The 63167-nt window shown below is 34.0% G+C and overlaps 7 protein-coding genes, 1 non-coding gene and 1 pseudogene across 8 annotated transcripts; 5 read left to right on the top strand and 4 right to left on the bottom strand.

Moving 5' to 3' along the window:
- Positions 1-4774: 4774 nt before the first annotated feature.
- On the top strand, positions 4775-6624 carry LOC107892500 (putative receptor protein kinase ZmPK1). Its single transcript, XM_016817576.2, has 2 exons — positions 4775-5084; positions 5223-6624. The coding sequence occupies exons 1-2, from the start codon at positions 4775-4777 to the stop codon at positions 6392-6394; spliced, it is 1482 nt and encodes a 493-aa protein (XP_016673065.1). The 3' UTR covers positions 6395-6624.
- A 746-nt stretch (positions 6625-7370) lies between these two features.
- On the top strand, positions 7371-8697 carry LOC107892866 (protein MIZU-KUSSEI 1-like; annotated as a pseudogene).
- Positions 8698-16214: 7517 nt separating this feature from the next.
- LOC107891081 (mitochondrial substrate carrier family protein B) lies at positions 16215-19157 on the bottom strand. The gene is made up of 7 exons (XM_016815732.2): positions 18624-19157; positions 17879-18055; positions 17643-17792; positions 17400-17501; positions 17245-17315; positions 17092-17159; positions 16215-16858 (listed from the first exon to the last, which is right to left on the bottom strand). Exons 1-7 carry the CDS (start codon positions 18876-18878, stop codon positions 16617-16619), a joined length of 1065 nt encoding a protein of 354 aa, XP_016671221.1. The 5' UTR covers positions 18879-19157; the 3' UTR covers positions 16215-16616.
- Positions 19158-27532: 8375 nt separating this feature from the next.
- LOC107891082 (aldehyde oxidase GLOX) lies at positions 27533-29363 on the top strand. The gene has a single exon (XM_016815733.2). The coding sequence runs from the start codon at positions 27607-27609 to the stop codon at positions 29221-29223; it is 1617 nt and encodes a 538-aa protein (XP_016671222.2). The 5' UTR covers positions 27533-27606; the 3' UTR covers positions 29224-29363.
- A 382-nt stretch (positions 29364-29745) lies between these two features.
- LOC107892502 (protein NRT1/ PTR FAMILY 5.6) lies at positions 29746-33333 on the bottom strand. The gene is made up of 4 exons (XM_016817578.2): positions 33039-33333; positions 31495-31712; positions 30872-31416; positions 29746-30784 (listed from the first exon to the last, which is right to left on the bottom strand). Exons 1-4 carry the CDS (start codon positions 33193-33195, stop codon positions 29920-29922), a joined length of 1785 nt encoding a protein of 594 aa, XP_016673067.2. The 5' UTR covers positions 33196-33333; the 3' UTR covers positions 29746-29919.
- Positions 33334-49244: 15911 nt separating this feature from the next.
- Positions 49245-53197, bottom strand: LOC107892503 (uncharacterized). Its single transcript, XM_041100235.1, has 3 exons — positions 52264-53197; positions 49537-52062; positions 49245-49453 (listed from the first exon to the last, which is right to left on the bottom strand). The coding sequence occupies exons 1-3, from the start codon at positions 53195-53197 to the stop codon at positions 49245-49247; spliced, it is 3669 nt and encodes a 1222-aa protein (XP_040956169.1).
- A 4135-nt stretch (positions 53198-57332) lies between these two features.
- Positions 57333-58989, bottom strand: LOC107891083 (probable DEAD-box ATP-dependent RNA helicase 48). Its single transcript, XM_016815734.2, has one exon. The coding sequence runs from the start codon at positions 58431-58433 to the stop codon at positions 57570-57572; it is 864 nt and encodes a 287-aa protein (XP_016671223.1). The 5' UTR covers positions 58434-58989; the 3' UTR covers positions 57333-57569.
- Positions 58640-58710, top strand: TRNAG-GCC (transfer RNA glycine (anticodon GCC)). Its single transcript has one exon. It is a non-coding gene; the product is annotated as a tRNA-Gly (tRNA).
- A 1866-nt stretch (positions 58990-60855) lies between the features above and the next one.
- On the top strand, positions 60856-62015 carry LOC107892867 (uncharacterized). The gene has a single exon (XM_016817901.2). The coding sequence runs from the start codon at positions 61204-61206 to the stop codon at positions 61669-61671; it is 468 nt and encodes a 155-aa protein (XP_016673390.1). The 5' UTR covers positions 60856-61203; the 3' UTR covers positions 61672-62015.
- The last annotated feature ends 1152 nt before the right edge of the window (positions 62016-63167 follow it).

The raw sequence follows: 63167 nt of genomic DNA, 5'->3' as shown, positions 1-63167 counted from the left end.
GTTTGTTTTTACAGACTTTTTCAATGTAGCCAAATTGCTTGCAGGCTCTACATTGAATGTCTGGTCTATACCAGCAGTATTTCTCAAGGTGAGTTGTCTTCTTGCAATGGACACAATGTGGGAACTTCTTTCTAGCAGGTTCTCTCTTCTTCTTTTCAATCCAAGGCTTCTTGCCTTTGACATTCAAATTTGAACTTGAGCTTTCTCTGCTTTTAGCCTGAAAAGCTCATTCATAGTGGTCTTCTTGCCTATTTGCCCTTCTCTGCTCTTGAGCATAAAGAGCATTTATAAGCTCTGTCAAAGGGATTGTTGACAAGTCTCTTGAATCTTCCAGAGAAGAAATTTTTGCTTCATATTTCTCTAGCAAGGTTGTTATGACTTTCTCAACCACTATTTGGTTACTAAATTCTTCCCCAAGCAGCCTTATATTGTTGATAGTAGCCATGATTCTGTCAGCATACTGCTTGATGGTTTCTGAGTCCTTCATCTTCAGATTTTCAAAGTCTCTTCTCAAGTTTATCAGCTGCTGTTGCCTGGTCTTATCAGACCCCTGAAACTCCTCATTGAGTTTGTCCCAGGCTTGTTTTGGAGTGTCACAGGCCATTATCCTATTGAAAATAACATCAGAGACTCCACTTTGAAGGCATGGCATAGCCTTGTATTTCTTGGCACAGTCTTCACTATACTGCCTGATCTGAGCTATGGTCGGGTTAGCTCTTAGTGGTGGTGGCTCAGTGTCGTTGAGAACAACATTCCACAGGTCATGTGCCTGCAGGTATGTTCTCATTTTCACAGCCCAGATGTTGTAATTTTCACCAACAAACACCGGTGGAGGAAGTGGTGTAAAACTCATTTTCAGCAGCAGAAACAACTTTTTGCTTCTTTTGTTTCAAGCACAGCTTGCTTAAAGACAGTGTACAACCAAGGCCCTCAAAGACTAAAAGCTCTAGATACCATGTTGTGTAACACCCCTTACCCGTATCCGACACTGGAATAGGGTATGAGACATTACTAGAACACATACACTTGCGAACGTATTTAACCGAGTTATAAAATTTCATCTACATTAAAACTTTCAAAATTATTAACATGCTTTTATAACTCTTCACAATATATCCTCAAAACATTATAATCATAATAAAATTGGGCCTACGAGACTCGATACATACTCATGCAATTCAATGCTTCGTTTCCATTTTATTCAATTCGCAATTTCTCATGCTCACAATTTAAATCATATCACTAGCAATTTCCATTTAATTCACGTACAATTCAATGACATCAAGTTCAACACTAATACGTATTTACCATTTAACTCAATGTTTATTGATTATACCATTCAATAACACATTTATGAAATTCTTAATTTTGCAATGAAAATATCACTTTAGCTTGAATAACAACATCGTCCTGATATAAATACACTACCACTTATCCATTTACTTTAATTCTTTTGGGTCCATTTGTCACTTACCATCCTTAATCAAATTAGGGAACGGTTACGGAAAATTGAGTATTTCACTTTCACTTTGCCATAGTATAACTATGGTCTTACGTATGATCACTTATCACTTGTCCCTGATCAGATAAGTGTAGCTAGGCTACCACTTATCACTTTGTCACTTGATCAGATAAGTGTAGCTAAGGCTACCACTTATCACTTTCTCACTTGATCAGATAAGTGTAGCTGAGGCTACCACTTATCACTTTCTCACTTGATCAGATAAGTGTAGCTAAAGCTACCACTTATCACTTTGTCACTTGATCAGATAAGTATAGCACTTATCACTTTTTCACTTGATCAGATAAGTATAGCACTTATCACTTTTTCACTTGATCAGATAAGTGTAGCTAAAGCTACCACTTATCACTTTATCTCTTGATCAGAAGTACTCAAATCCGGCGTTCCGCTTAATTTGATCATTTATTCGATTTTCGCATTTTTATTTTACTCTCATTTCAACACTAAATACATTTCATCATACAATATATATTTCATGAAATTAACACTTAATCATTAAATTTCAGCCATATGAACTTATTATTTCATCATCTTTCCACACTCGTTTTCTATTCACATCACATAAGATATGAACATATCATTCAACCATAGTCGCAAGCTAGTGTATTTAAACATAACTCTTTTTGGGGCTAACCACATGATAAACCATTTCAATGCATAACTTATAAATTTAACATAGCATAATCTAGCCACTACTTGGCCAAAGCCTAAGCATATACACCAAATATGTCAGCCAAATACACATATAGCATAAGCATTATAAGCATGGATGAGCACAACACTTATTCATGTATCAGGCTTACCAACATGTGTTAATTCATAAACCATACATGACATTATTTCATGCCAAATCATATACCGAATATACCATACACACATACTATGAAACTTTTATTTTCACACATGAGCTTAAACCATGACCAATAATGCACAAATATAAGCATCATTTCTATTTCATCGTTTATCAATTAAAATCAAGCATATGACCAATTATACACAAATCATTCATATATTTCCCAATTTTCCTCCTCTTCCTCTCCATTCCACATCCTTAATGTGTATAACACACTTAAACAACATTAGCTATAATTTCACTATTCACTCACATGTATATTCAAAACTGTTTATCCGAGTCAGAGTCACTAAATTATTTTTATCCAGAGCTACAGAGCTCCAAATTAAGATCTGTTAATTTTCCCTGAAACTAGACTTACATATCTTCATACCATAAAATTTTCAGATTTTTTGGTTCAGCCAAATAGTACAGTTTATTCTTTAAATATTCCCCTGTTTCGTTGTCTGACAGTTTCGACTACTCTTCACTAAAAATTAATTATCTCGTTGTAAAAAATTCAGATGATGTTTCCGTTTGTTTCTTATGAAAATAGACTCATTAAGGATTCTAACCATATAAATTATAACTCATAATCATTTTTTTACAATTTTTAATGATTTTACAAAATCAAAACAGGGGAACCCGAATTCATTCTGACCTTGTCTCATAAAATCTATTATATCTCATGATTTATGATTCTATTGCTTACACCGTTTCTTTTATAAGAAACTAGATTCAATAAGATTTAATTTCATATTTTATTCACCCTCTAATTCAATTCCCACAATTTTTGGTGATTTTTAAAAGTTATACTACTGCTACTGTCCAAAACTACTTTAGTGCAAAATGCTGATTTCCATTTTGCCCCAAATTTCACAGTTTATACAATTTGGTCCTTTCTCAATTAACCCCTCAATTAATCTAATTTTCTCAATTAATACTTTCCCTAGACATTATAAGTTGTATCACAACTATTGAAATTCAGAATTTCCACATATAACTCTATCTTCAAACTCTTTTACTATTAGGTCCCAAACATTCACTTTCTATTCAATTCCTTCAATAAAATCAGCATATGAACAATTTAAAGCTCTAATTCCATGCTAAATAATCATATACTTCCAGCATGTATTCATAGCAACTTTCAAATTCTTTCATAGAATAAAAAACTAATGAATTCAACAAGTGGGCCTAGTTGTAAAAGTCCCAAAAACACAAAAATTTCAAGAAATAATCAAGAATTGAACTTACCTGCAGTAAAAATATGAATAACCAGCTTGAAGAAACCCTTCTATGGTGTTTTAGCTGATGAGAATGCAGAAAAATGAAGAGAAATCTAGATAATTCCACTTTGGTCCTAACTTTATTAAGCAAATTTTGTAATATTCCAATTTTACCCTTAATTCGCCTGACTTTCTTGCTGATTTCATGCCTTTGCCGTCCAGCCCAAATAGACCTTGGGTCTATTTTCCTTTTAAGTCCTCTTCCTTTTATCATTTAAGCTATTTAATCATTTTCTATAATTTTGCATTTGTTACAATTTAGTCCTTTTTGTTCAATTAATTATCGGAACTTTAAAATTTCTTGACGAAACTTTAATACTAACTTTTTAACACTCCATAAATATTTATAAAATATTTATGGCTCGGTTTAAAATTTCTGATGTCTCAATACCTCGTTTTCAATTCTAATTATTTTAATATTTATTTCTAGTGCACTATTCACTATTTAAAAATTTTTCCTAACTTCACATTTAACTAATACTCACTAAATTAATAATATTTTCTACTCATTTGTTAAATTTAGTGATCTCGAATCACGGTTCTGACACCTTTGAAAATTCAGGCCATTACATTTTTCCTCGTCGGATTTGTGGTCCCGAAACCACTGTTCCGACTAGAACCAAAATCGGGCTGTTACATGTTGACTCTTTTAGCATAAACAAAAGCAGAATCGAATGAAAGCAAAAAGGAAGAAAAACTGAAATGTGAAAACTCAGCAAAAATTGTAACTGAAAGTCATCATGATTTTTCATTCAAATTTGAATATATGAAGGTTACAAAAAATGTTTGACAGTTACCTACTAACTTAACTGCTCTTACTTAACACATACTAAAATAATGCAAGTTGATTACAAAAGAAAGCTGGCATACCAGCTATTACATCAGTCAATCTTTCCTACTAACTTAGCTAACTCATTACAAAGATTTAGACTAAGTTCCATAGGAACAAAATATTCAAAAACTAATTCTATAACTGAACCAACTCCATTTCTTTGCTACAAAACAGTATAGCAGCTAAACTTGTACAATTTGCTGCTGGTCTTTTGACCAATTTGATGCTGGTCCTCTGTTGCACTGCAGGCCACGGGTTCAACAGGTTCTGACTTGGGTTTTGGGATCAGAAGGAGGTTGACCATGGATTACGATGGTAACCTCAGGCTTTATAGCTTGAATATCGTGTCAGGATTATGGACCATCAGATGGGAAGCAGTTAGGCAACTTTGTTCGGTGCATGGACTTTGTGGGAGGAATGGGATCTGTGTTTACACACCAGAACCTAAATGTTCATGCCCTCCTGGATATGAGATGGCCGATCCAAGTAATTGGAACAAAGGTTGCAAGCCTAGGTTCAGTCGAATCTGTTCTTCAAAGTCCCCTCAGCAGGTGAAATTCGTGAAGATGCGATATGTGGACTTTTATGGATTCGATTCCTCTTACAGTCCAGGCATAACATTAGAATCTTGCAAGATGAAATGATTGGAAGATTGCCAGTGTAATGCATTTAACTACAGGCTAACAGGGGACGGAAATTGTTTCACTAAAGTTGAACTTTTCAATGGCTACAAGTCTCCAAATTTCCCAGGTGCCTTGTATTTAAAGCTCCCTTTGAGTATAGAAACATCAGAAGTCATTGTTCTCAATGGCACTAATCATACATGCAAGTTAGGTGAAACCACAGTAACGATAGGCTTAGGCTCTTCTTCTATGTTAGAAACCAAAGCAAGAAGGGTGACATGGGTTTATCTATACTCATTTGCCTCTGTTATTGGTGCAATTGAAATGCTTTTCTTCGTATCAGGTTGGTGGTTTCTTTTTCGAAAAAGTGGCATTCCAGCTATGATGGAAGAAGGATATCGTGTATTATCTAATCATTTCAGGAAGTTCAGCTATATGGAGCTCAAGAAGGCAACTAAGAACTTCCAAGAAGAGCTGGGAAGAGGAGCTTGCGGGGTTGTATTTAAGGGTGTGTTGGCGGATGAAAGGGTGGTGGCGGTCAAGAAATTGGGAGATGCTCATCTAACAGAGGAAGTTTTCTGGGTAGAAGTGAGCATAATTGGAAAGATCAACCACATGAACCTTGTGAGAATGTGGGGATTTTGTTTAGAACCCAAACATAGACTTTTGGTCTATGAGTACGTAGAAAATCGGTCTTTGGACAAACATCTCTTTTCGGGTAACGTTCTTGGATGGAATGAGAGGTTTAAAGTTGCCTTAGGGACAGCTAAAGGTTTGGCCTACCTTCACCATGAGTGCTTAGAATGGGTTATTCATTGTGACGTGAAACCTGAAAACATACTCTTGGATGGTGAATTTGAACCCAAGATTTCGGATTTTGGACTAGCAAAGCTGTCTGAAAGGGATCGTAATAATTCGGAAATGTCTCGAATCCGAGGAACAAAAGGGTACATGGCTCCTGATTGGGCATTAAACCTTCCGATCACTGCAAAAGTTGATGTCTATAGCTACGGGGTCGTGATTTTGGAGTTGGTGAAAGGCATTCGACTTTCCAACTGGGTGACGGAAGATGGTGACGAGCAGGAAACTGAGTTAACCAGATTCATCAAAGTAGTGAAAAGAAAAATTCAAATTGAAGAGATGGCCTGGGTTGAGGATATTGTGGACACAAGATTGAATGGACATTTCACTAGAATCCAAGCAAAGAAAATGATAGAAATTGGAATATCTTGTGTGGATGAAAATAGAAGCAAGAGGCCAACAATGGATTCTATAGTCCAAGCTCTACCTAGAATGTGAAGATTGACTTAGGATCCTCGATCAAGCCTGAGAATGGTAGCAGCAGGTGAGCACTAACAATAGATTAATAAGAAAATGCTTTGTTTTATCATTACTACTTTTTGGATAATTATAATAGTCTCTGTAATTTATAGACTTTCATGCTAGTCAAGTCCATTTAATTAATAATTAGTGGGGAAAAAAACGCCTATTTAATTATGCAGGATCATATCAATAAAATTAGATTTATTGCCGTCTAAATTTTGGAAAATTCTATAAATTATAATATGTAATTTGCAATTTTAAATGTGATATATATATATCATTAATATTTTATGCAAGTTAAAGAATTTTTTGGAGGATGAAAGTTAAATTGTATATTTTTACGATAGTAAAAATATAATTTCATCATTTTAATAGCTTATATTTTTATAAATTTTAAAAAATTAAATTAAATTTTTATCATTTTTGAGGTAAACTGCAATTTTATTATTATTAATTTAAAATTTTATCAATTATAAAAGAGACTAAATGTAAAATTTTTCATCTTAGGGGGGTCGGGGCAGCCCCTGGCTTGGCCATTGCAATAAGTGTTGGTGCAGTAGTAAGACACTTTTATACTCTCAATGAGACGATGTTGTTGGGTGGGATAGTCACCCCAAATATGGATAGTAAAGCGGACATGAAAAGTAATTTTGTTATATCTAATTTGTTAAACTTGTGCTCACTTTCAAATAATATTTGTTGTTGTTGTTTTATATGAAGATATAAATATATGAAAATATCTTTATATTAATATGAATTACTTTAATAATTTTACAATTAAATTGATGTCAAATTAGCTTGGGATACAACTCAATAACCACATAGTATAGACTATACTATAACTACACAAAATGATATCTCATGTTTGGGGTAAGAAATGAAAAAAGTTTAGTATTAATGTGTTTCAAATTTGTATTATTTTCTATTAAGAAAGCAAAAAGAACAACAGCCAAGCTTGAGATAAGAAAATTAATACATAATTACACTAAACCAATATAATTAAAAGAAGCAATTAATATCCTAATAATATAACTTGCTACTAATACATGAACTTTTTAAAAATTGCATGAAATATTATCAAATTTACACATATAGGAAAAATTTTAAGTTTTAGCACGTGGCATACATGCAGTTGTGAAGGAGCCAATTGAAAAGTGACAACAAAGCAAATATCCGATTTCTAACGGCTGAATCGATTTCCCGCGCTGTCTCCCTTTTATTATAAGCATGCATGTGATATGTGAGCCTACAGGTAAAAGTACCTCTCCCACCATTTGCATCCCCATCAACCCAACATAATCTCTCTTCACCCATTGAAACCCCATGACGAAGATCGACGCCCTCCGTCGACTCCACCCTTGTCTCTCTCCCACCACCGCCACCTCCAAGGCCACCGCTACTCCCATCAAGAAACGCCTAAGCACCTCTCTAAGAAACGACGTCGTCGACCATCTCCACCCCGTACTCACCAACACAAAGACAAAGACTCCCAAGATTCCACCACAACAACCGATCTCGAACCGCCCGTTTCGGCCTTCTCACGCCCTTCCAGGTCAATGGTCATAGGCACCATCTTCGGCCAACGCAAAGGCCACGTCTGGTTTTGCTTCCAACACCACCGTCTCTCCACAAAACCCTCTCTCCTCCTCGAACTCTCCATCCCAACTCACCAACTTGTCCAAGAAATGAGTTCCGGCACCGTCCGCATCGCTCTCGAGTGCGACCACTCCGAACTCAGCTCCTGTCCTCTCCATTCGGTCCCCATTTGGACCATGCACTGCAATGGTCGCAAAATTGGATTCGCTACTAAAAGAAAAGCCACTCGCCATAACCGATTGATGTTAAAGACCATGCAATCTATCACAGTTGGAGCAGGGATGATACCAACCGGCGTCGGATCGTCGGGTTCGGAGGAGATCATGTACATGAGGGCTAATTATGAACATGTTATCGGTAACTCTGACTATGAGTCGTTTCACCTTGTGAACCCAGATGAATGTGCTGGCCAAGAACTAAGCGTGTACCTTATGAGATCACGGTGAAAAAGGCTGGTAGTACAGAGAGGTTAAATTTTATGGGTCTTTATTGTAGTGTATTTTGACAGTTTCTTTGTTTAAGTAGAAAATTGGGGTTTTCTCTTACCCCATGGGAAGCTTCTCAAATCTGTTTTCTTCTTGGGGTTTCTTTCAAGTTTTTCAAGAGGCTTGAAAGTGGAGCTTTGCATTGCAAAGAACTCCTTTTCGCAGGTATTGTTAATTGGATTTTGTGTTTTCTGCAAATGGGATTTCACTTGTAATTTTTCATCTCCTTTACTTGAACGAGGATGGTCAAAGAATATCTAGCAGGGCTCATAAGTCGGTTCTGTAAGCTTTTTTCGGCCTTGCTCTCATAGTTGTATAATGGAATTGCTCCCCCCCCCCAAAAAAAATACAATTCTATTTCAGTTTTGTCTTTTTGCTCTTTCTTTATTGCTCGGAAACTATGTTAGTTTTATTTTTTTTTATACTTGTGCAGGAATATATGTCAGATTAGATTAATGTTAATTATGATCATGTCACTGTCATGATGTCTAATCTGGCTACGTATTTTAATATCACAAGATTCTCTGGCTACAAATTCCATCCAGGCACTGCTGCTGGTTGGACCTTGTCTAATCTTTATAGCATATGAGTGCACCCATCTGTAGTTTTATCAAATTGCTCATAGAGGATGCAGGAAGGGAAAGCTGTAGTTGGAGAACTTGCAGAGCCTTGTAATGGAGACTGAGTTAGCATATATCAGGGGCTCTTGATCTACATTAATATTCGCCATCATAAAACATAGTAAGGAACACAATACATTTCTTTAAATAGTAATGCTTTAAAAGAAAATATTCAAAGCTTTCACTTTGCTGAAGATTCAAAGCTTCAATCTGCTGTCCAATCACTACACCTACCTTTAGTCTATTCATCTTTAACTTATTCCCTAATCTGATATTGAGGATGCTAACTACCTTGCTTCATATGGTTGAAATGTCATCATGGTATGCATCTTATTAATATTCTGTTTCCAAATATTATAACCATTATACAAATATTTCCCTTGTGAAGGAATGTTAGGATGCTATGTTTTCAAACACAGGTGCAAAGACTTCAATTTCGCCTTATGACAAATGTAATATTTGTGAATTTCATCTTTAATTTTTTTCTAATTAAATTTAATATCCATATTTTCAAAAAAATTGAATTTAACCATCAGTTTTTAAAACTAATCTAATTGTCTTTTTTTAATAAAAAATCGGACTAAAATATTAAATCTATGAGTTGTGACCAAAAAATAATGGGTAAATTATACTATAGGTCACCCAACTATGGGTCATTTTCTTTTTTGGTCATTCAATTATGATGTTTTTTAAAATTGATCACCTAACTATGGATTTGTTTCTTCTTTGGTCACCCAATTATGAATTTTTTTTAATTTGATCACCCAACTAATCGATTCTTTTTTCCATTTCCGTTAATTGCACTAACAAGAGCTAACGTGGTAGTTGAAAATCAATATGATAACAAATTTATCCCTCAATTTTTACATATTACATCAGTTTAACCCTCAAAATTTACAAATACTCTTAATTTGATCCTAATTCTAAAAAATAAAAAAAATACATAAATATTTTTAAAAATATAATAATATTTTTTTAAAAATATATAAAATAAAAAAATATTGTTGACAATAAATAATAATATATAAACTTTAAAAGTATATAAAAATACATTAATATTTTCAAAAAATATATAATAATAAATTTAAATTATATATTAATATTAATATTAAATAAAGTTTATAAATTATTAATACTTTTTTTTGGAATTTTTCATATTTTAATTTTAATTTTTAAATGATTATTAATAATTGTTTATGGTTTTGCACTCATCTAGAACAAATCTAGACAACTAGTTGTCCAAGTTCAATCCAGATGAAATTTTTACTTTTTTAAGTATTAACTTTTTAATTTTCTTGACTAGTGTGGCATGTCATATCAACATCTTTTCATGTGTCATACCACGTGTCATTTCCTAGTAGTTGTCGTCAACTATATCAGCGTTGTTAACTGTCAAATCAGTCAACTAACCATTTTCATTAACGAAAGATTTTAGTTAATTTTTTTATTATCAAAGGCTCGATAAGATACACTTTTTCTAAGGACTCAATTGATTTTTTTTTCTCATTTTTTTCTAAGGGCATTTTTAATCTTTTAAGCTTTTTTTTTAGCTAAATTTAACTCTCAACCGTCTGGAAAGAGTCAAATCTAACCATCAACCATCCAAAAAAAAGTTGAATTGTTGTTTTTTAAAGGAAACATGGACCAAATTTGTAACAGGCCGATTTTCAGTGATATCAGAAATAGTGGTTTGAGACCACCAGATAGAAAAAATAAGCTCGTAAATTTTTTATTTAATATTTATGAGCCAAATATGGTTTTGAAAAGATTTTTTAAATTAGTAATTTGTGTTTTATAAGGCTTTATTAGGTTAAGTGATTTAGAAAAGAGGTATCGAGATATCGGTCCTATAAACCGAGCCATAAATATTTTTATAAATATTTACGAGATGTCATTAAGGTAGTATTAAATTTTCATTAGAAAATTTTAACGTTTTGGTAGTTAATTAATTAAAAAGGACTAAATTGAAAAAGGTATAAAATTTTCTAATTAAAGAAATAGTGATTAAATAGCCTAAATAGTAAATAAAGGAGGATTAAAAGGGCAATTGGATCCACATGGGATGGCTGAGGCGCATAAGCATAGAAAAATCAAGGAATTGATGTGAAATAAGGGCAAAATCAATTTTAAGTGAAATAAAAGGGAAATTGAAATTCTAGACATTTTCATCATCATTTTTCAGTTCTAAAATAGCCATTGAAGAGGGTTTAAGCTAATTTTTCAATATTTGCTTCATGTAAGTTTAATTCTTGCTCTTTCCTTGAAATTTTTATGTTTTGGGGCTTTTACAATTAGGTCCAACTAACCATTTCATTAGTTTTTGATTTTATTGAAAGTTTTGGAAGATACCATTGATGATTTTATATGATTTTAGTTATTATATGATGAAATTGAGATGTTGATGGATATTTAAAGGTATTTTATTAAAGGATTTTGGATGAAATCATGATATAGGGATTAAATTGAAAAGTTGTTGAATTCATGGAAAATTATAAAATTTCATGGAACTCATGGGCTGATATTGATATATATGAAAATATCTAGGCTTGGTATAAGGATTTAAATTGCATGAATTTCATTTTTCGAGCCTAGGGGTGAAATCGTCATTAATTAAAAGTATAGGGGCAAAATAGTAATTTTTCCTAAGATGTGACTTGGATTGAATTGAATGTAAATTGTATTAAATTGATGTTAAATTTACTCGTATAGATCCGGATAGATCAAAAACGGAGTTAGATCGTGGAAAAGAAAAAGTATCGGATTAGTAGTTTACAAGTCACGAACAATTGTTGAGGTAAGTTCGTGTAGCTTAATTGTGTATATTTATATGCTTATATTGAGTGTTGAATATGTAAATTGTGTAAATGTCATATATGTGAATGTAATTGATCTCATAACTGGAAATCCCTGATAAATAAAGAAGTCTCGTTTAGATAATGAGATTCGATGGATACGAGATTCTGTTTCCCGAAATGGTAGTGTTCTTGCATATGTTGCGGACGTACCGTAGCTCGAAAGAGTGTCCCGTTACAAGCCCTCTCAAGCTTCCCGTTATAGTGTTCTTGCGAGCTTCCCGTTAAATGCTCTTCGGAGCATCCCGATCAGTTGTGACCCTACATGTGTTGTGGGCACGCCACAGCTCTTATGAGCGTCCTGTTATATGGCTCTTCGTGAGCTTCCCAATTAAAGGCTCTTTGTGAGCTTCCTGTTAGTGCTCACTTGAACTTCCCGTTATATGGTTATCCGGTACTTCTTATTAATTACTCTTCGGAGCTACCCGTTAATTGCTCTTTGGAACTACCCATTATAGGCTCTTTGTGAGCTTTCCGTTATATTGTCCGGATAAGCTTCCCGTTACAAGACTCAATGAGCTTCCCTTTGTAGTGCTTGGGAGAGAGCTTTATGTTTAAGTGCTCATAAAAGCACTCCTGGATATGAATTGACGGATTGATAGTATTGTACATTTCAGGTGTACTACCCAAGTATCTATCAAGATTTCAAATGATTCAATGAGTGAAATTCTGACATGATAACAGGTGAAATCAAAATGAAACTATTATCTGTATATGCATGAAATACTTGGAAACTCAATACCTGATAAGTTCATCTTTATTCTTGTTATTGACATGAAATATATGACTAACATGTTTGTTGAGATTATATGTGTTAGGCTAATTGTCAAATTGCTTTGGACGTATTATGCATGTTTATTATATAAGTAAATGAATGGTAAGTTAATTTCTCGTTATACGAACTTACTAAGTATTAATGCTTACTCTGTCTTATTTCCTCTGTTTTATAGTACTCGGAGACTCGTAAAGGTTGGAAGCTGGTCGGAGCTACATCACACTATCATCCGGACTTTTCGGTATATATATAAATAGTAAACTAATTTTGGTAATAATGGCATGTATAGGTTAAATGTTACCATTGATGACAATTTAATGTTGGTTGAAATTAGCCGTTGGAATGGCTATTAAATGATATGTTTTGATATGTAAATAGTCTTAATATGCTTGATGAATATGTTTAAAGGGGTGAATGAGGAAAAATCATATAAGTATATTGGATATTAGTTTATGATAGTGTATTTGGTAAAACATGTTAATAAGTATTAGGCTATATAGGTAAGTTGGACATTTGATCATAGGTATTAATATGTCATGCATAAGGAATTAGCTCTTAAATGTGTTTAAATGTTTATACAGGTGGAAGGTGAAATTGGGTGAAGAATGAGGCTTGGAATGGCCTTATTTTATCCACACGGGCAGAGACACGGGCGTGTGTCTTAGCCGTGTGTGACACACAGCCTAGCACATGAGTGTGTGTTCTAGCCGTGTGTCCCCCTGCAACTTAAAAATTTTAAACAGAATGCTCATAAATTTTCACACGGCCTAGCACATGGGCATGTAACTTGACCGTGTGACTTCTGCACCTAAAAAAATTGCAAGTTAGAGAGTTACACGGGCTAGGGACACGGCCGTGTGCTCTACTTCAAACGCCACACGACTTGAGACACGGGTGTGTCACTTGGCCATGTGAGCAGCACGGCTTGGCCATACGGGTGTGTGTCCCCTGTACCTTAGAAAAATTTTGAGATTTTGCGAAAAATTCTTTGAGTTTCTGATTTAGTCCGGACTTGTTTCTAATGTATGTTTTGGGCCTCGAGGGCTCGTATAAGGGACGATATGATAAATTTATGACTAATTTCAGATATGAATGTGAAGTAATATGAAATATTTGAGTCTGACCGGTAAACCCTGGTAATACTCCTAAACCCTATTTCGGCGATGGATACGGGTTAGGGGTGTTACAAAAATATTAAATTTTTAAACATTGTAGTCCGAATGACAATTCAATGTACTTCATGCTAATTTTTTAAAATTTTTTATGAATTTTTTTTAATTTTGATTTTTTAATTTTTTTTGTAAATCTTAAATTATTTGTTGATGTGACGGCATATAAGACAAATAGTGTCATATCAGCATAAAATATATGCCACGCCAACTTCATTGAAAATTTAATATTTTAATTCTCATATATGTTTAAAAAAAGATTTAACTTTTTTTGAAAAGGTAATAGCTAAGTTTATCTAAAAAGGGAAAGAAGACCAAATTGATAAAAGATGTAAACATTGAGGACTAAATTTGGCATTATCCCTTTGACATTTACGTGGAAGTTTCATTTTCTTCCATGTAGAGATGATAGAGCTTCTGGATGGCAATTGGCTTGAGTGAGACAGTGCCGCAGAAAGCCAAGAAAAATTACATCATCATAACAACAGTACTACAGAGCTGATTTATGTATTATTATTACTAATCATTATTTAAAACCTCTGAAACTAAACTACCAAATTTGTCAATAAAACTTATCAAGTATATGCCTTACAGGACCTTAAAAGCATGTGATGTATGTTCAAGTTTTGAAGGAAATAAAATGGTTTTCAAATATAATAATGCTCAAACAAACACAAGATTGCACTGCTTGATAAGTTGATAACTTGAACCTGCAAAATGATGCCCTTAAAAAAATGATTACTGATTGATGCATGAACTGTGAGCAAAATGAAGAAATTTACCTTGAATTCTTGTTTCAAGTGCAACAAGTTTTGTATTGCAGTGAGGAAGAGGTAATCTGCACCCCAAGGACTAGATTCAACAAACAAACATGTTGATATAAACCTCAGGATGCAGATTACCCGGTCCTCACCAGTATAAAGTAATCTGCAAAGAGGAAGGGTACAAGGCAAGCAGAGGTTTGAGGAGTTCATGCATGAAATACAGAAATTTATAATGGATCCTAAAGGTTAACATGAAGATTTATTCCATAAATTGGGGACAAAAATTGATAAAGAATAAAGTGGGGGGTGGGGGATAAGGTGCTCCAATTCGAATCATGGTTTGATTCTGTTCTGCTTAAACCAATGATGGCCTTACTTTCCATAGAAAATGATGGAGTACTGATCTTGACTGCTTATTTCCTCATGACAAATAGATCTTCCATGACTACTTTCTTTTCCCCAAAACCTATCACTACGAAACAAGAGAAGTGTTTTTTTTATATATATAGTCTGCTTGAAGCTTCCATTTTCAATTGAAGAATCTTGAGCTTTATGAACACATCTTCTCGTTTGGGGTTCTTTAGCTCTCTCTATCGAACATAATAAACTGTTGCACAGGAAAAGACTTGACCACATTACGTGTAGTATCTGGTTTTGATGGTCTCAATCGGCTTTATGTGCTTAGCATATTCTATTCTCTTGGCCATTGAAAGGCACCTTACTGTCTGTCCCCATCTCACCAATTTCTTGTTTGGCTATTAAAAGATATGTTAATGATGCATTCCAAGCCTCCTCAAACAAGCAGTTTATTTATGATCAATACACAATAGTTCCTCAAATTGGTTTTGGAATATAAGTGAACTGCCTTTCGTGGACAAAACCGTAAAAAAAATCCCGGTTTGCTTATTAACTCCTCTGTGAGGCTATGAAAATTTTGAATGCTTTGGAACCAACCAAACAGGCACACAATCTGTTGGCTTCACCAGGATTTTCCTTCCCTTGGAGAATATTATATCCATATCCGACCCTGGCAGACTACAAAATGGACCATCCATCTAATGATTTCACGACCTGGTAGAAGCCTAGAAAGCATTCTTCTGTATTTTCTGCTAAAATAAGCAAAGCAACTTCTGCGTAGAGAATAAATTCCATGCTTACTTTCCACCTGTATGCATCTTATGCTAACAAATTCGTCCCGACACTTGGCTACAATGTTATGTCGCTATTATGCATGTAACCTAGTGGTCCTCCTCGTTCATGCCAGGCCCTCCAACCACCGACAAGAAAATAGTATAAAACAATGGCTTCCATTGTCGACAGATAATTAAAAAAGCTTGTAATGCTTCCTACCAAGTTCAAATCCAAAAAGCCATATAAATGGAACAGAGTAATTGCTATTCTTACATGACTTTGTAGTTACATCAAAATCCGTAATTGATTCCTACAGTTAATCTCTAAAACATAACATCGAACTACATTTCATTTTCCATATAGAAATTAATCACACAGCTTTTCTCCACTGTCCACACCACTTGTACTTTTAATATCATTCAAATACAAAGGAATCGAACACCGTCAACCTGCACGAGGGCAGTTAACAAACAAGTTGCATACAAAACTGCGATGATGGCATGATCATCAATAATTGTTAATTAACTAAATTTTAAGGCCTAAGTGTGCTGAAACTAGATAGTTATTACACTTAATTCACTCTTGCAGTGCCAATTACCTATACATTAAACAAAAATGCCCATGGCAGCAAACTGCAAAATTTACCACCCAGGTTTCACATCTAATACAGTAGAAACAAGTAAAGAACCATTTGTTTTCCTATCTTTTCTATGTTTAACTGACTGCTTTCACTTTTCTACCATTTCTTTTGGGGTTCCTTGGCTTCTTAAGAACCAAATTGACTAAGATGATTAACCGAACTTAAGCTAATAACCGGTTGGGATGCTTGATAGAAGCATCTTCAATGTCTCGTAGGTCATGAAGACAATGCCTACACCAGGAACCACCTTGTAGTATTCAGGCAGAATCCCTCTGTACAAGCCACGAAGACCTTCCGAATGGATTATATGCCTGAAAGTCCCAGTCAACCCAGTTTTGTAAACACGAGCTCGCCCTGCAGCCCCTTCCAGTTGCATGCGTCTCCTCACGAGATCAATAGGAAACGTAGCTGCATATCATCAGTGAGGGAAAAAAGTCATGCAGAGATGAGAAATTATCTGTGAAAACATATTATAAAACCATTGGGACGTGTCAACTTGAGAAAATAAGTACCAAAAACATTTATTGTGGAAAACCATAATCCGTTCAACCAGGGGAAAAGAAGCCCCTTAACTCAACAGTACCAAAATCTAGTGAGCAGAGTCAAACCAAAAAGCAGGGTTGCACTTGCAGATTACTGACCTGTTGATGATGCAATGCCTGAGAGGCTGCCACAAGCAAGACTAACCATAATAGTGGAATCATCAGGCCTAAAGCAAAATCAGAGGAATTACAAACAGGTTACAGCCTTAGCACACCAAGAAAATTTCTATATACTGAAATAAGAATTTTTACCTTTGTAATTGCCAATAAGATCTCAAAGATTCATATACTGAAAAGCTTATAGCTATACTTGGTCCAACACCCTGCATCACACATTGCATTGCAGCAGCAGCAATTAGAGACAATGAGATAAGAAACTAATAATTAAAGCAAAATAGTCTATATACCAATAATGTTGCTCCAAGTCCTTTATACAAGCCGAAAATTCCCTCTTCTCTGCAAATGGTATGAAAGGCATGCCAAATACCCCTGTAGTATATTGTGTTTCTCTGCAGAGTTCAGAAGAATAATTGAAATGGAGGATAAGAAAAAAGTATAAACTCAATATAAAGAAAATGGAAGCAATACAACATATAAAATCTTTGTCAAAAGCATAGGCAATGGCAAATGCAAGTGCCTAACTCAATTACCTGGGCTGCAAGACGCGTCCTTACAAGATCCAATGGATATGTAGCAGAGGCAGCAGTCATTCCAGCCAACCCACCGCCTACAAAGTGCACACCGAGATCAGCACCAGCTTTTCCCCTTTGATTTTCCAAGCAGAGGGTAGACTGCAAAAACTGCAAAAACAAAGGAGCGAGTGAATTGGAAAACATTATTGAGAAAAACAAAATCGATCATTTAGAAGGGGAAAAAAAACACATACACTCTTGTAGCGTTCATAGGCATAGAAGTTGACTGCAGTGTAGGGAAGACGATGAGCAATGGTAACCAGATTGCCTTTCCAAAATGCTTTGAACCCTTCTTCATTAATAATGCGAGAAGCCTCACGCCATATGCTAGCCTTGCTCAATGCTGATACATCTGACTGCATTCCTTGGACCTGAGAACAGAAGAAATCATCAGCATTCAAGGTTAAGGTAGAAAGTATTCCAGCATAATATAACAGCAAGAAAAAGTATGCAAATTCATGACGTATTATTCATATTCATTAAGCTGCCACCATTATTCTGTTACTCCACGCAAAATGTGACACTATTACCCCTATGCCTACACAATTACTCATTTAGAGAATCGTTTTAATCCAAAATCCAAATCCATTAAAATTAAATTTCTTGTGAGAAAAATACCGACTGTTTTAGTGAACCTATTTCCAACAAAAGAAACCCGAATAAACAGACAAAACATTAACATCCCAAGCATCTAAAATCGATGTATAATATAATCTTCTGCATCTTCTACCTCATTTCTCAAAACCGAAACCTTCAAAATACAACTAAAAAGGTACAATTTTCCTTTAAAAAAGCCTCACAAACCCGTTTCCCCAATCTCCACCTTCACTTAAACGGGAAATAGCAACGAAGAACGAAATACCCGGATCAGATTACCGCTCATATTCAACAAAAGAATAAGCATTTTTAATAAATTAGAAGAGCAACTATAAACCAGACCTGAAATAAGATGGTTAAACGAGCAAGAGGAGCCGTACAAGTCTTGCTAAAAGCACCAGCAATACCACCAGCAAGAAGCTGTTGAACAGTCCCAATCTGCGGATTCAAGCCCTGCTTTGAAGAATGCTCATGTTGTTGTTGCTGCTGCTGCTGTAAAAACTTTCTAGCCCCAGCATCTACAACAGCTCCGTGGGCTGAATTTAAAGCCCTTTGCCCTCCTTCTACCACCACCCCAACTCTTGCCTCCATATTCATATCCTATCAAAAGCTCTCTCCAATAAGAAATTTTTTTTGAGGGTTATAAGAAAAGAAAATTAAAAACTCTTTTGGGGCTTTGGGTTTTAAAGTAGAAAGATGGAGAATTCAAGGCAAGGAAAACGGGGAAGTCATTTTCTCACTTTGGTGAAGTCTGAAGGAAAATGAAAAGAAGTGAAGAAACCCTAAGCAGAACCCTAACGGGGACATAAAGATTTATCTTTAGGTGCTTTGGATTACTTTTTTTTTCCTGCAGTATGTTAATGTTATCTACCACTTGCGAAAATTAAGAATATTAACTCACTCCATTTAATAGTTTCCTTACGAGCCAATTGCAATTGGATTGATTTGTTAGTAAAATAACATTATTATTGAAAATAATTAGGCATTTTTGGATACAACATTAATTGAATTGTAATTTGTTACACGTGTTTGATTGATAAAATGTAATTATATCGTAATTTCTTATGTCATATTTGATAATTAGTATGATAAAAATAATTTTTAAACAAGTAACAAAAAATTAAAATCAAATAATCGTGTATTAGTCTAAAGAAATAGTTGATAATAACATTACTAAAAAAATAAGAAAAATAAGCATCATATGCAATTTTATTTAATTGTTTTAATTAATATTTGTTTGTTATTCCCTCTTTAATATTTAGCATACGCTTCTTATCATCATTTGTTGGTCATTAAGATTATTAAAATCTCCTTCTTTCATGTACTATTCGAATTATGGAAGATTTCAATTCCAGTTATGAAATATGCAACATGTTAATACGATCCAATATTATTTCTTTACCTTATACTAAGGTGGGGCTAATAGAGAAAATATTTTTTAAACAATAAATGTGTTTTCAACCACATCTCGAAAGCTTAAATGTTACCAGAGCTCACAAAATAATAATATAACATAATTAACAAATAATAATATAAAGATGAAGATGGTGACTTATGTTTTATTATCATTATTACTTAATTTAAAATAATAATATAACATAATTAACAAAAGAAACAAGGCAACCAACAGGCCACTATAAATAATTATGGCAATATTGCCATTTAAAATCATTCACTTTTAGGCCCATTTAGTTTAATAGCGATTAATTTTAATAAACTTTTTTTTTACGATTTAGTCTTTGTACCACAATAACTAACCGGTCAATAAAATTATCAGATTAAAAATTATTAGGACACAATAAATGACTCGTAAATATTAATAAGTAATATTTACAGACTCGATTGTCGAAAAATGGGATTCCGAAACCATTGTTTTCTGTACCATCAAAAACGAGTTGTTACATCATTCCAATTTGAATGTGTTTATGTCATGTTGTTGTGCCCAAACGAGTTTAAACATTGTAATGCTTCGATTCATGTTGAGATGATATGATAATGTTTGGGTATATTTAAAGTGTTTTTAAGTCAGTTTTTGGCTTTAGGGGTCGTGGTTTCAGAACTTGGGCTCAACGGTATTAACACAAGTGAGGTAGAATGCCTTAATACGTTGCCTGGAGACTTGTATCGATACATCTAGGCACTTTTACCACAACAAGTGCCTCAGACTCAAGCAATTGCACTGTTTTGAGTCGTTTTGACTTTCTGTGATTCATTTTGAGTCTCAAGCACCTCTGACCACTCCCAAACATCTTCAAAATTATTTTAAATTTTCTCTAAAGGCTTTTAATTGCTCTAAACTTGGGTTAATGACTTTATAAAAATGTTTTAAAAATTCAAGTTTAGTAAAATTCATATTTCTCTCAACCCGAAAGACCTTGATTGAAGCTGATAAGCCTCAAACATTTGGTTTATGATCTAAACGGGTCCTAACATGTATTCAATGACACAAAATGATTTCAAAATTGTATATTACACTCTCTCTTTTTTTTTTAACATTGGAAACTCTTTTAAAGAAAATCTATAAAGTTGCCAAATGGTGCTTTATCAAAAAAAAAATTGACTATGAATTGTAAAGTACTCCAATGGCACCTCCCAATTATATTGTACATTGAAACAGATAAAAGACTTTTACATTTTCCAACTATACTCAATTAGACTCATACTATGGTTTACAAGAGCTTAATACAAATCATGGATGATTCATCACTTATTTCTTCCATTTCAGCATAAGAATTCAACTTATTTTAACCAACACAAATTATAGCAATATATTTTTCACAATAAATTCATTATCAATATGTAACAATTCTCAACAATTTAAATCATCCATGCAAAGCATGATATCAACTCACCTCAAATCCAGTAAGGTTTGACTAACTCTTCAATTTCCATAGCAAAATGTCATTTTTTGAACACTTTAATTAAAATTTGTGAATGGAATTTTAGTTCGACTAGCATGAATATTGTTGTCAATGCAGGAAGACGTGAGTTCGAATTCGCTGAAACGCATTATCCTCCTATTTATTAGTTGGGGAGGGGTTATAAGTAGTTCTAGGCATTGTGTAAAAAAGAATAGATATAATCAAAACCTATGATAAAATTGTTAAAAAAAATTAATAGCTCATTTTAAACCTTTAAATTTATTACTGTTTTTATATATAAATATGCATATCAAATACCTTAATCTAAGTCTCATACCTAATCCATTATTGGTGCATTTTAATTACCATTGAGACTTGCAACAAATTCCTTAATTTAATCCATATTTATTAATGAAGTTTTAGCTTGAGACCCATACTTAATTATCCTTATATTGTTATTTTATCTATTTCAATTTAACAAGGGATATCAATACAAAACCTTGATTAAATCTTCCTACAAGCTCAAAGCCAAAGCTTAATCCATCTCCTTCCTTTTACCCTTTCCCACTCCTTTCCCCTTGCTTTAAACCAACCCAAATTATTGCTACTATAAAATTAACATGAATGCTTAACTCTCTTCTCTCCCATTCCAAAGGCTCCAAAGCCTAAACATGATTTTGAAACTCTATCCTCTTTTTATAAAATTTAAGCTAAATACATGAATGTAAGTTAGAATAAAAGAAATTCTCACCTTTCAACTCCTTTACCCCATACCCAACTTCACCCAATTTTTCTTTAATTGAAGTTTACCTTGCATAAATTAAACTTTCACTAAATTCCCAACTTGAATTTCAATGAAAGTGATGTAAGGGGAAAATAATCAAATCTTCACTTTTCTTTCTCTTCTTTTGAGCTTGGAAATCTTTCCAAATTACAAGAAAATGGAGATTACCTACACTGTTTGGTTATGCTTCCCAAGCTCTCTCTATTCTTTCCCACTTTCTTCTCTTCTCCCTATTAGCCGTGAGAATGAATGAAGAAGCTTCCAATGGTTTCTTCAATTTTTCATTTAGTTAACATCATTTGGTGGAGATGGCCCTCTTCACTAATCCTAATTAATTATGGTGCAATTGCACCATGCTCCTTGGATCATTTACCATTTATATCCTTCCAATTCATTAATACTTCCAATTAAATTACTCAACCAAGATTTGGTGGAGTTCTAAGTGTCCAACGCCTTTGATTGAACTCTCCACTATCTTCAATCCTCATAGGTCCTTTGATCAATCACTAACCGTATCTTCTCAATTTCTTTTTCTCTCTCCCTTTTGTATTTCTCCCTATGAAATGGTGAGAAAAATCTCTTAGAAGCATTCTTCTTTTCCTTTAATTAATTCTCATTACCACCCATCATGTTAAAATCAATGGATGGGATTTACTTAAGTAATTTCTTAGTGGAAATCAACAGCACATGCATGTGGCCATTCCACTTAACATATATTCTTTTTGGTAAATTACTTGTAAGGACTAGTTCCAATTACTCAACTAACCCCTTTCTGTTTCATATCAATTTAACTTTTCCTCCTACTTTACTTTCCTTTATAATTAAGTCCATAGATCAATTAGCTATTCATAATTCAATTCTATTTTCGGTAATTTTCTGGTGTCACGTTTAATTAATATTTAAAATACAATTATTACAATGCTCGTTCTTAAGAATTTAATTAGCTAAACCCTCGATTTGACACTATTTACAACACTAAAAATTTTAGGGCGTCACATTTTATGCTAAAGAGGTTCTTAAATTTGGGGGTTGCATGAGAATTTCTTTGATGGTAATTACACTCGTTGCATCAATTGGCTTGAAAATGCTATGATTCATGGTTATTTTAGTTTTATTGTTCTGTTAAGTTAGATTTGAAACAAGCTTAATGAGTTCATAATGCAGGAAAAGATAACTCCTCCTAGAATGACTTTTGAACATGCTTGAACTTTGCATATTGATTTCTATTTACATAATTTTGCTCGTGACCCAATTCTTCTTAGGATGTGGTGGATTGTGAAGTGGGAATGTGGATGGTGCTTGTGTTAAGAAGGATCATAGTGGTGAAGTCGGCATTGTATCGAGAAACGCAAACGATTTTGTTCTTGAGACCTTTTGGAACCACTCAGAAGGGAAAACTTAATAGCTTTGCACTCAAATTTGCCAAGGACAGAGGCTATTCAGATATTGTGATTGAGGGCCACTCCATTATTGTGATCTACAAGCTCTGGCACTGGTTTATCCTTACTTGCGTTCACCTTTTAGAGGCTCACAACATCATTAGTACTTCCACTTCCACTTCTATTTCATTTTCTTTTATTAGTAGATTTGGTAACTCTATTGTGTTCCTTGATTATGTAATGCGTGACAGATGCTGCATGAATTTTCTAACCTTAAAAGGAATCCTCTGTTATATTTTAGGCCAAGATTAGCCATTGTATTTGTAGAGTTTCGCTCTTTATTCGCCCTCCACATTCCCATCTTCTATACAATATATAGCTCCCCTTATCTCTCACTCAACTCCAAACTATATATCTTAACCCCTATATTATAGTAGTATTTTAGGCCGTTTACTGTTTGTTGCTGGTCTTTCTTTGTAATTAGTGACTAGACCTGCGGCCTGGCCTGATCGAAAAGTGAGAAAGTTTGCGGAAAAACATAGATCCGAAAAATGGGTTTGAGCAAAAATAAGGCCTATTTAAAAAATAGATTAGGTCTTTTTGGCCTGGTTGGGCCGTATTCATAAAAAAACAAAAAAAATTGCTATTTTTTGTTATTTTAATGCTATTTTTTACTGTTTTCTTCCTATTTTGGTATCATTTCACTATTATGCTACTACTATTTTGTTGTTATTATTTGTATATTGTATAACACTTGTTTTATTGTTAATTTTGTTATTATTTTAGTGGCATTTGCTTATTAAGTTGCATCTATTTTAGTGTTATTTAAGTATACATATTTTTTAAATTTATTTTTAATTTGTTGAGAAATATTTATTTTAATATTTTTAGTATTTTTGATATATTATATATATTTAAAAATTATATAAAAAATTAATACGGATGAATCGAGCCAAAATTTTAGTATTTTTATCCAGACTATATTTAAGTAAAATTTAAATCCATTTTTTGAGTCGAACCTAACCCAAACCTAATAAATGGGCCTAAATCTTTTTATTGGGCCTGAACCACCCATTAACACCTTTGGTAATGACTCAGTATCTGAAATATAAATCATTTTGTCTTTACCTAAACCACTAAAAACTAATAAAAAGCCTTTTTCCTTTTCCTTTTCTTTTTTAATTAAATTATTTAACACCGTATAAAAATTGAAAAACTAAATGCGTACAATATTTTCTTCCATACTTATCCCCATATTTGAATAATATAAACGGTAACGTTCTATCTCAAAAAAAAAAAGAAAAAAGGTCACAAGACGTCCCGAATTTCATATTAACCAAAACAAAATAATTTGAGAAATAATTATAAAAAAGGAAAATTAACAATAAAAAAAAGTTATTTATCCCTTTTAATTTCGAGATTGAGTAAATTAATCTCTCTTAAATTGAAGGTTTAATTTTTTATTTTATCAATTATTTTTTATACAATTAACGAAAACTATTAACTATTGTGGTTAATTATTTTTAATTGTCCGGACTAAACTATTAAAATTTGTTTGGGATTAATTTACTTAATGTTAGAATTGTGAGGGAATGAAGTTTACCAAAGATTATCTAAGTGGTTTAAATTGCCATTCCTCTTGTAAAAAAAGGAAAAAGAAAGAAAGAAAAGAAAATCTTTTTTGGCCTTTTAGTTATATTGAAATCCGTAGAATATTCTATGTAAGCTTTATCCATAAGTTTCTGAAAGAAGATGACATGTTTCCCTGTTCAGCAATTGACAGCTTCCGGTGATGACCTCATCTTCTTCATCATTGGTCCAGTGGCTGTTTGAGTGGACATCATCTACCCACCCACTCCAATGCTTATAACGTCTCTCACTCCAAAAGATAAGCCTTTTTTCCTTTAAAAGAGATTAATACATTAATCAAATTGTGGGGAAAGAGACATTGAACCAGTTGAGTTTCGCCGACAAAGCTGAACTACATAACTTGGAATTTAATTGGTGCTACCCAAATGAATAATAGAAAGAATTTCTGGAAACAGTGGGATATATCAACTCGCAGTGAAGTGTGCAAATTTAATTGAAGCAAGCTTAGCAAAATGTTAGAAACTAAAAACCTCGGCGATTTAACCCAAAGGAAATAAAAATGAAAAACACCCCTCAAATCAGAACAAGCAAATTCAACATCTTTAATCAGGTACACAACATATCATTAAAATCCAGAATGTATCTACTTTTTTCAGCTAATCAAAATTTACACATTTTTCTTAATTTATATATATTTACTTTCTTATATTTTTAAATTTTTTTATACATGTCTACTTTTTACATTTTATTTTTAGATATTCTATATATTGAAAATAAATAATTATATAATACAATCTTAATCTATCACATCATTTTCTTTTAGTGTGGCCATTTGTATGATGCCAAATTCAATGATTAATCTGAAAAACAATTCACAGATTAAATTTTAAAAATTTACCATAAATATATCCTTATCCCTTAAACAAAAATAATTTTAATTTGAATAAACCTTACAGCAAATTTGATGGTTTTGCTTGGTAATTTCAGTTGTATTGTCTGATTTTTTTTAATATTACGATGAAATATATGAATTTAATTTTTTTATGCCTTTAAATGCCAACTATTTTGTCTTTATTTGCTTTTTTTTAATTATCCTACAAATAAGGTCTTGTTATTTGTCTTGATAAATTACATTTTAAGTAATTGAATTTATATTAAAATTATTTTAGTTAATAACTAAAATATAAGTACGGAATATAATTACATTGTCAATAGATTTTTTTTAAAAAATAAAATAATTATAAAATATAATTAAAATATTAAATATTAAAAAAGTTAAATATTTTTATTATATTATTACATCTTAAAGATAAATAACATCATTTTAAATTCACTTTGAGATATTTTTCACTTTATTGATAATATAAATTCATTAAAACATTTATTTATATGAAACAAACATCTTTATTCAATATTCGTATAACATATAATAAAGGGGTAAGGGGTCAATTATTCAGTTACAAGTTCCTATGGTGGCCATTTTGTACTTATCACATTGAATCAGTGGACACCTTCAAACAGTGGTTTTTCAAAAATTTAAAACCCTCCAACACCCCACCCACAATAAAACACAAAACCACGCTTACACAACTAACCACTGCATAGCCTTAGATGCTGAACCACCACGTGTACTTATCCCTCAATATAGTCCTTAAGCAATATTGTAAATATTGGGTTGTTGAACTCCATACTTACATATAAACAAAATATTTAAATATTTTTTAACAGCCGTTGATTTTTTTTTCCTTTTAACGGTTTGATTTATATTCCATTTTATATCATCGGTTCAATTGGACGATCCAATTCGCTTTAAGTATCGTTGTCTTTCAATTAAAATTGTGCCCCAATGTTTATTTTATATTATAGGATAAATCTTATTATTCATTTTAACTTGATGGGATGAAACAGTTGAGTCAACATATTCTCGATGAAGATTAAGTCACCTAATGTCCAAATGGTCTTCTCGAAATGGTGAACTCACAATTGACTCCTCAACTTTTTGGTGACAAATATATTATTTGAACATTTTTTTAACTTGCCACGTATCTTGACATGAGTAGAGATATAATAATTATAAATAAAAAAATAATGCCGTCATTATATATATGACAAAATAGTGTCATATTAATAATGAAATATAAAGAGTCAATTCACTGATAAAAGAGTTTAGATCAAATTAAATGAATGTATAAAATTTTTTGCCTAAACCTATTATTATAACTTAAATAGGAAACGTCAAAATATGATTTAATGACACAATTTTAATGGAGACACCATTTATTACTTTATCTTACAATGATCAATTTTAATATTTTTTATAGAGAAGCCACAATGCAATTAGGATATATTAAAATGACTGTTATGTTATTTTCCACCTTTTAATCAAATATAGCTCGACAGCTGCTTACGTGCCAATATATAATGGAATTTAAGGACCCACTTTTACAACGTTACCGTTGAATTGAGTGACCACACTCTCGTCTCAAGCTTTTCTTTTTTTAACTCTGATTTCGTAGCATGCAATGTAGATTCACGTACGATCATTAGATTCTTCGTGATCCAACGGCTCACGTTTACGTCCTTACTGCGAACCTTCCTGCAGTCTATAACTCTTCAGCTTACTTTATAGTAGTGTCTTTTTGCTACTTTCGTGTCCACTCCCCTCCTCTCTCTCTCTCTCTCCCTCTCTCCCTCTCTCTCTCTCCTTTGCAATGGCGAAATATGCTTCTTCTTCCCGATGGCTTCTTCAAAGCTTAATTTTTACGATTCTATGGACGGTAAGGGCTCAGCTCCCGGGCACATGGGAACTTCTAGTCCCAAATGCCGGCGTAGCCTCCATGCATACGGCGGTTACCCGGTTTAACACGGTTGTTCTTCTGGACCGGACCAACATCGGACCTTCCCGTAAAATGCTTCCGAAAGGCCACTGCCGTATCGACTCGAACGACGTCGTACTTAAAAAGGATTGCTTCGCTCATTCCGTCGTTTTGGATCTGCAAACCAACCAAATCCGGCCGTTGATGATACTCACCGACACTTGGTGTTCATCGGGACAGTTCCTCCCCGACGGAACACTTGTACAAACTGGAGGAGACTTGGACGGGTTTAAAAAGATCCGGAAATTCGAACCGTGTGAACCTGGAGAGTTTTGCGATTGGGTGGAGCTGAAAGACGTGGAGTTAGCTAATGGCCGATGGTATGCAACGAACCAAATATTACCGGACGGAACGGTAATTATCGTCGGAGGGAGAGGAACGAACACCGTCGAGTACTATCCGCCGAGGAAAAACAAGAACGGCGCAATTGAACTGAAATTCTTAGCTGACGTGGAAGATAACCAAATGGACAACTTATACCCTTACGTCCACCTCCTTCCCAACGGTCACCTTTTCATCTTTGCCAATAATAAAGCGGTGATGTACGATCACGAGGGCAATAGAGTAATTCGAGATTACCCAGCATTATCGGGGGGCCCACGGAATTATCCCTCAGCTGGATCGTCGGTGATGTTAGCCCTTGAAGGGGATTTTTCAACGGCTGTGATTGTCATCTGCGGTGGAGCTCAATACGGAGCTTTCATCGAGAGGAGTACTGATACCCCGGCGCATGGTAGCTGTGGGCGCATTGTAGCCACTGATCCAAAACCGGGTTGGGAGATGGAGGATATGCCATACGGACGGATCATGGGAGATATGGTGATGCTGCCCACAGGTGATACTTTGATCATCAACGGAGCTCAAGCCGGGACCCAAGGGTTTGAGATGGCTTCCAACCCGTGTTTATACCCGGTTCTATACCGACCGGATCAACCAGTTGGTTTACGGTTCATGACTTTAAACCCGGGAACAGTTCCCCGAATGTACCATTCAACCGCCAACTTGTTACCCGATGGGCGGGTTTTAATTGCAGGTAGTAACCCACATTATTTTTACAAATTCGGTGCTGAATTTCCGACGGAATTAAGGCTGGAAACATTTTCACCTGAGTATTTATCCCCGGATCGAGCCAATGTTCGACCGGTAATCGAGGGAATTCCCGAGACGGTACGTTATGGCGAGGCGTTCGATGTATTTGTGTCGGTTTCACTACCGGTCGTGGGAATCATCGAGGTCAATTTCGGGAACGCACCTTTTGCTACACATTCGTTTTCACAAGGTCAGAGATTAGTTAAAATTAACGTTACGCCGTCAGTTCCAGATAGTGGCAGGTACAGGATTAAATGTACAGCACCACCAAATGGAGCGGTTGCTCCGCTAGGTTATTATATGGTTTTTGCTGTTAACCAAGGGGTTCCAAGTGTCGCTCGTTGGGTTCATTTAGTTGCTTAAATTGTTTAGTCGTATTGCAAAGATTTGCAATTGTATTAACTTTTCCAAGTCTTAAAATTCTCAACTGTTTATATACAAAAATGTAGTAATTTTTTGTGTTGACATTAATACAAGACTAAGGAGTGAAGTTGCATACTAAATATTTGGATTAAATTAAAAATTCTCTATTTTGCATCCATTTTTATTTTTAAATTGAGAATGAAAAATGGAAACTAAAGTAGTTTTGATCGTATGGCTTGGGTAAATGCTACAGTATCTTACTTGCACAAGTTTTTACTGTAATGGGGCTGGACACTGATATTGTTGCATAAAGGCAACGGATTTCTTGCATTTATTTGTACCCAACTAAAAGGAAAAGGACTTGGGAAATTCAATAAATGCTTTTTCATAACAGTCCTTAGTATACAATTACTAGCCAAAGGATTTCTTGCATCTATTTTGTTGTCTTACTAACTAGTCATCTCTAAACCTTGTAACATTTAGTGCAACGACCCAAACCTTAATTTGATCTGAAAAAGAAAATGGACAAATTCAAGTTGATTTACTGATAGAAAGATATTACAAGCTGATACAAGCAACAAATTGAGCTTTACTACTACGCTACAATCTCATAACTTGCCTTGATTGAAGACTAGGAAACACTAAACAATAGCACCAATATCTTTATTTATGTGAAGACACAATGAGTTATTAATGTTAAGCCATGGATCCAGCAGCATCATGGTCATCTTCATTGCAATTAGCGACAGCCAAGCTCTGGACATTTTTGTAAGAGTAACGCTTTGCCACGAAAACAAAGAGGAGCAAGTTCGCCATGGTCATAATTGCCAATAGCCAGTAAAAATTGTCTAAGCGGCTGCTGTTCAAGTCTTTGCCGAACCAGCTCTTCCCTCCCTTCTCAGTGACGTGATCAACGAGCGTTATGAGCAGGCTGCTAAGGAAGTTTGCAGCTCCAATCACGCTGAGGTAAAATGCAATGCCTAAGCTTCTCATGGAATCAGGTACTTGGTCATAAAAATACTCTTGCAAGCCCACCAGGGCGAATCCATCTCCTGCACCGATGATGAGGAACTGGGGTGCTAACCAGAATACACTCATTGAGAGGGAGCCATTCACTGGGTCCTTTTTGACTGCACCTAATCTCTTTTTCTCCACAAGGGCTGCAACTATCATTGTAGCGATTGAGAAAAGCATCCCAATGCCAATCCTCTGGAGGATTTTGATGCCTCGTTCGTTTCCAGTTGCTTTCCTTAGTATTGGTACGAGGATCTTTTCATATATGATTACCGACGTTATCATTCCAATGGCGGCTAGAGAGTAAATGGAGGCTGGTGGGATGAGAAAACCGCCAATGTTACGGTTCATAACGACACCTTGTTTGATGAAGAATGTGGCAGCTTGGGCTACGCAGATTCCAAAGGGTAATGTTGCTAGCCATATGGGAATCATGTTGAGAACAAGTTTCATCTCCTCAACCTTGGTCACTGTTACAAGTCTCCATGGATCCTGTTTCTCAAATGAATTCTCCTTCTCCTCAACAATGGCTGCTCTATCAAGGAACCTGAGAGGCACAGCGCATCAGTAAAATTATAAAGAGGAATGGAAATCAATATAAAAGTCTTAAAAGTGTTTTTTTTCCCTATCTTACTTAAGTTTCTTGGTGTGACACAGAAGCCTCCCCTGAGCCTTTTGGGAGTTGGGAACTTCATACAAATCCGCAGGATTGGAGGGGTGGGGCAATTTTCTTTTAGAAATGGCAGCTACTAAAACCTGTAACATTGGAGTTAAGGGGCTTCCCGATGGCATCCTGTAACGATAATACGGCCTGCCAATGATGAAGATTAACAGCGACGAAGCCATTACTACAGTGAGAATAATATCCGCAATGCCCCAATTGACATGGTCTTGAACGTATACAATTACAGTGACGCCCAATAAGAGTCCAGAGCAAAGACCAGAGTTCCACCAGTTGAAGAAAGACATCTTGTTCTTTCTCTCCTGTGGGTGATCATCGTCGAACTGGTCAGCTCCAAAGCTCTCCAATGACGGTTTATGGCCTCCCGTTCCAATGGAGATCAAGTATATGGCAAGGAAAAAGGCCACTTCATGAGCCTTCCTTGGCTCAGCACACACATCACCCTCGCATGCTTTTAAGCTTGGTACAAACCAGGACATTGTCAACAGAATCAATCCCTGTTTATTACAGAGTGGTTAATCCCGAATCAAAATGATGGAAAGTGGAAGAGAAATGGGAGTAGGATGTATAATTACCAAAAGGTAGACAATGGTAGAACAAAGAACAGTAAAAAAGCGGCCCAAGTAAGCATCAGCAATGAAACCTCCAAACAATGGCATCAAGGTGGTGACACCAGCCCAGTAGTTGACACTCCTCGCTGCAGTTTTGAGGTCTTGGTGAATCACCTTGGTGAGGTAAATGATTAAACTCGTTGCTATCCCAAAGTAACTCAGCCTTTCACTAAACTCGATTGCTGCCACCCCCACATGAATCACCACAGTAAAAAAAAAAGAAAAGAAACCTTTCTTATAAAATTTCAACAAAGATTATATTCCATATATCACAATACGACACGAAAAGGAAAATAACAACAATGCTAGCTAACCCTGTTGATATGGACTTTAGGCATTTGTTCTTGTTCTTAACTGCAAATTAGAGGCTACATTTTGACTAAAAAAAAGCAGTAGGGCCTTTGTTTTATAATGATATTTGGGATTGTGACTGTGTGGGTAGACAAGAATAAATCGGTCGACTTAAGAATATCATCAAGATTTCTTGATGTCGACTTATACAAACCCAACAACCAATTAATATATCAACTTGCACCGTTGCTTAAATAAAAAAAATTACAGCCCAAATTAATTATTAAAAAAAAACCCAAAACTGAAAATTTTCAAATACATCGAGATGAAAGCAGCAGTGGAAAACAGGACAACCCATTGCATAAAGAAAGTCAAATAATAGTGCTACTCCCACTGATCTCTTAATTAGGGTTTATGGTTCATTCAAGCTATATCGGTGTACGAGATTTCCTAAACCCCTTCTCTGGTGATGAGCAGATTACTAGGATGAAGCCGGGGCATCTGACACCAGCACTCATATTATTCAGTGAGTGCTGCAATGGGCCCCTCTCCCACCTTCACCCTTGTTTTTGTTTTTTTGTTGCCATTATCTCTTATACTTTGTATGTATGCCATTTAGATGCATGGCTAACTTTGTTCCTTCATGGAAAACTACTCCTAGATTTGTATTAAGGCCAGTTGGATGAGAATCATGTAAAACTGACTTTCCAATAATTACTTCTATTCTCTCTCTTTCTTTTTCTTTAATACAATTTCTACACCATCACTCAATACTCTCAAGAACTATCACGCGGTACTAAATGAATTAATACTCAATCCTCACAAATATTTATAACAGTTATATATATATGTTGTAATCCATGGTTTTTAACAGTCGACCATTGATTCGTTTGCAAACTTATTTATCACTTACTATAAATACCAATAGTATATATACATATATTTATGCAACTTCACACGTTGACATATAATCTCGTATGTAGAGTTTAAAAACTCAGGGTAAGGGATGAGTTGATGCATTTAATAGGAATCTGAAAAAGTAGTTATGTAGGGTGGACTAGTGTCGTCGTTGGAGTTATCTTGTAAAAACTGACTTTATAGGTGTCAAGTAGTGATGTAACGTCATTGGCTTAGCATGCAACAACAGCTAAATGAAACAGAAAGAAAAAGAAGAAGAAGAAAATGCATGCTTGAAAACGTTTTCATGGCAACCTTACCGATGATAAAGAGAGAAGCTTTCCAAGCACCAGTGGAAGCTCGAAGGGGAAGTCTTCCTTTATGATCAACAGAAGAATCATAAACCCATTTCTCGTCATCGTCATGATCATCAGTAACATTAATATTTCTCATTTCATTTCCTTTTGTCTGCTCCATTTTGCTACTTCCCTTGCAGCTCTTATCTCTACCTTAAAGCACAAAGAAAAGCAAAGAAATAATATTTAAGAATTTCCCAATAGTACTATGTTTATGGTTTGATAGTAAAGGAGAGGGAATGGGTGATTTGTGGGAGAAAAGCTATGCCTTGGACCTCCTTTTATAGAGAATATTTGCTTTCTTTATACATGGATAATAAATATTAATTAAATTCATCCCCAACCAAAAAAAAAAAAAGCAGTGACATGGTTATAAAATTCGAGAACTGAAAAATTGATAATATTTGATACATTATCAGTGCATAAGTTTCATGCATCATTAATGAAATACATTAAGTAACATAATAAAGTTGATAAATTTATTTAATTATAATTAAATTTTATTTTTCTTTACATAGCAAAACTTCTCTAATTGGATTTTAAGATTTTTGGCTATCAAACAATTATTTCATTGATTTTCAACAGAAAAAAAAAACAATTTCTTCTTTTCTTGCTTTAATATTTGTTGAACACTTTTAATTCTTATATTTGGCTGTATGATGGATCCGCAGGTGTAACTATTTGGAATTCCTCTCTAAACATTGTTTTTCAACGAAAAGACTGCCAGTATTATTTCATTGGTACCATAAGCAGAATTGTTGCAGCATGCAATGCTTAATTGTTTGTCATAAGCAGTGGAGATATCATAGCCATAAGCACCGTAAATTGAAGCACTATGTACTAGTAGAAGGCTCAGGCAATTCTCAAGATTCTATGATGGATGGATTCATGTGTTCGATGATTAAAAATCAATGAAAAGGGAAAAAATTCCAAACCCCAGATTAAGAGCTGATATCCCAATTCAAAGAAGAAATTGTTAAAACTTTTATTTTGGTAATGATTTAAGAGTTGAAATCTGAATGAAAATTAACCACAAAATAAAATCTCAAATGTGCTGTTGATTAGAAATGGCATCAATACCAATTACATATATTTGTTTTTCATGTCAGTGTCAAATAGCAATAAAAAAAAAGGGGGAAAGTTTACATATATAGAGTACTTGGTGAAATTCTATTTCCGGTATAATATTCCATAATTGAATGCTTATGGTTCAAACAAATTATTTTGTTAAATGTCCCTCTGTCTTTACTCCACCATACATCTTCTTTACTCCACTGTTGCTTTTCTGTGAATATTCTCAAAGTGAATTATATGTGTATATATACACCCTTATCAATGTATAATCTACCATTAATTCTCCCATGCACAAACTTCTGCTTTCAAAGTTTAGTGAAATGTTCAATGATTTAACTCTAGTTTATGTTTTCCTCTTTGCAAAGGACCTTTTAGCCACTCTAAAGTGCTACCTAGCTAGAATAGAAGTGGTGCACATTTTTTTTCCTTTAAAGAAGAAAACAAAAAGAAAAAAAATAATTTTTTTTTGGTGGAAGTAGTAGTTCGATTATCCCCTTTTCTCTTCACCATTATATTCATTATTCTTAGTCTTACTCATGACTATTATAATAATCAATAATCAATAACACTATTCATTAGAAAGGTGATCCACCATTATATATCTTATTATATACTCACATATATTTTATTCATTTTATGATCTAAAATTAATCATGTTCGGATTGATGTGATATCGAAATAAAATTCTTCCAATAATAAATTAATAACGACTTTAAATTTTGAACTTGATCTAAATATCTATAATATTTTAATTGTAATATACAAAAAAAAATGTAATAGAAAAAGAGTTAACGATAAGATTTGAAGTCTATTTGATAATAAAATCTATAGGCCAAATCGTGCTTAAAAAGGAATACAAAAAACTTTAATTAAATGGTATCATTTGATTCATTGAATTGTAAATCTATTTAAATATAAATAGTAAAAAGGCATTAAGATTAGATCCTTTCCGAAGCTTCTACCCCACCCACACATAATTAAATAGTTACCTCAACTATTGGAAAAATTAGTAACATGATCATGTCCGCTCAAAAGAGATGAGACTGCTTCTAATTTAGCCATATTTTGGATAATACCCCTAGTGGCATCCGTTTTTATATGTCACCATTCCTCCAAAGCTTGTAGTTGGTTTATAAAGCCAAAATACCTTTGTCAAAATTATTAATAATCGTTTTAAATAACCTCAACTTACTTCATTGCTGACATATTAGATTCATGATTAAGGTTATGTTGTCATTTTGAGTTATATTAATATTAGGTTTATTTAATTTTATTTTGGAACGATGTTAATATTAAAATTTATTTATGTAATTGTAAGGTTTTTTTTTGTATATTACAAATTAGGGGATTAAGATGTTATTTGCATACTTGAACCCTGAATCTTAAGTTATTAATATAAAAATTGTTGAGTCAAGTTTTTGAAGTGACCTACTAAGTGTTAGTTGGAAGTGGCCATTTCTATCGATCCTGCGACAGTTTAGTAACTTGCTATATTTGGAGTTGGTAATTTATTGAAACAAAATTTTTGGGCTTTGAATTTTATTGATATTGTGAATATATGGAAGCTCAACATTGAAGACCAATTCATTTAAAGCTACTATCCTTGAAGATTGGACTGGACTAGATCGATCAATTGTGGAGAATCAATCGAGATTATATTAAAGACTTCTTTAAAGAATGAATCTCTATTAGTGTGTTATTACTGCTATTTTTAGCTCCTATTATTGAGGGGTTGGATTGTAATTGATCTCTAGTATGTTAGTAAGTCTTAAAAACTTCTATATATTGAGAAACTTGCATAGGTATTGTAAGAGAGCATAAAGAACACTTTATTGTTTATCGAGGAACTTATTTTGTGAGTGCATATGAAGAGTAAACATATTGTGTTTACAACCTAAATTCTCTAAATTCTCAATGGGAGAATTTAGAGATGAGTGTTATAATCTTTAGGTACAACAGTGAGGTCTCTATACTTGAAGATTGATAGAGCGAGGTTCATTTGTTGTATTGTGGACTAAAGATAGTGAAATTACTCACTAAGTTAGGTTTCACAAATGTAAGGAAACCAAACTGTGTAAATAAACCTTTGTGTTCTTTGTTTACTCTATTTACTTGTTCATCACAGTGGCAACCAAAGTGGTCATTGCGGCCTAACACTTCCATTCAACACATACATTTCAAAGCAATTAGCACATATAAGTTCCTACAGAATTTAAACCATTTGTTCTTTTATATTGTTGGCAAATTGCAAATTAATTAATTCAAAGTATTTTTGTTTTAATTTTGATGGTGGAATTCAATTTCTTGAAACAATTTTAAAAGATGGATTGGAAGATTAATCACATTCTATTGAAATCTTAACATGGAAAAACACCAAATGCTTCTTTAAGTGTGTTATGTGTGTTTTACACCTTTATAACATGAGGTTTGTGGTGTCATGAATGTATTTACATGATTATGACAAGGAAACACAATCACACAAAACTTATACGATTAGAAAATGTCATTCGGTGTATATGTTTCTTTGTCTGCTCTTGTGGCACATCTTTGGATCTTTTTCTTTTTCTTATTTCTTCAGTTTTTTGGTGTTTTGTTTTGATATTTAGTTACGATCTATCTAGTTTTAGTCTTCTTGAGGCATTGGATTTGATCTGAAGCCAATGGAGGAAGGAATGACAAAACTAAACATTGATGATGGTGAAGATGAGGCTTGGTTTCTTCCAAGTGATGGGAAAATCATAATTCAATGTATGGATTATGTTTGGTAGGATGTTTTTTAACGGGAAGTGTTGTCCATTTCTCGATCATGACAAATATGATGGCAAATTTATGGCACCCTGTTGGGGGGGTTCAGATTACAAATCTGGGGGATAAACGTTATCATTTCAAGTTTTTTCATGAACTTGATGTGGAACGGGTGGTTAATGGAGCACTGCGGATGTTTAATAATCATCTTTTAGTTATTCATCGTTTACAAAAAAATGAGAATTTGATGCAAATTCTGTTAGTGTACTCTTCTTTTTGGGTTCAAATCCATGATATACCTCCAGGTTATCTTTTGGAGTGTGTGACAAAGCAATTTGGAAATTTTATTGGAAAATTCATTGAGTATGATGCGAAGCAAGCGAGTCGAGGATTTCAAAATTATTTGTGTATTCAAGTACAATTGGGTATACGAAAGCCATTAAAACAATGAAAAAATATGATTTCTCATTCAAGATTCGTTTATGCAAATTTTTGATATGAGAAACTTACGTTCTTTTTCTTTTGTGTGGTTGTTTAGGCCATGGTGATAGCTTTTGTCTCATTTGCTTGAATCAAGGAAGTAAGGAGTTGGAGTGTGGATGAGACCTTTCGTTGAAAACGCAACCAAAAATGGGCCATTATGATGACCAGCGTGTGGCTTCGAGAAGCGGGTGATGCAAAATTTATGAGAGCCAATTTAGGAAAGCAAGCAGGAGAGCAAAATCTATGGACTAAAAATAGGTGAGAATCGTGGCAGATCATAAACCCAATCTTAGGTTTTAATTTGGAGGGATCTTCAAATAAATAGGACGTGGGAGTGGCGAGATCTTTAGGTGGGCCAACCTAGGTACAAATGGAACATGATTTGGAGGAAAGCCTGTTAGAAAATGTTGATGTGAAGAAAAGGTTTTATTTGGATAGGTCGAATTCCAATATTTCTAAAAATTAAGATTTTTTAAAATTTAATGATGAAAGTGAAAATGCTTGTTTAAACAGATATCGGCAACTGCCAGTAGGCAAGCCGATTGGAAGTAATAAAAATTTTGAGTTGGAACGTTCGTGGTTTAAAGAATTTAGGGACAGGTCGAAGACTTCAACATATGCTGAAAACAAATCGTTCCCAAAATTGTCTTCTTAATGGAGACGAAATTGAATGCTAGGAGGATGGAGAATGTTTGGAGAAGGTGGGGTTTTCATAATGGTATTGATGTTCTAGTTAATAGGACAAAAAGAGGTTTATGTTTCGCTTGGACAGGTGATTTTACTATTCAATTATGTAGTTTCTCGACAAATCATATTGATGCTGAGATTAGTGAGGAGGAGGATAGTTAAAAATGGCAAATGACTAGATTTTATGACTCTTCGTTTTCTCGGGATAGAGCCAACACTTGGAATTTATTGAAAGGACACGGAAGAAACCAAGATTTACCTTAGATGGTGTGTGGTGACTTTAATGAAATTTTGCATGCTAATAAAAAATTTGTGGGAGTGCCAAGAGATGAAAGTCGAATAGAGGATTTCCGTAGGGTTTTAAACAATTGCCAGTTAGAAGATATTAGGTTTTCGAGGCCTTGGTTCACATGGGAAAGAGGAAACTTGCCGAAAACAAACATCCGTGAAAAGTTTGATTGGGGGTTGCAAATTCAACTTGGATGGCTATTTTTTGGAGTTCTCTCTTCGTCATTTGCCTCATTCAGTATTGGATTATTGTCCTCTTTTTATTGTTACGAACAGGGAAGAAATGAGGTGCATGAAGAGGAAGTTTCGTTTTGAGGCTTGGTGGATCTTGGAAGAATCTTGTGAACAAAAGGCTTGTAGTATATGGGAGGCGAATAAGGGAAATGTTTTAGAGCGTCTTGCTATATTGTGTAATGGCTTGAAGGATTAATTCAAAAAAATAAAAAAATTAAGGTTGGACTATCAAGGTTTCTTTCGAGGAAACTTGAAGAGTTGAATAATAGTGACAGAGATGAGGGGGGTCTTCTCGAAATGTTAGAGGTAAAATTTCATCTTAAAATAGAAATGGAGAAATAAGAAACTTATTGGGAATAACAAACGAGGGTAAACTGGCTAAGGATGGGTGATCAAAACACGTCTTTTTTTCATAATTTCCTGACTCAAAGAAAGCAAATGAATCTTATCCAGGTTTTGCAAAACGCGAATGGCCAAATTTTTTTTGATGATAAGGAGATAGAAGAGATTACTAGAAATTATTTCATAGATCTCTTTTCCACAAGAGAGATCGATGATTCGAATCATATTCTCATGGGGGTGAATAGATGCATTTCAAAGAAGATGAACCAGGCATTGATTGATGTATATTTGAAAGAGAAAATCGTTTTGGCAATAAAAGGTATAGGGCCAACTAAGGTGATGGGACCGAATGGTTTATCGGCCATTTTTTTCTAGAAGTTTTAACATATTATTGGAAAAGATATATGTGCATTCTGTCTTGACATTAAACAGAGGTAAGTCTTTTGAAACCATGGATTGTACTAATATGTGCTCATTCCTAAGGTGACTCAGCCTACCAATTTAATGACCTTTCACCCTATCAGTCTTTGTAATGTTCTTTATAAAATAATTTCTAAGATTGTTGCTAATTGTCTTCAAAAGTTTTTTCATGTTTGTATATAAGAAGCACAAAGTGCTTTTGAGCCAGGGCACTTGATTACGGATAATGTTCTAATTGCATATGAAATTCTTCATACTTTTAATCAATAAATAGTGGGAAGGAAAGGTTTCTTAGCATTAAAATTGGATATGAGCAAGGCTTATGACAAAATGGAGTGATCTTTTTTAAGAAGTGTGATGCTTAAAATGGGTTTTGCTGGATCATGGGTGGATTTTCTCATGCATTGCATCTGTACAGTGTCGTATTCTATTGTTCTTAATGAGGAAAAAGGAAAGACTTTTAGACCTAGCAGAGGTTTAAGGCAAGGGGATCCCTTGAGTACCTATCTTTTTTTGCTTTGTTGCGAGGGTCTCTCATCACTTATGAGGATGGCAAGATAGGAAGGTTTATTACAAGGGGATAAAGTTTGCCGTAGGGGACCTCATATCTCACACTTGATGTTTGTGGATGATTGCATTTTGTTTGGAGATACAATTGAGAAAGAGCACAAATCATTAAAAGGATATTTGAAGAGTATGAGGAATGCTCTGGTCAATGTGTGAATTTTGAAAATTTCACAGTTTACTATAGCTCAAATGTTTCAAATCGGGATAGAATGTTAGTGTCCCAAGTCCTGAATGTTTGTAGCTCATCAGACCCAGAAAAGTACTTAGGATTGCCAAACATGGTTAGGAGGAGGAAAAAATAGGTGTTCCAGATTATTAAAGACCGGATGAGGACATAAATTAATAGTTGGTGTTTGAAACACTTGTCTCAAGGAGGGAAGGAGATTTTTATTAAATCTGTTTTGCAAGTTATACCTAAATACTCTATGACATGTTTTTTACTTCCAATTTCATTTTATTTGAAATTGGAGTGTATATGTTGATCCTTTTGGTGGCAAAAAGGCCATGGAAAACGTGGAATCGATTGGTGTGAGTGGAGGCGTTTATGTGAATTGAAAGAAAATAGGGGTTTGAGTTTTCGATGTTTAGCAAAAGTTAATTTAGCGTTTAATTAATTATCTGAATTCCTTGTTATGGTGCATGTTAAAAGTAAAGTATTTTTCGGATATTGATTTTTTTTAAGTGCAAGGCTAGGGAATATACATTTTTATACTTTGAAGAGTGTGTGAACGGCAAAAGGAAGTCTCTAAGCTGGAATGGGCCGAAAAATTTTAAATTTTAAATTTTAATGTAGATTCAAATTCAATATATATATTACTATAGAGAAATAAGATGAAGCTTGAAACCAAATGGAAGCAAGGAATTTGTGTTAGTGATCAAAATAAAAATATAAATTTATGAGGAGTGAAAGTTAAAAATTTAATGTTAAAAGAGATTAAATTAATAATTACTTTTTAGAAGGACTAAATATGATTTTTTTCTTTCATTTATGTTATAAATATATTTATTAAAAATTTATATAAAAAAATAAATGATGCTTTAATTGCAATAAGTAAAATTAAATTTTTATGAATACAAAAATCGAATTTTAAACCTTATGCTAATCAACTAAAAATCCACATAAATTTTTAATTGAGCGAATTGGCATGATTGTCTTTTTATAAAATATAAAAAGATAAAATCACACTCATAATAATATAACTTAATTTGCAATAAAAAAAGGAGAGAATATTCTTTGATAATTTTCCGACTAAATTAGAATCTAGTTGATATGCATGGTGATGTTTATTCAAATATAATTATAAGTATTTTTTTATTGCTTTATAAAATATAATTTTATTTGAAAAAAAATGATAGTTCTTCAACTAAGTTGGGTAGCGTATTATAATGGAAATTATTAATATTAAAAAAGAAATAAAAATAAATTTTTTATTAAGGAAAGGGGCAAGGAGTTGGGAATGTTAAAAGTCAAAACCTAAACCCTAATTTTAAGAGTGATTTTATTAACCATTTAAACCAAATTATGTTAATAAACACGTTTAACATGTGAATACTAATGAGCAGGTTTGTTTTTTTATTGAGAAAAATATGTAGTCCTCATGTTATGCCACCAAAAACATTGCTCAAATCATCTCATTATCTTTATATGGAATCATTAATTAGGATGAAAAATGGAACCAAAAAGAAATAATGAAGGCTTTGACTCAAATAATAAAAAATTACAGAATTGAAGAGTGAGCTGAGACTATTCAACTCCAATACACCCATATATAATTAACCTAACCTAACTGAATCTAAAAGTCAAATGCTGCAATCTCATAGGGCATAAGAAGGGGTATGAGTGGCTGAGCTTTGATAATGAAATGCCATTAAACCCTTCTTATTATTTTTATTTCCCCTCTGTCATGGTGGTTTGAGCACTGTCTCCTTCAACATTATCACAATTCAAATGTCAAAGGTTATTAAAATAACCAAATAGATCAGTCTTTGCTAATTTGGTTTCTATCTGCTGCAATTCAATATTGACAAGACCTAGAGTTTTCGACTTAAATTTGCAAGCTTTGTGGGCGGTAATAGCTGCCCCCCTTCTTTTTCCTTGCACCATTTGATTAAAAGCACAAGGCGGTGGGGATGTTATCATGCTTCAACTTTTGGTGTGCAATGAATCATGTGCTTTTCTTTCTCTTTTTCTTTTAAACAGTTATATCTAAATAATTTTTGTCCAAAAACATAAAATGTTGTCCAAGTTATTGAATTTGGACCAATTAATCAATCCATACATTAATGAATTGATCTACAAATTAGTATAAACGAATTAAATTAGATTAAAAAATCAAATTTATTATTTATAATATTTTTAAAAAATATTTTAATAATTTATTTAATCAAATCACATACACAACTCATAATTTTCCACCATACTTAAAAAGGGAAAAATATTCACAATTGAGATATTAAATTTTATTTTCATCACCTAAAAGTTTACTTGATAATGACATTAATGACTGACTTAATTAGTAAGTCAACGTAATTTTAGCGTTTACAAGAAATTATAAAAACGAAATATTAGCATTTAGAAAATATTTGACTTGGTGCCGGTAATCAGAAGATTAAATCTATGAAAATTGGAAAAATATGTGGATTTGTAAAAGTCTTGCATACAAGTTCACTATTTAGATTAGTCAGTCGAATTGGTAGAATTAAAAAAGTATTGATATCTTGATTTAATATGAGAAAAATATTGATTCAAATCTGATCGAGTTTCATTGGTACGATTCCAAAAATCAATTGCCAAACCATCAAATTATGTGAATTTACAAATTAACCATTTTGTTTTATATAATAGTAATTCCTTCCTTTAATGGCACCTGTCTAGTTATTCATAAAAAAAATCCCAGAAAGCTAGCAGCCTTAAATGAGAAGTGATAGACATGAAAAATAGAAAGACTTGGCCCATCTGCCAGCATCAAATTTAATTTGAGCAATTTATTGCAAGGTCACCATCTGTTCTTCTCTTTCAGATTCTTTTTTTTTTCAATCAATTCGATGTTTGATGTTCAACTCAAAGTGCTGCAGAACTGATCAACCTATTTCATTCCACAGCTGTAATTTTAGTTCCTTTTGAAGAATCATCATCTCATCTTTATGTCAATACACATTATACATGTTCATACCAAATAAAGGAATTTAAGAAATATGGATGTCATTTTTCAGGGATATATTCTTTCTTTCCATACGTATACACATACATATGCATATGGAAGAATTTAACACATGAGCCACATGCATGATGTTGGTTTCAACTAGAATTCACAGGGAATGTTTATATAGGACCAAAACCTGTTGAGATTCTCATGTTCCTTCATTTCCTGGGCTTATATTGGGTTCAACCATGGCGGCATTCACATTTACAATGACATCAAAGACACTCAATAATTAACTCAAAAAAGAACAGTACGCTTCCACTTGCTAACTACGATTAATCAATCTCTTAAGTTTATTTTAAAACGTGATATTTCCTGAGTGCCTTTCACCTTTTTTTGTTCTTTCTTTCTAGTCTCTTCTCTCATATCTGCAAACACTGTGTCTAATCTTACATGGGCGTCTCCCTGAAATTTCATTTATTTTACTTTTTCTCGTGTCTTGTCAATAGTCAACTGATTATTGGTGTCATATGTGTTTAAGACGGATATGTTTATTTTGTATCATAAAATTTTCATAATTTAAACCGAATAGGAAGCCTTGAGTATGACACCTCCATTCTTCACGTGAAAAAATCATATGGGTTGGTATATCAGAATTTGAACATGAAATTCGTAAAAGCCAGTTTGCATCAGTTGCTGACTTTCAATTGAAAACTTGGCATGCAATAAACGTGTTTGTATGTATTAGTTTACTTCAGCTTTTACAATACATCGACAAATGAAGCAACGAACAAGTGGAGTAGGTTTATAGAGGAAACTAAATCTGGTGATTCTTCCAAAAGATACGTAGGGCAAATTTCCTCCAAAGGAAGATTTGCTACTGCAATTATTAATCTTACTTGCTGCTGTTAAATCGATATGATTAAGAAAAAGGTATCAAATAAGATATGGGAATTGCTTGATGACTCGGCATTGCCTTTAATCACAAGAAAAAAAATGAAGGATCCATCAAGTTTTCCAGAGAAAAACGTCCCATCAGCCACTATTGCCTTCATATTGCTTTGCAATATCCAAGGATGCCCATTTAGTTTTGTAAAACAATTTCACTATTACACGGAACAATTAGAGTACCTAAGGTTTTAAAGATTTTATACCATTTTCAATATAGAATAATTTTGCATGACTTGACATTGAAGGGCCCTTGAAGCTAAACTGGAAAGTAAAAGGATTTCAGGGTAGTATCAAGGAACCATTAAGAAACTCTGGTCTGTATTGTTCATTGCATTTCAATGTAGGTTGTGATCAAACTAAACCTTCAATTAGAAAGCTCTCAATGAGATAGAGTAACGCTTTTAAATTAATCCCAAATAATGACAGTGGCGAATCATGATCATAATTCCGCCTGTCCCTTTTCAATTGGAGCAGTAATATATTGTGATCAAATAAATGATTACATTTGCTATTAGGTTACAGCAAACTGATAAATTCAACTATGTTTGCGAAAATTAAGTTTCAATGGGCTGGCAATAATATTCATTTTTGTATTTAAAATATTTTAATTAACTTTTTTGTGTAGTTTAAAATGTGAAATTATGGTTATTAAAATATTTATATCTACACTAATTTGTCATTTTTAAAAAATTTCCAACCAAGGCTCTGTTCGGTGCTAAAAGCACTGTTACACCTAAGAAGCAACTTTTTGAGCCAAACTAAGGGCTAGTTTAGCAATGCTTTTAAAAAGTGCCGTGGAAAAATACTTTTGAAAAGTTTGGTTTAAAATTTGAGTATTTAGCATTGCTATCAAAAAATACTTTTGAGAAATAAAATGTCCATTTTAGACATGTTATTATCAAGTAACAAATATGCATTTAAATAATATTTAAATTAGTTAATATTATTATATTTTAGTAAGAATATAAAAAAATTATTATAACTTGTTAATATTTTAATATATGAAATATAAATTTTAAATATTTTTAAGAAATAAATATTAATTATTTATAAAATTTAATTAGAATATATAAACTATATTTTAAATATTTGAATATAACCATTAAATATTTATAATTAGTATTTTAAAAAATATTTTTTTTATTTTTAATTAATGATTTTAATACATTTGTAATTAAACACCAAAAAAAAGGAAAGTACTATGTTATTGGAGGGGTGAAATAGTAATTAAGCACCAAAAGTGCTTTTGGGAGTGGAAAAGTTAAAAATTTCAGCCAAAAGCAGCTTGTTCTGCACAGCTTTTATTCCAAAAGTGTTTTTGAAGTCAGAAGTGCTTTTTTTAAACAATGAAGAACATGCCCTAAAGATGCCGGTTAGATGTTGCCGTCGCTTTTAAATTTGCGGTTTGAGGGTGTGAAATTATGAATTCGCCCTTCTTTGCATTATTTTTGTGTGTTTATTTCTTCTTTTTCGTTTTTCAATCATCTTCAAGCAAGTTATGAACCCATTTGTACTAGCTTAATCTCTTTAAAATGTTTAAGAATAGATATATGATGATTATGTTTTTACACTTTTAACACTACTAAATACTTAAATTTACAAACTATACTTTTTTGAGGTATAATTATAAGTTTTCTCATTCGTCTAACGATCTAAAACTAATCTTGTTTAGGTTTGGGTGGTATTTAGGTAAAACCCTCCCAACAATGATGACTCTAAAATTCAAACTCAATCCAAACACCTCGAGAAGAAGTTAGCTGCCACTCACTTTACCACAACAAATCATCCTTTTTCACAGTACTTTACCATAACACTTTTGAATCGCAACAACAATAATTGGACCTAAATCTCATAATTTGGATTGATTTTTTTAAAAAAATTCCACATATCAATAGATTCTCGGTATTCTAATAAGTAAAATAATTTAGAGTAATAAGAAGATCAATTTAAAACAAATCAAAGTACGAAAAATCTTCTAATTGAGTATAATACAAGGACGAAAAGTATAATTGAAGCATGTTTAACCCCTACTGCAAGTTGTAACCAAGTCATTCCACAAAATGAAATGTTGACTTTATTTAAAAGTAGAAGAAATGATAATAGATGAGGGAACAGGCCACAAGGGTTGACTTGAGTGATTGTCGAGAGTATGAAGATGAGTTTAAAAGCCACATAAACTCTTGGTGCTTCAGGGGCCCGACATATGCTAACCTGATTAATTCGTGCGTACACACTATGAGAGTTTATTTAAGTTTCTACGTAAAAAGATTGATCCCACTTGAAGATTATTGATTCAAGAAAATATAAGGTTCGTTTGGGTACTAAAATTATTGAAATATAAAATTATTTATTACATTCTTTTATTTAATTCATTTTGTTAGAACTTTAAGAATGTAAAATTATTTAAAAACAGATTTTATATATTAAATTACCTTTAGTATATAAATTTTTTTAGGTATGATAAAGTGCATAAAATTTCAATTTCTTTGTTATATTTTCCTCTTGAATTATGTTAATATTCAAGTTCTTAATTATATTATTTAGACTTGTATTTTATTTATTATGTATTTAGGTGCATAATTGGAGAAAAGTAGAGTTAAAGTTTATTTTAGGAAAGTTCTTTTGCATATTGGACTTTCAAAATAACATTAATTCAATATTTTAGCCATAACTTTAGAACTCTTTTAGGGCTCATAATATATTTTTTCAAAGGGAATTTAAACATCTAACTAAAGTTATTTCACAACTCAAGCCTAAAAAACATTGGCCCGAAAGTTTGACGTGAAAATCTATAATAAAAAAATTGCTTTTCTAACTAATTAAGGACTCTTTTATATTTTCTTCCTTATGTGATTTTCCCCCTATAAATATACATTATTAGGTTAATACCTACTTGAGAGCCACTTTAGACATATCCGTTCTTAATATTATTTTGCTTTCATGTTTTCGTTATTTTATGGATTGCTAAATTCTCTTTTCTAGATAAAGGAATTGCAAAATTTTATTCTAAAAGTTTGTGAGCTCTAATTGTTCTCTATATTTTCTTTGATTTTTAGTATATACATGTCTTTTGATTTAATCACAAATATTCATGTTTGTTGAATGTTGGTCTCGTATTCAATTGCTTGAATATTTACGTTGTCAATTGCAATTGTTAAATGTGCAATTATTTAATTTACTCTAATACTTGTGACGAACATCATAGTTTGATATAAAGTGTATATGCATTCTATGCTGTGTGTATTGAGAAATGTGTCTATATTATAGTAAACATGTAATTGTTTTCTATTTATTTGAATGATGAATAAATAAATAAAGTTAATTTCATATTTTATTGTTATATCTTTTGTATTTTTGTCTTTCATGTTTTACATATATAGCAAAATTATGACAAACAAATATTAGCTCATTGTTAGTCTAAGTTCAAACTGATAATAAGTGGCATTGTAAGAACATTTACATTACGAGAAGGAAAACTTACTTCAATAGATAACCTAAATGAGTTCATAATATTGTGAAAGAATCAAAGTGAGCATTTGACTCAAATACTTATAAGGATTATTATCTCGTCTACAATTCCAATTGGGGAGATGGCTAATCTTGGCTATTTGAACAGTTAGCTCTACAGGTAGAGATATAAATGTACTCATTAGAAGAATAATACATTGGACTGGACCCAAGTTGAATTAAATCTAAATCCATTTGTGAACTATTTCACTTGTGACATCCATGATGTAATTTACCTAAATCTTGAGTTAGTCACTAACCAAGCGTATGCAACTCATGTGCTTTGGTATAAATGGAGGCTTATGCTCTAAAGATGATTTAGCCCATAGCCGGTATGTTGGGTACATAACTTGTGTATGACATGACTTTATTTGCAACAACATAATTCATAGCTCGATTAAAGAGTTAACGATATCCTCTCATTGGCATTGTGTGGATTAATAAATATTGAACGTTGCTTGTTCTCAAATGAGCAATTTATCACAGTCATTTGTTAACAGTGATCATATTAATGATTAAGAAGATACAATGATAACAATGAGATAAAATATGATTGTATTGAGTGCATGAATTTAACTGAAAGGAATCAATGATATCATATGAGGGTAACACACACATGACGATGTCATTTGACAAAACAGTTGGATGAATTGCTTTCGTAAAGAGTATACAATATTGAGCTTTCAATCATGGTACTTCTTATGGACTAACTCCATGATTAAGTAAATTGCAAATTATTGGAACGATACTTCTGGACATGATTGCAATTACTAGAGTCTAATTGTATATGTCTGATTGGTCCCTCCGCTAGTTCAACAAAAGCTCAATCAGACTGCATTTGAATAAGAATGAAATTCTTCGACTTTGGAAATAATTTAATTGAGTCGATTTATTCGATGTGGAATTAAATTAAACGGTCGTGAGAATTGGTCAACTAGACAATTTGATTAAAGAGTTTTCTTGAAAATTTCATTTTGGAAAATCTTAATGATTTTCAAGTCAGACAATTGGCCCAATGGGTAATTGAACTTGAGATTGAAATTTAAAACTAAAAATTGAAAACTGAGACCAAGACCCAAAACTGGTTGAACCAGGCTCGGTATGTGAAACCGGGTTGACAGTTTAAACCGATCAAGTCGTCACTGACTCGGATCAAACTATCAACAGCCAAACCAGCTCAAGGTGCCGTGAGGGTATCACGCCTACGATGACACCATCGGGCACGACGGTGCTAACAACTGTGACAATGACATTTTAGTGGCTGGTGGATGGCCAGTGACAGTGGTTCTTCAGTGGTTGAGTAATGGAAGAATTATACTCATTCTGGGACTCTACTAGATACTATATTAATTTAATATTAAAGTGATTAAGTTTAATCATAGAACTCTCTAAACTCTCCTTATATAAAGAGAGTCATGGGTCATTACTTTTCACATACTTTTTTTTTGAATAAATCTGACTGGATTTATATAATATGTAAAAAAAGAGTTGGGCTAAAGTCATTACAAAACCTAATGAAAGAAAACAATTCAGGCTTAAACTGGCCCGTCATAGTCCAAAATAAATAGAATTTGAAAAAAAAATCTAATCCTATACCAGTCAAATCATGATAGCTGGACACCATTAATTGTAATCTTTTCAAATCCACCGTCAAGTCATTAAGAAAGCAAGTTACCCATTTATTATTTTGTCTCTGCTATCTTTTAATGAAAAAGCTTTTCCCCTTTCTTCAATCTGGAGGATATGGCCAAGGATTTTCTATCGTTCTCCGGACTGCTTCTGGGATCTCCTTCTCCAGGTAAAAACCTTCTCCACTTCTAAGAGACTCTTTGGCTATAGTATGGGCATAGAAATTCTGTTCTTTGGGGACAAATATGAACTCGATCTCCTGGAACCCCTTTTTTAGGCTTTGGATGTCTGTGATAATTGCTCCAATGACTGATTTATCCGTGAATAAGCTTTGGCATTTCTTAATAACAGTTTTGGAGTCTCCTAAACTGTTAATTTGTTGACTCCCAGACTAATCCCTAATTTTATTGCTTGTAATCCCGCATATGCCTCTGCTGTGAATGGATCTGCGATGTTTGAGTGGGTGACTGCCTGTGATGCAATGATCTCTTTGTTTTCATTCCGTGCTATTATACCGGAGGCTGATCTGAATCCCAAGCGGTCATAGGCTGCATCAAAATGAATGGAGGTCCATCCCCTTTTGTACAACTGTTGAAGATTTCCAGATGAATGAAAAGTAAGAGTTCTTACTTTTGATATTGCAAGTTCTGTAGTATAGGCACTGATTTTCTTCGCTATTTCTGATCCCGACATGAGTCTCTTTTCGTAAATGAGGTGATTTCTGCTAAACCAAATGAACCAGAGGCAACAGCAAAAGAAATGAAGCTGCTCTTCGGAACCTCGATCAAAAACCCAGGTAAGCCAGCCCCATATGTTATTTATATTCTGATTCAGCACCCACGATAAATTTAACTGATCCCAAACTTCCATTGATCTAGGACATTCGATGAAAATATGCCAGCTATTTTCCTCAAAGCAACCGCATCGAGGGCAAAGGGTGTTAAGGACTACTTTCCTTATTTTGAGGTTGACAAAGGAAGGGATATAATCCCAAGAAATTCTCCAAATTGTCATCTTAATTTTTGTAGGGATATGTAACTTCCATAATTTGTTGTAGAAAGTTTTTGTCTTGGTCTGTAATGATAAATCAGTAGGATCCAGATTAGTACCATGTAATAGTTTATAGGCACTCCTCACCGAGAATTCCCCTGTCGGTTCTCTTCCCCATACTTGAAGGTCTTCTTGATCTGTCTCCGCAAGAGGGATTTTTAGTATTTGTTCAGCAACAACTGGTTGAAAGGTATTTCTTATCAGTTCTGTTTTCCAGCTTCTGCTAGTTGGCTCAATTAAATCCGAGACTAATTCAACATTTACGTTGTTTGCTTGAATCGTAATTCTGTCAGTTGGAATCCCCGGTATCCATGAATCTCCCCATATGGAAATTTGATCACCTCTCCCTACCCTCCAGCAGCGTCCATTATCAAGAAGTCCTCTTGCAGCCCATATGCTTTTCCAGGTAAAAGAAGGTAGGTTTCCCAACTGAGCTTTAAAGAAATCTGAATTGGGAAAATACTTTGCTTTTAAAACACGAGTCAATAATGAATTCGGATAATTAATAAGACGCCATCCCTGCTTTGCTAATAATGCAACGTTAAACTTAGCAAAATCGCGATAACCAAGACCACCATCTTCTTTTAATAAACATATGTCCTTCCAAGCACACCAGTGAATGCCTCTTTTATTAGATCTTTTTTGCCACCAGAAATTGGCTATAATTCTATCCAAATCTGAACAGAGCGTCTTAGGGAGTAGGAAACAAGCCATCGAGTATGTAGGGATAGCTTGTAAAACTGCCTTGATAAACACTTCCTTTCCTCCTTGTGAGAGATATCTAATACTCCAACTGTCGATTTTTTGCTTGAGTCTGTCTTTCAAATTTTGAAAAGATATTCTCTTTCTTTTCCCTACCATACTAGGAAGACCCAGATATCGCTCAAAATCATTAGCTCTTCTGACTCCAAGGATCTGTGAAACAGCACGCCTTTCGTTTTCTTTTGTATTAGAATTGAAGAAAACCGACGATTTTTCAAAATTCACACGTTGCCCAGAACTTGTCTCGTATTCTTGCAGTGTCTGCTTTAAAGAATATGATCCCCTATCCGTAGCTTCAACAAACAAAATACAATCATCTGCAAATAATAAGTGGGAGATAGCCGGCCCTCTTCTACTTGCTTTAACACCTTTCAATATATTTTCCTCTTGTGCTAACCTCATAAGGCTTGAAAGACCTTCACCACAAATAAGGAATAAAAATGGGCTTAGGGGGTCCCCTTGTCTAAGACCTCTTGATGGAAGAAACGTTTTACCCATATTTTCATTGAAACAAACAGAATAAGAGACTGATGAGACACAATTCAGAACTAAATTAATCAATCTTGGGTCAAAACCCATTTTTCCCATTACTCCTCTAACAAACCCCCATTCAACCCTATCGAATGCCTTACTCATATCCAGTTTTACAGCCATGAAACCTTTTTTCCCCAATCTCTTTCGTTTCAACGTGTGAAGAATTTCATAAGCAAGTAACACATTATCAGAAATCAGCCTTCCTGGGACAAAAGCACTCTGTGCTAGATCAATGCATTTATGAATTATCCCCTTTAGCCTATTAGCAATAGCTTTAGCAATCAATTTGTAAATCACATTACATAAGCTAATAGGCCTAAAATGGGTGACACTTGAGGGATTCTGGATTTTTGGGATGAGCACAATATTTGTTTTATTAATTGAGTGGAAATCCATACCTTCGTTTAATCTTTGGAAACAAAAATTGGAGATGTCATCTCCAACAATTGGCCAACATTTTTGAAAGAATAAGGCTGGAAAACCATCCTCTCCCGGAGCTTTTGTAGGACCCATTCCGAGAAGAGCTTCCCGAATTTCCTCCTTTGTGAACCTTGCATTCAGTTTGACATTATCTTCCTCAGAGATTCACCTTTTAATACCTGTCAAAATGTTCTCAAAGTTGTGTTGCCCTCCTGTAGAAAATAATTGTGAAAAGTATGATCTGACAATTTCCTCCATATCTTTCCATTCTTCGGTTGACCTACCGTCTTCACCCTGTAATTTTTGGATTCTGTTTTTCTTCCTCCGAAGCGATGCTTACTTATGAAAGAAACTTGTATTTCTGTCTCCCATTTTCAACCAATTAATTCTGGCCCTCTGCTCCCAATAACTTTCATCCTTTTCAATTTCTAGGTTCAGATGGATTTTTGTGTCAATTATCTCAGCCAGGTTCTCCTCACTACGATCTGCATCAAGAAGCGTTTCTAATTTTGACAATAAGACCTCCTTTGTCATTCTTTTATTCTGTTGTAACTGAACACTCCACCTTTGTAAACCCCGTTTTAAATTTCCCAGCTTCTGCATAAGGTCACCTGTTGAATTTTCCCAAATACTTGTAGTTACATCTAAAAATGTTTCTTCCAAAATCCACCATGCTTCAAACCTGAACCTCTGATCTGCTATCCTTCTAACATTATGATCCGTATCAATGAGAAGTGGACAATGGTCTGAGAATGAATGTGGGAGGTGTTGAATGAGAAAATTTAGAAATAAATCACTCCACCGTTCTGTTGCCACACCTCTGTCTAATCTTTTTTGGATATTAGTTTCTGGTAGATTTCCCCTCTCCCACGTAAATCTCCTACCTGAAAACCCCAAATCAACTAACCTGCAATCTTCCAAGGCCTTCCGAAATGCTTCCATTCTTCTTTCTTTTCTAGGTAAGCCTCCTTTCTTCTCAAAGCTATATAAGATTTCATTAAAATCCCCACAAACCAGCCATGGGTCATCACCCTGGTTTTTTAATTGTCGCAACAGATTCCATGAATGCTCCCTATCATATGAATAAGGGGAACCATAAAAACCTGTAAATCTCCATTTTACTCCTTCTCCTTCTTCCTCAATGATCACATCAATATGTCTATTTGAAAAACTTTGAAGTGCAATCTTAGCGTTCCCTCTCCATGCTAAGCAAAGTCCTCCTCTAGATCCAATTGAATCCACATCAATTCCAAAATAAAATCCACAACTTCTTCGAATTTTTTCCATTCTTTTTTTGTTTATTTTTGTCTCCATTAAGAAGACCATTTGGGGATAGTGTTTCTTCAGCGAGTGCCGAAGTCGATGAACTGCCCGAGGATTCCCCAAACCTCGGACATTCCAACTTAAGATTTTCATTGCGAGCGGTCGGCTTGCCTCTTGGCAGCCGCCGATAATAAATGATTGAATCCATGAGCTTTCCTATCTCTCCCTTCCATCTCCATACTATCCTCAATATCTGTTCTCCCCCTCTTTTTACCTTCTTCACCTATAATCATCTCATTCTCCAAACCCTGTTTTATAGCCATTTGATTATGATCATTAAAGGGTCTAACCCTTTCTACTTGTGAGGAGAACCCAATACCTTCCAGATTTAATCCTAGAATAGGATCAACACTTTCTCTAAAATTTCCTACGTTTCCCCTTCCATTTTCTCCGTTCATTCCTCCCCCAGAACCTCCTTCCTCCCGTAACCATACACTCTTCATTGCTTGGGCTCTTCTTGATTGTGCACGCAGAGATAAGTCCCATCCCATCACATTGACTTCAACCCTTGCCTCCATTTTTGCCTCACAAAAGGAATCATTATGCCCAAGACGGCCACAGTAGAAACAAAAAAGAGTCAATCTTTCGTATTTAAATCTAACATAAGAGCACTTGTTATTAAACATAACCTGCTTTTTCCTTTTGAGAGGGCGCCGAATGTCAACTTGAACTCTTATCCTCATGAAGTTCATATTTTCTTTCCCCAAATTTGAACCATCATATTCTTAAAAAATTCCAATAAAATTCCCTAACTGCATCGCTAATTTTTCAGAATAAAACCCAATGGGAACATCATGTATTTGGACCTAAAACGATGTTGAGATTAGAGGAACTTTTAGTGGGTCTTCCCCTCTTTGCATATTGTGTAAGATGAGTAGATGATTATTGAATGTCCATGGGGACCCCTTAATAACTCTTTCCATGTCTATAACATGATAAAACTTAAACAAGTACCTTTTTTCACCCAGATCCCTAATTTGAACACCCTTGACTGGATGCCAAAGGTTAGCCAAAGTGCTTTTCATTGCAGGGTAATGAATGATACTAGCTGTAAGAAAACAACCAACCAAACTAAGAGATTCTTCACTATTAATTAAATCTGGGTCACATTGTGCTTGAAGTATGTCTTCTTCTTCTTCATCAATAGATAATCCCGCAAATTCTGATTCCATGGATGAAGAACTTGAAGCCTCCGTAAAAGAATTCACTTTCAAAAACAAAGGAGATGAGCGCCGCCAATAGAAAACAAGAGAAACCAGAAGAAAAAAAAACTTGCCAGAGAGGCAGACAGAGACGTGCTAGGGTAGCAGACCCTTTTACTACTTTTCACATACTTGAATTCAAAAGAAAGTTGTAGAGAGAAAATTCTCTGAAGAAATTATTTTAAAAGATTTTTAGAGATATTTTTATTATTTACAACTTGATCTAGAAGTTTAGAAAAATTACAAAATTGCCCCATTGATAATTTTGTGTGAAATTTTCTGACTCAAAGTAAGCCAACACTCGACAAACGTGAGCTTGAGGATAGTGGAGAAGACTACTCAATTGAAGCGTTCATCGTAGACGAATTGAAAAGATACAATTTTAATTAAGTATTTATTACTTTAGACATCACAACCAAGTTCTTATTTTTGGAAAAAAAATTAAACTCCGTTTTTTCCTTTAAACTTATTTTCATGATATTTGTTTGTACGTGTTTGTCAGTTAGAATTAAATCTCTTTTGTTATTAATGCTATCAATAAGCTAAATCCTAAGCATTATGTTACAGGTGCTATGCCGGCAACTATAATTAATTTATTAAAGTACACTAAAAATTGTCTTTGCATTGATGATTCAACTTATGAATCAAATGAAGATTTCACATTTGACTAGAGTTTCGTCTTATTAATTTTCATCAACTTTTAATTTTAGTTTTCTAAAAATCCCCTATTCTCTTTATTTTTTTATTTAAGAAATAAAATTATTTTTGATATGTGAATTCTACCTTACTCATTGCTATCTATAAATTTATTTATTTTAAGTAGGAATTTAGTTTTGGCAATCTCGGCAACCGAACAAGGTATAATACTAAATTTAACCCTTAACATTACATATTTTGTCATTTTGGCCTTTATTATTTTTTAAGTTAAATTTAGTCATTAACCTTTAAAAAAGAGTCAAACGCTTTTTCAAAAAGAAATACTAACTAAAACATTAATTTTAGTGATGTTGGCATAGCAATAACCATGACAGTTTACATATGCTTCATGTTAGTGTGATACTATTTATCTTATATGTCATGCGAATAAAGAATTTAAAAATTATAAAATAAAAATAAAAATGATAAAGAATATATAAATATTTCATAGAATTCAAAAAGAAATTAACATAGACTATATGTAGATGGTCATGTGGGATGTAATGTTTAAAAATTTAAACGTTTTAGTCAATATTTCAATTAAAAAAACAACAATTTAATTGTTTTTTGAAAGATTGGTGATCCTTGACCCCAAATTTAGCTAAAAAAAAGGGGCTAAATTGACAAATAATATAAACATTGAGATCTAAATTTTACATTATACTTTTTTTAAACAAGTTTAATCCCCTTAAGATTTTTTAGCCTCTATCTCAATAAAATTATAATAAATTATGATAATTCTTATTTTTATTAAAATTTATATATAAATATAAATCGCAATAATTCAAGACGGTCGAGTTTAATTTTTTAAACATTTCTTTTCACAGCCCAATATTTCTGCCCAATACCTCTCTAACACAAGGTCGGCTCTAGCAAAATAACAGAGTAGTGGTTGATTGAGTTGACAAACTATGTGTGGATACATTACGAAGGGCGGATGGTGCTTCGAAAATGATTGCCTTGACGTAACAGCTCCTAACTGGAAGTTGAGGAAGGAGATTCTCCCTCACCTTAAACACAGAAAAGAGATGAGTGCAATAAAACCTACCAGCTCCAAAGGACAATGACACTGGTTTTTCATTGGTTGAAAGTAGGAAGGTGAAGAAGACATGCCTCCAGTGATGGCTAGTAACAGCAATTTGAATTTCACTTCTGCCTACTACAGTTTACATTGAGGAATAAAGTGCTACTCCTAACTATTGACAACTTGGTTGTATCCAGAATCATAACCTTCTTTCACAGCGACTTGTTGGTGCCTTTTCAACAATCAATGGACCTTATCCTTTCAGATTTAGAATCTGCATGCCAGTATTTTTTCTGATTGAGATATGTGAGGCCGAACGCCTTCTTCCATTTAAATTATATAAATGTGTTTCATTTTATGGCAAATGGGTTAGTAACAAAACTGAAGAATCCTCTGAGTTTGAATGATCTGTGGTGTGATGGTGACATGGTAACAGAAGAAAATCCTATGGGAAGTAGTCATTTCTAGTTTTGTTTTCTCGTTATTGCCTTTTTATCTCATACAACATGCTGCAATCACTTTCCATTTCCAATGAACCTCAAGAAACAAAACTCTCCAAGTAATCAAGTTGTCACAGTTATCTTAATATCGAACAGTACATCATAGAAATAGTTGTCTAAAGGAGTAGCACGTCTCTGTGTTGGTTATGTCTAGAAGAACCTGTCTACATCAAAGTTTCCTTTGGAACAGAGGCTACATATCTCCATGATCAGACTTAGGCAGAACTTTAAGAAGATTTCATATGGAATCCAACTCATGATTTGAACGTATAAATGATTACAATGTGACAATAAGAACAGTAGTACGACTCATGTCCAGGTTCAAGCATCATGCAATTAGATGAGCTTTAATTGACAAGCTAAAGAAGAAAGCAATTTGCAGATAATTCAAAGGTCTAATCAGAACAAATTGCATAGCTTGTACACGTCAGAAAGTTAGCTCATTGTTTCTTATCCCTTCAATTCATCTACTGTTTGACAACATTGACAAAGAATTGATACGGAAACAAGCCCCAACGAAGATAACATTTGGATTGGGAATAATACAAAGTGGATCTATTCAAGTTTTAACTAAGCACTCAATCAAAAGTTTTAGCAGATTGAACTAAGACCAAACTGCAAGCAGTTGCCAAGTCCATCAGTTTAAGTGTACAAAGAGAAAAACTAGAGATAGTACGAAATTTTAACTGAATAGCTATTTATCTTCATTGAATTTCATATACAAGTTATACATATACATTCCATATTGTCTCAGCAACCAAACACAAAAAGATTGCAACACCTTCAAAAGCATTTTTCATCCAGGGAAAAAAGAAAGTGAGACAATTTGCAGAAGAAGATGAAGAACATTACCAATAAAGCATAGCCTTTTCTCCTTCCCTCCTTGAGAATATCCTTGTAAACTCAATCAATGTTTACTTATTAATACCATAACTCCCATCTCCTTGTAAGCTCATATCAAAAACCTCAGACTTGAAATCACTTCTTTTATCATAAATCCCAGACTTGAAGGTCCTTCTTTTATTATGAACTCCAGACTTCAAATTACTTACCTTGGCATCAGAATTAGCCTCTCCAGCAGCACCAGCACCAGCACCAAATCTTCTCCTAAATCCTTTCCTCCTCCATTTGACACCGTTCTTTTTCCCATTTGTATCTAAAACACTAGCAACTTCACTCTCACTCTCCTCTCCCTTGTTTTCAGTCAAAAGCTTAGTGTTTTCACCACTCTCTCTGCTTCTCAGATACGGTTTAACACTATGAACAACCCCTTTAGGGAAAAACCTGGCGGAAGGCAACTCATCAACAGCATCAAACAGCTGAGGTCCATCTCTGTCGCTCCACATATCGAAACCGCCAGGCTTCTGGAATCTGTCAGCCAAAACTTTAACTTGCTCATCAGCTGAAACGGAGAACAAGTTGGGTGCTTTTTCAACGACTTCCCAAGGGCGTTCAAGTTCAGATACGGCGGCTTTGAGCTCGGCCCTTTTGCGCATTTCATAGATGTGACGTTCACGGGCAAGTCGAGTTTTGAGTAGCTGCTTGGCTTTCTTGGCTTGCATGCGTTTCCATTGCCATTTCGAGACTCCACCTGGGTAAGTTCTGGGGCCACCCCCCATGCGGATTATGGTGTTGGGTGGTGGGGCTGAGTTGTGGAGGGAGAGGGTTGAAAGTTTAGTGTAAAGGAAAAGGGGAATTGGGGAAACAAGAGATTTTGAGAAGGAAAGGGCTTGAGATGGAACTGGGATTGAGAGTGGCATTTTCAGGATTGAGGACATTGAATTTTGGATTAAAACTGAAAGGACTGAACCCACTATGTTTTTTGGTCTTCAAGGGTTTGAAGAGAGAATCAGGGAAGGAATCGGCAAAGCGTGGTTGAAGCCTGGTAGATAGGGGAGTTTGTGGTTGATTTTGGTGTTTCGAGGGTAGTAGGATTATCAGTAATCGGTTAAGTATTTCTTTTCTGGAAGACACCCAATAACAAGCACCAGTGGTCTAGTGGTAGAATAGTACCCTGCCACGGTACAGACCCGGGTTCGATTCCCGGCTGGTGCATTTTTTATTCTTTTTTGGTTTAAGAAGTTTGAACCAATGCTGTTTAGTTATAGAGAGTGAGGGGGTTGCATCTGTATTTTAAAGTTTGTTATTAACCTTCCAAACATTTAGAAATTGAGCTTTAAAATTTATGATGATTGGTTTTTACGTGCGGTCTAGATGGATCCTACTACTGTGGAAAAGATAACCCAAATAGATCATAGTATAGTTCACCTCACGGCTCAAACACAAAATAAAAATTTATGTCAACATGGCAGGACTGTTTCAGGGAATGCTCCCATCAATCTCTTGCATGTGTGATCACCAGCATACAGTTTTTGGTGTTAAATTAGATATATGGTTTCAGCAACCTAATCCTCATTATAATTCAGCCGAAGATAAACTGACAAGAAGTTTCCTTTATATTCGATTAAAACTCTGCTCTGAATCTTTTCTCTCCAAGATGGTACCAGCCCCAGTTGTTTCCTTTTCTAACACCTAATGTCTCATGTTCTAGGTGCATCCCACCACAATTTTAGATTATAAGTTCCAAGGGTGAAATTAATGTTCTTTATTTGTTAAATGATCCCTTAATCCTTATCCATAACATTATGGATCCACATTGTTTGTTTGTTCCTCTATTTATTGTTTGCAATTACCATTCTATACAATTGAAGAACATCATCCGACAAAGTAGCAATGTTCACCCAAAATTTAAAGTATCCTGTTGAGGAACATCTTAAATTAGCTATTATACTGCAAATTTGTTCTTTGTAAAGTTCTTGTTTTTTCTTGCAGCTTTTCCTTCCTTAATTTTACATATGGATATTAATTAATGTTTATGGCACCCCCCTAATTGTCGGTATGATTAATTCAACCATAGAGGTTACACAAACTTTACAAATAAACATAACTAAAGATCTTGTTCCCTCCACTGAAATCTTAGTTGTATTTCTAATATTCTAATGCCTGCACGTGTATCTCCCTCAACATCCCCCTCTCCACAGACAACTTCATAAAGACAGATTTAAGATATTGGAATAAATAATACTTGGACGTTGGAATCCAGCAATGGGAAACTTCCATAAAACCCCCATGTTTTGTAGTAGGAATGCTTATAGCAGTTTCTTCTGTATGTATGTATGTATGTATGTATGTATGTATGTATGTGCTCAAACCAGACCCCCATAAGATCAAAAGGCAAAAGCATCTTTAACAACCCATCATCCAATTTGATTCACAAATGGCTCAGCCTTTCCTTCTTTGCTTGGTTTTGATAAATGCTTTGGTGGCTATGGCGGCCAGTGAAAATGCTCCAGCTCCGGCTCCTGGAGAACCATGCAAAGCTGAAGGACCTACTTTTTGTTCTTAACCTTGTTTCAAACATTTAGAAATCGGGGTTTAAATTTATGATATGTGCACTGTATCTTGCAAATCAAATGAAGCTGCTTTGTTTCATTATTTGTCTGGAATGAATCCTACAACTGTGGAAAAGAAAACCATATAAATCGTAGTATTCTTCACCTCGCGGCTCAAACACTGAATAAAATTTATGTCAACATGGCAGGTCTGCTTCAGGGAATGCTCCCATCAATCTCTTGCCAATGAGCTGGCAAAGGATCTCCAGCACACGATTTTTGCTTTTTGGTGTTAATTAAATATGTGGTTTCAGCAACCTAATCCTCATAGTAATTCAGCAGACAGTAAACTGACAGAGCTTTCCTTCCTATTCAATCAAAACTCTGCCTCTGAATCTTTTCTCTCCAAGATGGTACCAACCCCAGTTGTTTCCTTTTCTAACACTTAATGTCTCATGTTCTTGGAGCATTCCACCGCAATTTTATATTACAAGTTCCAAGGGTGAAATTAGTGTTCTTTTATAACATTATGTATCGACATTGTTTGTTTGTTTGTTCCTTCCTTCCTATATGACTATGCAATTCCCATTCCATATAATCGAATCTTGACGTGTCTACATTTGAAGAACATCATCAGACAAAGTAGCAATATTCATCCAAAACTCAAAGTATCTTGTTTGTGGAACATCTTAATTAGTAATTACCTATCATACTGCAAATGCTGTCTTTGTATAATTCCTTTTCTTGCAGCTTTTGCTTTGTAAATTTTTGATCCATGGATATTATTAGTTAATCTTGATGTCGGTGTGATTCATTCAATCATAGAGGTTACACAAACTTTACAAATAAACATATTAAAGATCTTGTTCCCTCCATTGAAGTCTTAGTTGTAGTTCTATTATTCTAATGCCTGCACGTGTATCTCCCACTCCATAGACAACTTCATAAAAACAGATTTAAGATATTGGAATAAATTATGCTTGGAATCCAGCAATGGGAAACTTCCACCAAACCCCCATGCTTTGTAGTAGGAATGCTTATAGCAGTTTCTTCTCTATGTATGTATGTATATCTATGCTCAAATCAGACCCCCATAAGATCAAAAAACAAAAGCATCTTTAACAAATAACAACCCACCATCGAATTTAATTCACAAATGGGTCAGCTTTTACTTCTTTGTTTGTTTTTGATAAATGCTTTTGTGGCTATGGCGGCCAGTGGAAATGCTCCAGCTCCGGCTCCTGGAGAACCATACAAAGCTGAAGCACCCACAATAAGGAAACTTGGAAAGCACCAACTATTGAAGACCTTTGACAATGCACCGGCTTCAAGCCCATCCCAAGCGCCCCACACTAAAAAGAACATGCACCCCACTGTAGGAAGCCCCTCTGCAGATCACACAGCAGCCATTACTGAACCAAACAAAGAAGAAAACGTGAGTGTTGATGGAGATGCCATTCACCTACAAAATCATCATCATCATTCCATGGACAAATCCGTAGCAGGGGGCGGTGTAATCCTTGGAGGTCTTGCCACAACTTTCTTGGTGGCTGTTTTTTGCTATATAAGAGCCACTGGAAGACACAAACCAGAGACGCATCAAAGTAATAATGAAAACCAGTAATTGAATTGTACGCATATGAAATTACATGGTATTGTAAATGCCACCCTTCTTTTTAAAAATTGTAAAGGAAATTACGAATTGAAAACGTCTGCAATTTACTTCTACCAAAGTTAGCCAAATCCCAAATGGAGAATCATATTCGCAGTGAAAATTCTAAGCAGAAATATAACGTAGAAAAGGAAAAAGGCCCAAAGTTTCATGATAACTAATTGGGCTGCCACTAAATCACAATATCAGCCGAATCATGGGGTTTAAAAACGTAAAAAGTAGACCTGGAACTGGGAGTTGAACCATTTTTCTCGAGTACCATTCCGCGTTTGTTTATCCTGAGAAAGGGTTGAACAACGTGTTGGTAATATGTCTGGTAATAATGAATGGGATATTGTTTATAGCATTTGTACGATTCATTGATAATTTGCAATCATGAAAATTATGGTACATTGTGATTGGTGCTACAAATCACAACTCCTTAGTCTTAATTTATTTATAAAAACTTCATTACAGAGGTTAAACTTTCATGACTAAGGTCAGATAATCTATGATACCTGTTGGTCAACTCGTAGTTTAGGTTCTTCAGCAATGTTTAGATACTTAAGAGTTCCTGATTTAGGCAAGGTTCACCTACTACCTTTTGTCATTTACTTGCATATTAGGCCAGAATAACATATCAGGGGCTACTCTGAGAATAAAGACGTACTGTTAAAGGAAAAGAAAGAACAAACGGAAACAATTTAGCATGAGATGGATTTTTTCCATATTATCTTCCTCATGCTAGCTCCTATCAATATGATCATCAAAACTATAAAGCTTGCTTTGCAGGGTAGTTCAGATTATGCTTAGATGCATCTGAAAGGTTAAAAAATGGTGATGAATGAGGATCTAAAGATTGTAAACATATACAAATGTTTGTGCTCTTGCACTATTGTCCAAACCCTGGGTTTCTTCTGGCTTTTTTCCAAATCATTCACAATCTTGTCTAATGGTACTGTGAACATTGGACTAATGCTAACAAAAGTCAATAAATAAATATTAACTTTAGTTTATCATTCAAAACTTTACTTCCGTTATGTTTCTTTTTGTTAAATATAATTACAAATAATATATCCAAGCAATTTTAATTATTAATTCAGTATAAAGCATAATTAAACTAAAAATCAAAATAATTATAGATATAAAAAATGGTTGATGTGATGGTAAATCACATTACATTCTCAAGGAGAGGGCGCGGGTTTAATCTTAGAGACAACATTGTTGGAAGGGGTAGCCATGAACCCTGAAAATGGACCGTGAAACAGACATGAAGAATATAAAAAAATAAATATGGATACAATTTACATATCATGGGATTTCAATCTAAAATAAATTTGGGAGAGAACTTATACATAATATTTATGCATGGTAAAATTAAACCTAGATATTCCAGTTTGTTGGTAAGTATGTGATGTGCCAGATGCAGTACACAGATTTTCACGAAATCCCGGAACACCTTACCACGG

This window comes from Gossypium hirsutum, chromosome D09, assembly GCF_007990345.1.
Source record: "Gossypium hirsutum isolate 1008001.06 chromosome D09, Gossypium_hirsutum_v2.1, whole genome shotgun sequence".
NCBI lineage: Eukaryota > Viridiplantae > Streptophyta > Magnoliopsida > Malvales > Malvaceae > Gossypium > Gossypium hirsutum.
Note: the sequence above shows the minus strand (reverse complement) of the source record. Positions and strands in the feature narration are given on the sequence as shown.

What these genes read in the sequence shown, in the direction of transcription:
- LOC107892500 (XM_016817576.2), top strand. Translation starts at nt 4,775, where the DNA reads ATGGATTACGATGGTAACCTCAGGCTTTATAGCTTGAATATCGTGTCA. An exon ending in CGATTCCTCTTACAGTCCAG is followed by an intron (nt 5,085 to 5,222) that starts GCATAACATTAG and finishes CAAATTTCCCAG; the next exon opens with GTGCCTTGTATTTAAAGCTC.
- LOC107891081 (XM_016815732.2), bottom strand. Translation starts at nt 18,878, where the DNA reads ATGAATATGGAGGCAAGAGTTGGGGTGGTGGTAGAAGGAGGGCAAAGG. An exon ending in GGACGCGTCTTGCAGCCCAG is followed by an intron (nt 17,502 to 17,642) that starts GTAATTGAGTTA and finishes TGAACTCTGCAG; the next exon opens with AGAAACACAATATACTACAG. An exon ending in TCTTATTGGCAATTACAAAG is followed by an intron (nt 17,160 to 17,244) that starts GTAAAAATTCTT and finishes ATTTTGCTTTAG; the next exon opens with GCCTGATGATTCCACTATTA.
- LOC107891082 (XM_016815733.2), top strand. Translation starts at nt 27,607, where the DNA reads ATGGCGAAATATGCTTCTTCTTCCCGATGGCTTCTTCAAAGCTTAATT.
- LOC107892502 (XM_016817578.2), bottom strand. Translation starts at nt 33,195, where the DNA reads ATGGAGCAGACAAAAGGAAATGAAATGAGAAATATTAATGTTACTGAT. An exon ending in AGCTTCTCTCTTTATCATCG is followed by an intron (nt 31,713 to 33,038) that starts GTAAGGTTGCCA and finishes TGGGGGTGGCAG; the next exon opens with CAATCGAGTTTAGTGAAAGG. An exon ending in TGTCACACCAAGAAACTTAA is followed by an intron (nt 30,785 to 30,871) that starts GTAAGATAGGGA and finishes TGTGCCTCTCAG; the next exon opens with GTTCCTTGATAGAGCAGCCA.
- LOC107892503 (XM_041100235.1), bottom strand. Translation starts at nt 53,197, where the DNA reads ATGGAAAAAATTCGAAGAAGTTGTGGATTTTATTTTGGAATTGATGTG. An exon ending in AATGGGAGACAGAAATACAA is followed by an intron (nt 52,063 to 52,263) that starts GTTTCTTTCATA and finishes TCTCTGAGGAAG; the next exon opens with ATAATGTCAAACTGAATGCA. An exon ending in AGCAATAAAATTAGGGATTA is followed by an intron (nt 49,454 to 49,536) that starts GTCTGGGAGTCA and finishes CGGATAAATCAG; the next exon opens with TCATTGGAGCAATTATCACA.
- LOC107891083 (XM_016815734.2), bottom strand. Translation starts at nt 58,433, where the DNA reads ATGTCCTCAATCCTGAAAATGCCACTCTCAATCCCAGTTCCATCTCAA.
- LOC107892867 (XM_016817901.2), top strand. Translation starts at nt 61,204, where the DNA reads ATGGGTCAGCTTTTACTTCTTTGTTTGTTTTTGATAAATGCTTTTGTG.